Here is a 72,089-nt window from a genome sequence, read left to right on the forward strand (position 1 = left end):
TAGTTCTAAGTTCTAGGGGACTTATGAACACAGCAGTTGAGTCCCATAGTGCTCAGAGCCATTTGAACCATTTTTTTTGTTCAGTATTGTGAATGAAGAATAGAAACAAATGGATAGTTCACAACATGTACCATTATTACGTCAGAAGGCCACCTGAAAGGTAAAGAAAGACACGTTTTAGTCTACGTTAGAGCTATAATTTATATCTGCCACTAACTAGTGGAAACAAAACCAAAAACGGAAATTTCAGAAAAATAATGAGAGCACTAAGTGACAAGATATCGATGACAAACTTTTCAGACGATATAACTTATTACAAAGAAGACTTAGAAGGAAGCAAGGTCATTAGACACGAATAGGCAATAGATCGAAATAAAAAAGGAGAAAGGAAGATTCCAGTTTAGCGTTCCATCGATGATGACGCCGTTAGAGACAGAGCTCAAGCTCGAATTACGGAACTATGGGGAAGGAAATAGGCCTTTCCCTGTTCAAAGGAACCATCCAGGCATTTGCCTGGAGCGATTTAGGGAAATCATTAAAAACCTAATTCTGGAGGGCCTGGGGGGTATTTGAACAGTAGTTCTCCTGAAAGCGAATTCAGTGTGCTACAGACTGCCTTGACCGTTGAAAGACAAGAAGGAAGGAAGATTGGTCCTTAATGTCCCGTCAACGATGGGGTTGTTAGAGAAGACAACCTAAGAATTGGGGAAGGATGGGGAATAAGTCACCCTTGTCCTTATCTAATGATAGACTCCGGCGCTAATCTGAAGCGATGTAAAGAAACGACCGAAAATTTCACTTTGGTTGGCCAGACGGGTATCGGGTATAGCACCAGTCGCTTTCCCCCCCCCCCCCCCCCCCCCCCGCCCCCGCCCACCAATACATGTCTAGTGTCTGAGTACTGGGCCAAGTCTCTCGATCACCAGCTAGACTGCAAAGAGTGGGAGGAAATGGACTGTCGCCCTTTAAAAAGAACTATCGTGTCCCTTGCCTTAAATGGTTTGAAGCGATCGTAGGAAACATAAATCAGGATGGATGGACCATGTAACTAATAAATATGAGGTCAGTCGCGGTGGTTATGTCATTCAGCTATGTCTGATTCCTACCATTAAACAGAAGGGACAAGAAAACGAACAAATAACTCAGGTTAAAGAGAAAAGCGTTTAACTGTAGCGCAATAGAATTCAATGACCTCTGATTCGTTAAAGTTGGAGAAAATTAGAAAATGGAAGAAATGTGCTACCTAGGAACCTAGTTGACGCAAAACTGTTGCTGTAACGATAGCAAACGGAGTACAATAGAATAACGGCATAATGGAGGAACCATTCGTGTACAAGTGGAGTTCGGTGATGTTAAACAGTGGTTAAAATTAATGATGGATCTGGAAGCTGAAATTAAAAGAAGAGCTTTTTATGTAATTAAAATGTGGATCTTAGCAAGTCTGACAAAGGAGACACTGCGAGTGTTTGAAATGCATTGGTGCAGAGGTGTGAAAATTAAGTGAAAAATATGAACTACGGGGCAGAAGTCATCGGAGTAAATCATAATGCAAGAAAGGATGGAATGGGTGGTTAGTTAGTTATTTTTATGTTTCAAGCGTCATTCGTGCGATTAATAGTAATAATGTGGAATGGGACGCAATGGTTGAGAAGGAAGTGAGACAGGGGTGTAACCTATCCCGATGTTATTCATTCTGAACAGTGAGCAAGAAGTAATAGAAACCAACGAAAAATTGGGGAAGAAATTGAAGTTCAGGGAGAACAAATAAAAAACTATGAGCTTTGCCGGTGACATTCTAATTCAATCACAGACTGCATAGGACTTGGAAAAGCAGTTGAACGGAATGGACGCTATCTTGAAATGAGGAACTGTGACCATGGTGTATTCGAACTCTGAAAAGGCGGAGATGATACTCATCTATGGTGAGTGTTGACGAAATGCAGCTGAAGTCTGCACGGTGTATGCAGAACGGTACCCGGACAGAGACCATCCAACGTGCCGCACATTGCAAAACATCTACCGCCAACTATATGCAACAGGTATGGTCGTAGTACGCAAACGGGTCCGTAACAGGCCCGTCACAGGAGAAGCGGGTGCAGTTGGTGTGTTAGCTGCTGTTGCCATTAACCCACACATGAGTACACGGGATATTGCGAGAGCCGGTGGACTGAGTCAAAGTAGTGTCATGCGTATACTGCATCGTCACCGCTTTCACCCGTTTCATGTGTCGCTACATCAGCAATTACATGGGGAAGACTTTAATCATCGAGTGCAATTCTGTCAATGGGCATTAACAGAGAATGCGTTGCAGTTCTACCTGTTTACCGATGAAGCGGGTTTCACAAACCACGGGGCAGTGAATCTACGGAACATGCATTACTGGTCCGTGGACCATCCTCGCTGGCTCGGACTGGTAGAGCGACAGCGACAGTGTACTGTAAATGTATGGTGCGGAATCATTGGCGACCACCTCATTGGTCCTCACTTCATTGCACGGGCCGAAACAGCTGCAACAAACATCGCGTTTCTACAGAATGATCTGCCGACGTTGCTCGAAAATGTCCCACTGGAAACGCGTCGACGTATGTGGTATCAGCATGATGGTGCACCTGCACATTTCGCAATTAACACTCGGCTGACCCTTGACAGGATGTTCGACGGGCGTTTCATAGGACGTGGAGGACGCATAAATTGGCCAGCCCGTTCTGCTGATCTTACACCTCTTGACTTCTTTCTGTGGGGTACGTTAAACGAGAATGTGTACCGTGATGTGCCTACAACCCCAGAGGATATGAAACAACGTATTGTGGCAGCCTGCGGCGACATTACCACCAGATGTACTGCGGCGTGTACGACAAAAAAATGGTTCAAATGGCTCTGAGCACTATGGGACTTAACAGCTATGGTCATCAGTCCCTTAGAACTTAGAACTACTTAAACCTAACTAAGCTAAGGACATCATACAACACCCAGTCATCACGAGGCAGAGAAAATCCCTGACCCCGCCGGGAATCGAACCCGGGAACCCGGGCGCGGGAAGCGAGAACGCTACCGCGCGACCACCAGCTGCGGACGACGTGTACGACATTCATTACGCCAGAGTTTGCAATTGTGTGCAGCAAATGATTGCCACCACATTGAACATCTATAGGCCTGACATGTCGGGACACACTCTATTCCACTCCGTAATTGAAAACGGAAACCACGTGTGTACGTGTACCTCACCCCTCATGGTAATGTATATGTGCGTCAGTGTAAAAGACCAATAAAAAGGTGTTAGCATGTGGACGTAATGTGCTGTTCCAGTCTCTTCTGTACCTAAGGTCCATCACCGTTCCCTTTGGATCCCTACGTAATTCGGTGCTCTCCGATTCACACGATCGAATAGCGGAGGAGTGGTACTCAAGCGTCAACTTTAGGTTACAATATCTCCGGATGTAATTAACATTTTACAATGCAACAAACGGCACTGATTACGTATTTGTTTATATGTTCAGATGTGCTAACAAAACTAACGGGGTTCCATTTAATAAAACGCAGGTTTGTGTTTAAAAAACATACTTCCGTTCATTTTTTAATGGTTTGTATTAACCAATTACACTAGCCCCTCCCCTCACGTTCGGTCTGTGGAATCGATTCGTCAGTATTTGATGTGGTTTACGAAATATATCCAGCGGTAATGTTAGGTGACTCACCCTGTATACAGGGTGTTACAAAAAGGTACGGCCAAAGTTTCAGGAAACATTTCTCACACACAAAAAAAGAAAATATGTTATGTGGACATGTGTCCGGACACGCTTACTTTCCATGTTAGAGCTCATTTTATTACTTCCCTTCAAGTCACATTAATCATGGAATGGAAACACACAACAACAGAACGTAATAGCGTGACTTCAAACACTTTGTTACAGGAAATGTTCAAAATTTCCTCCGTTAGCGAGAATACATGCATCCACCCTCCGTCGCTTGGAATCCCTGATGCGCTGATGCAGCCCTGGAGAATGGCGTATTGTATTACAGCCGTCCACAGTACGAGCACGAAGAGTCTCTACATTTGGTTCCGGGATTGTGTAGACTAGAGCTTTCAAATGCCCCCATAAATGAAAGTCAAGAGGGTTGAGGTCAGGAGAGTGTGGAGGCCATGGAATTGGTCCGCCTCTACCAATCCATCGGTCACCGAATCTGTTGCTGAGAAGCGTACGAACACTTCGACTGAAATGTGCAGGAGCTCCATCGTGCATGAACCACATGTTGTGTCGTACTTGTAAAGGCACATGTTCTAGCAGCACAGGTAGAGTATCCCGTATGAAATCATGATAACGTGCTCCATTGAGCGTAGGTGGAAGAACATGGGGTCCAATCAAGACATCACCAACAATACCTGCCCAAACGTTCACAGAAAATCTGTGTTGATGACGTGATTGCACAATTGCGTGCGGATTCTCGTCAGCCCACACATGTTGATTGTGAAAATTTACAATTTGATCACGTTGGAATGAAGCCTCATCCGTAAAGAGAACATTTGCACTGAAATGAGGATTGACACATTGTTGGATGAACCAATCGCAGAAGTGTGCCCGTGGAGGCCAATCAGCTGCTGATAGTGCCTGCACACGCTGTACATGGTACGGAAACAACTGGTTCTCCCGTAGCCCTCTCCATACAGTGACGTGGTCAACGTTACCTTGTACAGCAGCAACTTCTCTGACGCTGACATTAGGGTTATCGTCAACTGCACGAAGAATTGCCTCGTCCATTTGCAGGTGTCCTCGTCATTCTATTTCTTCCCCAGTCGCGAGTCATAGGCTGGAATGTTCCGTGCTCCCTAAGACGCCGATCAGTTGCTTCGAACGTCTTCATGTCGGGACACCTTCGTTCTGGAAGTCTGTCTCGATGCAAACGTACCGCGCCACGGCTATTGCCCCGTGCTAATCCATACATCAAATGTGCATCTGCCAACTCCGCATTTGTAAACATTGCACTGACTGCAAAACCACGTTCGTGATGAACACTAACCTGTTGATGCTACGTACTGATGTGCTTGATGCTAGTACCGTAGAGCAATGAGTCGCATGTCAACACAAGCACCGAAGTCAACATTACCTTCCTTCAATTGGGCCAACTGGCGGTGAATCGAGGAAGTACAGTACATACTGACGAAACTAAAATGAGCTCTAACATGGAAATTAAGCGTTTCCAGACACATGTTCCCATAACATCGTTTCTTTATTTGTGTGTGAGGAATGTTTCCTGAAAGTTTGGCCGTACCTTTTTGTAACACCCTGTATATATACACAATCTCTTAGTGGTATTATCTTCTGCAGGTAATGGCCGTACCTTATCCACTAGTGATACATTTACAACATAGCTTAAAGTACCGTCGGCTAAAAATACATCTAACTCCATAATTCGCAGCTGTGGGTAACCATGGTGAGTAGTTAGCGCGATGGGGAACCTCTTGTCCTTCATATCATCTTTAGTTAACTCTAAGTACCGCACTACCATACAGGGTTTATAAAGTGAGGCTCTAACAACCATTTCTGTGCATTAACTAAGGCCGTAATTAGCAAATCATATTCCCTTGCCAATTTATTAAACATTTCTGTTAATTGTACCAACTGTTCAGTCATCGTTATCAGAATTAGTGCTTGCTGTAACTTTTTAGACGTACTGTTTTCGTAATCTGCCACATGTTTACTTAACTTTTGAATTCCTTCAGTGATTATTTTCTCATTATTCCTGATCACATTGATCGTCTGATTAAAACTCGGTAGGGAGGCTTCCACTAATGTTGCTTTTCCTCCAGAACATCTATCTTAGCCTTGAAAAACGACTGGTCCTCCCTATCTAAAGTGGCAAACAAAATCTTACTTGCTTCCCCTATAAAATTGAAAATTTTCCGTCTGAGGGTTTCACGTCTCGCTCACTGCCCTATCAATTATTTCGCTCTACTTATTTTTTCTATATGCCACGTTACGGCTTGCCGTGCATGTTCACACTCCACTGTGGCCAGCTTCACTGTATGTAATCTCGTTATGTGGGTTTACACCGCTAGGTTCGCGGCTTGGCGAATCTTGTCAAACTTATCAGGCAAATCCTTCAAATTAAAATACTTCGCTATGTGCCAAGTAGTACTGTATGAACTAACCGTTCCTTGGTTGTCATAATAAACCCCAGGTGCAGACTGGAATCGTTGTAACCGTATGTCCCTCGCCGTCTCTGTTCCGCTATGCTGGTTGCCATACTGCCGACGATCAGCCGTCCTCAAAAGTCTCGTACTCCTGCCATCTGTAATTACAATAATTCCCTCGGCCTATTTGCATATACCTTCGTACATTTCTTTCCCTTTTATCCTAATTATCACATTTTGTCCGTCCACAGCGACTGCTTGATAGGGTCCTCTCCACTGGCTGTCTAATTTCCTCGATCTGCCCGTTCGTACGCTCTTATTAAACAAAAATCTCGGTCGTTAACCTAAAATATCTTGGGATTTTGCGTTCTATAGTATTGAATATTATTCCTTTCTTTACTTTCGTGTTGGCTGTGCTGGCCTCTTGGTGTAACAGTTGCATCCCGTAATCGTGTTAGTTGTAGACAAAATTCGCCGGCTTCTTTTGCAAAAGTCCTGCTGGGTTGCATTTTCTGCCGAAGAATAGGTCAAACGGCGTATCACTGTAGCACTATGGGGGGTCGTATTGAATACAAACGTTTCGATTGACATCCACGTATCCCAATCGATTTGGTCTCCGTTTGCGTAATGTCTTAGCATTTCCGTTAACGTTCTGTGCGTTCGCTCCAGTGCTCCGTTTGCTTGCGGGTGGTAGCTCGCCGTCTGCAGAGCCTCATTTCTTAACGGTTTGCATACACTTTTCGTCGTGGCGTTCACGAAATTACTGTCGATATCGCTCAGCAACGCGGCTGGTATACCGAATTTTAGTATAATGTCCTTCAACAACTTTCTCGCGGCGGTATCTGTATCCTGTTTGTCAGGGAATCTTGAAATGTCGAAAGATACTTGTTACCGACCTGAGACTGTGGTAACGTACCAACTATGTGCACATCACATCTCTCGAATATAAATTCTGGGGTGGGTGTTATCTCAAATGGTTGCTTAGTCTTAGCTTGTGTAATTTTATTTTTTTGGCAAGTTTCACGAATAAAAAACGTCTCTGTGTCTGCCTTCATTCCCGGCCAGCTACAGTATTGCTTTACTCTCTCATATGTTGTACCCATACCCTGGTGTTCTCCAATTGGAGACATGCGCGTTTGCTTCATTATTGCTAGCTTCTCCTCGCTACTTACGTCGGCCACGTTTACTCATTTTGGCGGCTCCCTTGGCGGTTCTGACACGCGGACGGTACTGTTGTCACCTCGGCCTGTGTTGTTGCCTTCTGTCGCACTGCTAGTGTTTACAATGTTATCTTCTCCAATCGCGGAGCTTCCCATTGCTCTAGTCACTGTGTCACTTCCTATTTCACGTGCAGTCCTAATGCGAGACAATGCGTCTACAACCTTATTTTGTTTGTCCTCTTTGTACAAAACCTGGAAATCATATTCTTCTAAATTCACCCTGAACTTTATCAGATGGGAAGACGTATCAGAGATGCTACCGAGCCATATGAGTGGCTTGTGATCTGTCACTATCTTGAAATGTTTTCGGAACAGATAAGGTCTGACATACTTCACTATCCCGAGTAGTTCTCTCTCCACTGTTCAGCTTTGTTGAGTGTTCGGGACATAAACGCTACTGGTAGATCATTTACAATTGGTCCTTGATTGAGTACGGAACCGATAGCGTAAAGGCTCGCGTACGTGGTCACTATGAACTCTTTTTCAAAATCAAGGCACTGTAACATAGGTGGACTAATTATGTTTTCCTTTAACTTTTGGAAAGCTTCTTCCAGTTGAATCCTCAGCTATACAGAACTCCCTTCTTCATCTATTCGTACAACTGTTTGGCTACCTTACTGAAGTTACTTAAGAAACGTCGGTAGTGCCTCACCAGGCGTAAATACACTTTCAGCTGTGTTGTCCTTTTCAGTTGTATTTCCTGATGGCTTCCAATTTAAATGGATCCGGCTGAAGTCTCTTGGCCGCCAACGTACGACCCAAAAAAGTGACTTCTCTCTCAGAAATTTGCACTTATCCACCTGTAGTTTTAACGTGTTTTGTGTCAGTCGTTCGAACACTGCCTCTAATAGAGCATTATGCTCCTCGAGCAAAGTTCTCACAATGACTATATCATCTAAATACACGAAAACTGTGTTACCCTGTATCCCTATCAATACTGTGTTCATCAATCTTTGGAACGTGGATGGTGCAGTCTTCAATCTCATGGCCATTTTTTGTATTCACAGTGACCTGTGGGAGTGCTAAACGCGGTTTTCTCGCGATCTTTTTCGTCGATAACCACTTGGTAGCATCCTTTTGCCAGGTCAAACGTGGAAAAATATTTTACTTTACCTAAGCTGCCCAGTATTTCGTCGATACAGGGAAGACGATACACCATGTTGAAGTGGTATCTCATTTAACTTTCTGTAGTCGACTACCATTTTCCACTTTTGTTGACCGCTCGCATCTAATTTCTTTGGCAATATTTTTAAAGGAAAGTTATGAGGACTGTTATAAGAGGATATTATTCCGTCTACTAACATGCTGTCAACCGCCTCCTTCAGTTCCTCTTGATGGGCGCGCGAAATTCTGTACTGCCTTTGATTGATAATCCTGCCTGCTGCCTCTGGTAGCAGCGGTATTTGGTGTTTCATTACTGTTGTGGGCGTTAGTTGATCGCCCGGTAAACAGAACAACTCGTTGTAAGCAACACACAATTCGGTAAGCGACTACTTCTCTTTGCTATTCATATGACATACTCGCATGTTTTCTAGGAGAAGGCTTTTCCTAGACTTAACAGCAGCAGTAGGGTCACTTCATACGTCTCTGATTTTGCAGTCGGTTGGTGGAGGCACAGGCTCTGCAGTTGACTGTGGCATTGGCATTCGCACTACTTCTTCGCGAGTATTTATCACACTCGTAATACACATTCCATCCTTCAAGGTCACTACTGCGCCCGGGGTGAACATACCCAGTCGTATTTCTTTTCTCGGAATAATAGCTTCGGCCTCTTTTATTCTAGTTAATCTTAGTTTCACAAAACGCTCCTCTCGTGGCCCTATCTGCACTTCTGTGTTAACGACTGGTTGCCGTTGCTGTTGGCTTCTTAGTCTGACTGCTGTTGTTCCTCTGCTGCCTGGCAACGCGTCTTTCTGGAGAAATTGGCGGATGCGATTCTTTTCTTTCTGTGATGCTGATAGCCTTAGTTTGGTCAAGGGCAACGTGTGCTACTGGTCTACTTGGCTTCCTCTGCCAGTGCCCTTATCTCTAGTTCCGCGTGTGCTTACTTGCTTGGGTAAACATTCCCTCATTGACTGTGCGGCTGTCGGTTTCTGCGCTATCGCTTCCGTGTTTGTGTACTTACAGTTCCTTGCAACTCTTGTGTCGGTATTTCTGTTTGGCGACCTTCCCACTTTGGCTATTGTGGCATATTTGTCTGTCTCTTGCGACTTGACCCACACTTTCCATATCCTAAGTCTTCGGCGAGCGTAGTCTACAATTATGCTGTGCTGGTCCAGGAAGTCCCTTCCGCCGACCGTTGTGGCCGCGCGGTTCTATACGGTTCAGTTCGAAACCGCGCTGCTGCTACTGTCGAAGGTTCGAATCCTGCCTCGGGCATGGATGTGTGTGATGTCAAATGGTTCAAATGGCTCTGAGCACTATGGGACTTAACATCTATGGTCATCAGTCCCCTAGAACTTAGAACTACTTAAACCTAACTAACCTAAGGACATCAGACAACACCCAGTCATCACGAGGCAGAGAAAATCCCTGACCCCGCCGGGAATCGAACCCGGGAACCCGGGCGCAGGAAGCGAGAACGCTACCGCACGACCACGAGCTGCGGACTGTGTGATGTCCTTAGGATAGTTAGGTTTAAGTAGTTCTAAGTCTAGGGGACTGATGACCTCAGATGTTAAGTCCCATAGTGCTCAGAGCCATTTGAACCATTTGAAGTCCCTTCCCTACAGCCCATCAAAGGGTAAATCAATACTTGCCCCAGTGACCTGGAAATATTTGTACACATTTTGTCATCTGCGGAGTCTACAAGACTATTCTCGCTGTGCCTTCAGTTCGGATCTCCTCATTTGCAATACTTAGAATAGTGACTGCTTTTCTTTTATCCCAGTTTCTCCCAGGCTTCATTGCTTCTTCTTTTATTAAACTCATATGCGCCCCACTATCTGTTAATAACTTTACCTGATGGTTACGCGAATCTGCACAGTTGAACTGAATAAAATCATTCTTGCTGGTGCAGTCCGCAGCACGTGCAATGCCGGATGCAGCGTAATGTGACTGCTCCATTACGCTTTCTGTTCGTTTCGTTGCCCAGTCTTCTTTCGGACATACAGCCACCCGCTCTCTTTACAGTCCCTAGCGTAGTGTCCCGGGTAATTGCAGGTAAAACGCGTCCCTGGTTTTCCTTGTGTGCACAGGGGAGTGTGTCCCGTCAGGTTGCACTGACTGCACCGTACTGGAGGTGGAGACTGAGATCTGGTCTCGTTTCCTCTGAAGCGACGAACATCGATCTCTTTAATAGGAATTCTATTCTGATCTTGTCTTGATGGAGGCATCTGAGTCTGATTGATTTGCCTTACTTCATATTTACGCCAACAATCTCGCAACAAGTGACCTTCCCGACCACACGTGAAACATCGCTATGTTTTAGAGGGGCTGTCCCATTGAACTTTCCTCGATCCGAGGTCATGGCACTCTCTTCGATCGCAGCCAAATCGACGGCTTCCGACAATGTTAGAAGCTCCCCCTGAGCTCTAACAATCGTTTTTATCCTATCCTCATAATGTCCCGGAACATAAAGTGCCCGACCGAGTTTTCCAATCAACGCGTTACTTCCCAAGGCATCTTCTGCGTTCGTTGCTCTTTTCACGGCCCCCCTGAAATGAAATCGTATCACATCTGTTCTGGCGCCCCATTGAGGCACACTCTCATTGCCTACTGCCAAATTATTTGCAAGCGTAATTCACTTATTTTCATAATTTTCAATTAGAATCGTACGAACTGCCGACCAGATTTCCGTGTGATAACGTACTAATAATTTACTACAAGCTGACCCAGTGATTCGTCCAATAACAAATTTTGAAAATACTTTCTTACAACTAGAATCAACTAACTCATATGTGTTATCGCAGTCGTTTATGAATTAGGACAATTGTTGGTAACCACCATCACATTTTCGTGGCACTAATTTGGTTGCTTCACTGTAACTTAAAAATCCTCGATCCCTACTGTCTGGGAAGTCACTCCCTGCCTCATTAGGTGGACTCATGTTCATTGACCTTCCGTTGCTGTCATCGTCGTTCTCCTTGTGTCTGCTAACGAGTTAGGTGAGCCCTCGTTCACGTTGCGTCGCCCTTGGCGGCGGCACTGTCGGCAGCGGGGTCGGTGGCGGTCCCTTTGGTCTCGAAATTGATCTTTCGACACGTTCCCGGTCGGCGTTGGTGACCCCCTGAGCTTTCCTACACCTATTCCAGTGCCCCTGATTCGCTTAAGTACTCGACTCGATTCGCCTATTCAGAAATTAAAAAAAATGGTTCAAATGGCTCTGAGCACTATGCGACTTAACTTTTGAGGTCATCAGTCGCCTAGAACTTAGAACTAATTAAACCTAGGACATCACACACATCCATGCCCGAGGCAGGATTCGAACCTGCGACCGTAGCGGTCGCTCGGTTCCAGACTGTAGCGCCTAGAACCGCACGGCCACTCCGGCCGGCCAGAAATCAAAACACATCTTGCCCCACACCTGGCACCAAAAAGAGTTCGCCTCCCTTGTCGCGTCCAGAGAGGGAGTGAGAAGGACACGTTGTAATTACAAGGACTTACCTCGATCGATGTAATCGATGGGCGAATTTCGCGTAGGCAGCTTGCGGAACTCCACCCTGTAAGGAATCTACGAGCTAAAGAGGATGTCCAAGGACACAGAACTAGGTGTACAGCGAAAGGAAACTCGGGTCTAGTCAAACACAGACTAATAAAGTTCATTGGAAGTTCACTTCTGGCACTACTGACTTTAGTTTCTTCTATTTACTGCCCAATGTTACGATATACGGCTTCACGTAGCTCTGTCAGCTGCCTTCTATCTCGCGGTCCTGAGACTTCTCAGTATTATCTCGATCCAGACGTCAGCCCGGCGCCGTCCGGCACAGGCGTGGCGTTCGAAACGAGTACCAACTGTGTTCCCCCTGGGTTGGGCGGATCCCCTTTTTACAACGCTCGTCGAGTTTCTAGAACACTCCCTCTGGCGAACATCGCCAACGAGGAGTGTACATTACCATACATGGGAAACTCACGAGGCACTTGTGTCACTGTCACCAGCTGCTATGCGGGACCTCGGCCACGCGCTGGCTGACTGCATGCTGTTTCCATGGTTACTTAGCCTGTGTGCCGACTGTCGCCAGTCAGTCGTTGTTTCAATACCCGTTTGCGCCAACCCCTCCGTTGTCTTCCCACGCAGCACCTCGCTTACAACTTTCAATGTAATGCCGTATGCCATTCCTTAATAGCAGATTTCGAGACAACGGGACAGAGTTCCATGGAGAGGTGCATCAAAGCAGTTTTCGGACTGCAGGCCACAACGACAATGTGTATATATAGCTACATGCTGACAATTTACAAATGTAGAGACATTAAGTAGAAACACTACGAATCCTATCACGATGTTAGATGTGCAAAAGAGCCGTTCACTTAAAACCGATGCATGCAAATGGGAATTCCTCAAAGTTGCACTCCCTTTGCAAAGACTATTACTACACAAGACATTGCTGCCACATAACAAAACCTTACGTTAAGAAATCCTCATTTAGCATACTACTTAATGCCATATCTATAAACGGGAAGAAAGATACACAGTCTGTAACATTTCACGCGGCTGTATCTTTGCACGATGCAGTAGTAGTACAACTCACGTGGGCAGCGCCACCTTACTGCTCATTATAGAGTGGTGGAAGCAGTTTCCAGTTGACGGATCCCGACACGGCAGGGTGAGTACAGAGTTCCGTGCAGCGGAGCACGTTTTCAGTAACAAATCCGGTCATTTATTACGAATTACCCCGCCCGCGGCGCCGGGCCGCGCTTCCGCTAATAGGACGGCGCTAACAATGCGCGCCTAATGCTCATTAAATCCAGGATTATACGTCCAGTTTATAGCCGCACACGGTTTCACACCATTCTAATGGGCATATCCAATTTTACAGCGTTTTAGTGAGCAAAGCACATCTCTTTCCGCAATCGCATCCACAGAATCGCAATTCTGCTTTTTTTTTTTCATTCCCCTGTTGTAGAAAATAAGCATTATAGGCACAACAAATAATTTTCCGCTATTATTTTAAACTTTAAATTGACAGGAGAATTTACCCACCAGCTTTGTTAACACGTATTGGCGTACTGGACAATTTAGAAATTAATTCCTGATAACAGTTTGCTTGATTGTGAATAAAAATAATTGAATATCGTTTCCCTTCAAACAATACGAGACAAAAAATTGTCTATCGGCAGTCGAAATGCGAGAAAAATAAAAAAGTAAGTAAAAAGGACTGGACTGTAATATTTTCAAAACAACAGTTAAAGTTTACATAAACTAGTTAACGTTAAAAAAGGTGGCAAAGATGAGTCTTGCGTCATTATTTTTTAAAACAAGATAGTGGTTGTTCGTCGACACCTATAGTTACTACCACTTCCTCCTTCCACACATCACACTACCTAAGCGATGACTGTGCAAACAATGTTAATTGTATGTGTGATGTGACATTCTAGTGAGTATTCGCAGCATTTAATGCTGTGTTTCTGCTGTCGAAGATAAAGTGAGATGGTGAATAACTACGTCAGCACAAGACCAACTTCATCTATATTTAAACGTACACGCGGTACATACTCCACAAGCCACTGTAAAGTGGCAAAGAATCCCTTTGAAAGGCGTTTCTTTCCAGTAGGATGGCGCTACATGCTCCAATGGCAGTTCTCGGAAGACCGTTTCCTGGACAGATTATCACATGTTTTGGCAATCTTACTTGGACACTCAGATATCCGGAGTTGTCGGTGTGTTACATTTCTCTGTAGGGGTGCCTCAAGAGCCGTATCTGTAACCACAAACCCCGAGATTTGGAGCAGTTGAGCAATGCAATCATTCAAGAAATTGCTGCCGTCCCTGAAGAGGTATGGGTCCGCGGGTTGTGGGATCTGGAGAAGAGACTTGAGTCGCGCATTCAAAATTATGGACATCACTTCGACGGCATTATTTTTTTAGATGTAAGTCTGGTCTACATTGAATTTCAAGTAATGAGCTTTGATTTGATGTCAATAAGGACATACTAATTTTAAAAATTATCTAGTATTCTTTATTTAAAATCTGTCCATCACAGTATTATGCTTTCTTCTTCATTAATCTTTGACTGTTCTACTTCGACTGTGATGACTACGGCATGAAACGTTTGCTTATGCTGGAGGATGTTTAAATCATCTGGCGTTTGTATAGGCAAAAAATCTTTCACCTGAAAATAACACTGTTGTCGAATTTGCAATCATGCCGGCCGGGGTGGCCGAGCGGTTCTAGGCGCTACAGTCTGGAACCGCGCGACCGCTACCGTCGCAGGTTCGAATCCTGCCTCGGGCATGGATGTGTGTGATGTCCTTAGGTTAGTTAGGTTTAAGTAGTTCTAAGTTCTAGGGGACTGATGACCTCAGCAGTTAAATCCCATAGTGCTCAGAGCCATTTCAACCATTGGCAATCGTAGTGACTGACAAAAAACTGACAGTCCAAGATGTCAATATTGTCCTCCAGAAATTCTAAATCATAATTTTTATATTACTGACTGTTTTAACATAAAATGTTATACTTTTAATAGCATTGATTGTATAAATACATACATACAGAAAGTATTGTAATTAGCGATGATGTGATTTCTAAATCGTTAACTTGAACTCATGTTGGGAAGACAATATTGTTTTTTACAGCTTAATAACTCATTTTTCAGGTAATTTGTCTTTCTGAGGAATTGATTGATTAATTATATACTACTGCTTACAATTATTGATGTCCATTGATCATGAGCTTTCATTGTTCCTCAGCTTTCCAGATATGATACTCATTATTCTTCTGCTTTAACCAATTCACTACCGTTAGTTTTCTTTCGTATAGATTTTCTAATTCAGTACTGACAAACGAGATGGAACAAGCAGTAGCTCTTGATCTTCTTATTAGCACTAAGTCTCTTTCCTCATTAAAACAATCAGTAATCAAAATTATTTCTGAAATAGCAACAGTTAACAACATTCCTTTCATCAGGGCAGTGAAGGGAAGACTAATGCATTTTGTGACTTAATTTTTTGTCTTAACTAGAATTCAACTTAAAGTGTCCATTTCGCTTTATTTGTCACATTAATATAAGATAAAATGTTGTAGCACTGTGAGATGAACACACTGGACAAAAGTAGTAAAAATATTTTATTGTTATTAAAGAGAAATCTCTCAGTTATTAATAATGAAAACTGAATGAACATTATAGAACGTTCTCAATTATTACAATTAATTAATGAAATTGTGTGAAACACGTGCATTTTCCTCTTTTGCGTATGACTAACGACAATAAACTGAATTTACTTACCAAAACGGAGAGAAACATCTGAAGTATTGTATACAGATTCCAAGTGGCAGATCGCAACATCCTCAAAAAGCAAATCACGCCCACACCCAAGTTCATCATGGCCATACAGTAGTTCCAGATGTTTGCTTTGTCACCATTGGTCGTTTATCATTACGAACGTAAAGTGAACTTCAGAACGGCTCATGTGATCCAACAGAGGGAATTTGGGAGGTGCACCTCTGCACCAGTTTCCATCAGGTTTTTGTGCTTTTGACCTGCGTCACTCCTCACAGTGATTCGCTGTACTGGCTCATTGTGTGTGCTTGCGTTAAAACTGTACAGAGCAAAGTATTATGACTTCCGTATCTCATGCTACCAGACCACGTTCAATAAGTAGTGGCGTTGTCAACCACTCATTGTTAAATTCATAAAAGAATTACAGTAATTATATAGTCAAAGTTTAATAAACATTGCTGTTTCATTGCACAACTTCGACAAAATTTATTTTACAGTATAGAACGACATGTAACACGTTTAGTAATTAATGACAAGCACAGAAACCAAAGGCATGTAAAATTTACAGTTATATAAAATGTTGTTCAAACAACTTACACCAGGGCCGACCGCGGGGCGCCCAACATCACGCTCTCCGAATGTGCTGGCCACGGCTGGGCTTGTCTTGAGTTTGCTCGCTCCTTCCTGGAAGCACTCGGTTCAGCATGACATTTCATTTAGTTTTGCGGTGTGGCATTTTTCGGTCTGCAGAACCCGCTTCAGTTCGGTAGAATTGTGGTGTCAGCGCTATTTACATTTCGCTAATTGTTCATGGTGTAAATCACAGGTCTAGTGGATGTTTGAACAAAAAGATGCAATCTCGCGAGCTATCGTCACAAACCTTTAAAAACTATGGTAATGACAAAAGAGAGGGATGAGAATTCTGAATATTTGTTACGCACTCGCATAAGCAATGGGTACTGGAAATTTGCTTTTGAATCGATGTTACAATACCATACAGAACGAATTGTAGTTGACAACGAAAGAGCAAAAAATTACTACGATTGACACATGAGATTCATTCTTTAGTACATCAAGAATCCCTTTGTGCTAAATATGCACGCATGCAAAATGTGAAGAAATTGTTGTACGAGTAGTAAAATTTCAGTAGTCGCACGTATTATACCACTGCAGTCGCTACAGTTTTCGATAGAAGTGAACAGAGAGTGTGGGGGCTTCATATTTCACTGTAAAGTACGTTGGTTAAGTCAAGGGTCATGCCTGAAACGATTTTTCCATTTAAAACTCGTTGTATTTATGAACGAAAAAGGAGTGTTTGAATCAAAATTAGAACGTATGGAATCGATCGCAGACCTCTCATTTTAAGTGGACATCACTGCACAGTGCTCACAGTAAGACATTGCAAGGTGAAAAACAACTTCTTTCTGATTTGATGGAGATGCATTTAAAAAGAAAATCGGTGTATGGAAGGGACACAATCCGACAAAGACAGTCCGTTTCCCTAATCTCACTGTGTCAGAGAAAACGCGAAGTATGACGAATACATTGTGGCTTTGAAAGAATTACAAAGATAGATTCCTAAACGTTTTGACGACACTGTCAGTCTTACACATGTTTTCGAGCTGTTTTCGAAACCGTTTGCCGTTTCAGTGGAAAGCGCCGCTGTGCATGTGCAGGTGTAACTCATTGACCTGCAAGGTAATTCATGTTTTAATGATCAATCCTTGTGCGTTAAAACTGTCCAGGACGTCTATTGTTTTCCTCAGGTAAGGTTTCCATCTTTCCATAATCAGGTTGAAAAAGTGATATAGTGTCTTGATCGACGTATTTGTGTGAAACACCTTTTTTTTCGATGAAGAAGCTAAATAAGTCATGATTACATGGCAACGTGAGTGCGAAAATATGTGAAGTTTTCTGCACCTGTTCGTATGGCAAGTGTCTGTACGAGGGAAAAATTATGTTGTGTTTCCACTGCGCCAAGAAAATTAAATGACACTGAAAATTTATTTTATTTACGTTGTATGTTGTTGAGAAATGCGAAACATAAAACTAAGTCATACGCAGCGCAACTGCATTATTATTTAAGTGTGGAATATTGGCAGTTTCTCCCTCTTCCCCCTCCACGCTCTCAGACAGCGTGGCATGGAGGTGAGACAAATATGCAGCAGCGATGAGCGCTACGGCACTCGAGCCAGGGCACGGCTTGCAAGGGAAAGACTTGGCAACCCACGACTGCACTTGGGTGGCATCTACAATAATATGCAGGGATCAGCACATTCCTCAAACTGGGGAACTATCAAGAATGGGGTTCCACAAGAGTCGGTCTTGGGTCCTTTGTTCTTCTTAATATGTATTAATGACTTGCCATTCTATATTCATGAAGAGGAAAAGTTAGTTCTCTTTGCTGATGATACAAGTATAGTAATCACATCTGACAAACAAGAATTAACTGATGAAATTGTCAATAATGTCTTTCAGAAAATTACTAAGTGGTTCCTTCTAACGTACTCTCACGGAATTTTGATAAGACACAGTACATATAGTTCCGTACAGTAAATGGTATGACGCCATTAATAAATATAGGCCTTAATCAGAAGCATATAGCTAAGGTAGAATATTCAAAATTTGTAGATGTGTCCACTGATAAGAGATTAAATTGGAAGAAACACATTGATGATCTGCTGAAACGTTTGAGTTCAGCCACTTATGCAATAAGGGTCATTGCAAATTTTGGTGATAAACATCTTAGTAAATTTGCTTACTATGCCTATTTTCACTCATTGCTTGCATATGGCATCATATTTTGGGGTAATTCGTCACTGACGAATAAAGTATTTATTGCACACAAGCGTGTAATCAGAATAATAGCTGGAGTCCACCCAAGATCATCCTGCAGACATTTATTTAAGGGTCTAGGGATATTCACAGTAGCTTCTCAGTATATATACTCTCTTATGAAATTTGTTATTAACAACCAAACCCAATTCAAAAGTAATAGCAGTGTGCATAACTACAATACTAGGAGAAAGGACGATCTTCACTATTCAAGATTAAATCTAACTTTGGCACAGAAAGGGGTGAATTATACTGCCACTAAAGTCTTTGGTCACTTACCAAATAGTATCAAAAGTCTGACAGATAACCAACAAGTATTTAAGAAGAAATTAAAAGAATTTCTGAATGACAACTCCTTCTACTCCATAGAGGAATTTTTAGATATAAATTAAGAGAAAAAGAAAAAACAAACAAAAAATTATTAAAAAATTTAAAAAAAAAACAAAAAATAAAAAAGTTGTTATATTAACTTAATTATGTTGTTAAATTAACTTAATTACGTCATGTATTGGAAAATTTGACTCGTTCCACATCTTTACGAAATATCGTATTTATGATCCATGGAACTAGTATTAATCTAATCTAATCTAATCTAATCAACAACCGCTGGCATTTCGACAGGTGAACACCTTGTTATGCTGCGTTTTCCTGCTGCAGTTTGCTTTGGTACCGATGATCCTATCGGAAACGGGACAGAGGTTCAGGTGTTCACATCCAGCTATTGGAAATAACTGATATCAAATTACGAAATGACCTTATAAAAGCGGACAGAGATTTATGCTTAAATTATGCTTAGAATCCTGCGCTCTCCCTGGTGAAAACAAGGAAGAGACACAGTTTATGATATTAGCTCACCTGCTGATCATTAACATTCACTGTCGATAACGTCTGACGCTTGTCTATGGCTGGCTGAGTGGTGGCACTAATTGTCTACGGTGGGTGTGCAGTCAAACCAGTATAGAGGGAGGTGTGGCGTATTATTTTAATAGATACAGCAGTACAGCAGAATGGGTCGGTTACGCGCGCTCAATGACTTCGAATGTGAACCAATCGTGGGATGCCACCTGAGTAAGGAATCCATCAGAAACATTTCGACCCTTCTAAAGCTGCTAAAGTTGACTCTTGGTGATATGGGAACGAAAAAGAATACCCAGAACAAGAGTAGACAGACCTCATGCACTGACGAACAAGGAACATAGAGTATTGCAGAGAGTGGTTGTAAAAAATCACCTGATATCAATGGAAGGATATGTTCATGACCTCCAGTCTGGTACCAGCAGTCAAACCGACGCAATGACTGTGCGCAGGGAGTTGAATATAATATGATACAATGCTCGAGCAGTGAACGTTCGAGTAGTCAATGTTAAGACGTACTTGAGGTCGTGTGCAAAGTGACGCCAATAGACAGTGGATGGCTGCAGACGAGTGATTTGGAATGATGACTCAGTGGCTTCGAACGTGAAGTAATCGTTGGATGCCGCCTGAGTAAGGAATCCATCAAAGACATTTCAACCCTTCTAAAGCTGCTCATGTTGGTGATGGGATTGAAGGCTTTGGGCATGGCGAATTCCTGGAGAACACTACATGAAACCACATTTTGCGCCTACAGTGAAGTATGGAGGAGGTGGTGTTACAGTTTGGGGGTGTTTTTCGTAGTCAGGATGTGGTCCCTCTATTGGGCTCGAGGAAACACTAAATATGATAGGGCGCGAACACATTTTGTAGCGTTGTGCACCATGTACAGCAAAGGAATAATTCGGAGATGATGACTGTATCCACATGGCAATGCAAATTGTCATAAAACAGGAGTTGTGAACCAATGGTCTGAGGACATCAACATTCCTGAAATGGACTAACCTGCCCATAGTCCCGACCTGATCGCAACGGAAACCCTTAAGGAGAAGTTAAAACGTCTATTTTGCTCCAGACGCCAAACTCCAACATCACTATCTTTTATGGTTTCGGTTCTTGAAGAAGAATGGTCTGCCATTCTTCCAAAGTCATTCAGACACCTCACTGACTGTATCCCCAGTGCAGTTCAAGGCGTCATAAGGGTTCGACATACACACATTAATATCCACTAACCGGTGTCTAGATAATTCTCATCAGATAACATGTGTTTTTTAGTTTTGTTGCTTTAGACTTTAAATCTGTTGAAATTGGTAGTGGTTTAAGATTTAATGTTGTCCGACTATGTTAAGGTCAATTTCTAATCTGGATGCAAAGATTAGTGACTATTTAACTATTATATTTGACTAAAGAAATGCAAACGATATTGAAAAAAAAAACCGACTGTCGTTATCACCTACAAAAATTTTCAGACCAGATGGACAGACGTTGTTTCCTATTATCACTAGGAAGATTAACGTTCTTGTACAAGAATTTCAAAAAGGAGATAAATAACGGATCGAGTATACGCAGTTTGTCATTGTAAATATCCTATACATTAATGTGTTGGACACTTCACGCAGCTCATGAACATTCTTCCAGTGAATCAACGACGTTTCAGCTACTTGCAGAATAATTGCACTGAAAAGCCAAAGAACTGGTACACATGCCTAATATCGTGTAGGGTCCCTGCGAGCGCCCAGAAGTGCAGCAACGCGACGTGGCATAGACTCGGCTGAAGTAGTTCTGAAGGGAATAGACACCATTAATACTGCAGGGCTGTCTATAAATCCGTAAGAGTACGAAGATCTCTTCTGAACAGCACTTTGCAAGGCATCCCATATAGATGTGGCCGAGCAGTTCTAGATGCTTCATCTGGAACCGTGCAACCGCTACGGTCGCAGGTTCGCATCCTGCCTCGTGCATGGATGTGTGTGATGTCCTTAGGTTATGTTTAAGTAGTTCTAAGTTCTAGGGGACTGATGACCTCAGATGTTAAATCCCATAGTGCTCAGAGCCATTTGAACCATTTTTTTGCGTCCCAGATACGCTCAATAATGTTCGTGTATGGATATCTGATGGCCAGCGGAAGTGTTTAAACTCAGAAGAGTGTTCCTGGAGCCACTCTGCAGCAATTCTCAGACAGGATGCTTACGTACGTATCACCTGGAGAATCGTATCTAGATGTATCACAGGTCCCGTATCACTCCAGCTGCACACGCCCTACACCATTACAGAGCCTCCACTAGCTTGAACAATACTCTACTGACATGCATGCCCATGGATTCATGAAGTTGTCTCCATACTCGTACACGTCCACTCGCTCAATACAATTTGAGACGAGACTCGACCGACCAGGCAACAAGTTTCCAGTCATCAACGGTCCAATGTCGGTGTTCACGGGCCCAAGTGATGCGTATAGTTTTGTGTCGTGTGCTCATAAGGGTACACGGGTGAGTCTTCGGCTCCGGAAGCCCATTTGTATGATGTTTCGTTGAACGGTTCCCACGCTGACACTTGTTGGTGGTCCAGCATTGAAATCTGCAGCAACTGCGGAACGGTTGCACCTCTGTCACGTTGAAATATTCTCTTCAACCGCCGTTGGTCCTGTTCTTGCAGGATCTTACTCCGGCCGCAGCGTTGTCGGATATTTGATGTTTTACCGGATTCCTGATATTCCCGGTACACTCGTGAAATGGTCGTACGGAAAATCCCCACTTCATCGCTACCTCGAAGATGCGATGTCCCATCGCTCGTAGCCGACTATGACTCTACGTTCAGACTCACTCGAATCTTGATAATCTGCCAATGTAGCACCAGTAACCGATCTAACAACTGCGACATACACTTATTGTCTTATATAGGCGTTGTCTATTCTACCTGTTCACGTATCTCTGTCTTTGAATATGCATGCCTGCATCGGTTTTTGTGGCGCATCAGTGACGAACGAAAACGTCAACAAATCGAGGACTTTTAAACAGCAGTACATCCAATAAATACTAACTAGTATTACAATGAATAAAATATTTTTTCTAATATTCCGAAATTGTATCAGATGCAGGTGTAACTACCACGATCTGCCTGCGCCAGCGAACGAGTGAGCTGATGCCCCCTAACTCTAAAACGTTGTTCATGGCCTCTTCTGCATGAGAGAGCCAGGCTCCCTTTTCCTTTTTTTACGTTAATGAGTGTGAGATAATGCGCTGACATGTTTTCTGACCGTAGTTGTGCTCCGACTCTGAAGATCAGGCTTCCTCCGCCTGCAGGACACTCGAAAGCCCAGCCTCCCAGCGGGACTCGGATGATTCACGGTAGCCGTAAAGGTGTGTGGGCCGGGCAACACATGGGACGAAAGCCCTGACAGATAAATCTGCCTAACTCCCTCGCATGGGAGCAGCTCCGGCTTCCTGGAGTCTCGTTCCCAGGGGACCAGTAACTCCGGCATTTGTCCGGGAGCCACGGCGCGAGAGACTGGAACACCGGTCGCCAGCTCACCACGATTTATCACCTGACTTTCGCAAACAAAACAACGAAAGTTCTCCAGCAGCCTCTCCTCGTGATCCCAATATTATCAGAGAAGCATCGATCTGTTCTATCTAAGACACTGGGAAAGGAAGTCAGTCAGCTGGAATATCTTGACCGATGGTTTCCTTTAGTTGTGCTAGGGAGTAGCTACAGCGCTTATTCAAGATCACATCGAATCTGAGTAACAGTAAAGTTTGCAGTAACCTTATGTACGCGAATTGGCTTCTTTAGACCACAAAGCTTTATATGGTTGTTTGTACCATTATTTACATTCAAGAGATTATGTTGTGCGCTGTAGATTTACAAATAACATAAACAGTATTAAATCATAAACTTTTCTGAATCACTTCTGCCACGGTAACAGAAAATGAAAATAGATAAAAACCAGAGGATAAAATGAAAGATCAATAGAGAAACAAAAAACATGTGAATTCTGCGGCCTGCCTCAGAGGGTGTCTCAGGAAGGAAACGCAAAAGCCTCAAGTAGCCCAGATAAACTCTCGTCGCCTTGAATCAATGTAGATCTCGCCATTTGATAGACGGGCGATATCCTGACGAATTCTGAGTAAGAGGCTATTCTAAAAATAGTCTGTAACATAAGCGAGCGAACGCTGCATTTCAATGAAGTTACTGCATGGAAACATAAAAAATACTCAATAGCGTGTTAATACGGAAGCATAAATTTTGTGCTAGAAATATTTTAGTGTTACTACTGCCACTGCTAATGATGAGATATGGGAGCCATTATATGGCAGAAGTATATAAAATAGCGCACAGTAAGATATAACATGATTTGGGGCACTGTTCTTACCTGTACTAAGAAGGAACTGAGTTTTCAGGGTTTTTTCTGTAAGTTTGTTTATTATTTTCGAGTATCTTTATAGTTGATACGTCCCCTTAGAAAAAATTAAAGATGGCAGTGCTGGAAAATCCCTTACGTTATTTGATTTTCATACAGCTAAGCAAAACTGAACGTACTCAGACAGTTCTCTCTTTACTTATTCTGATCATCACTAAACTGACACACAATATTTTATATCGCAACGCAATCTGCCTTTCAGTAATCCCTACAAAAGAATGGCCCTGACTAACAATAACCTATACCTCGCAAAAATCTTCGTTACTCGAACTACTGCGATACAGCGAGCGCTAATACTGCCCGCTAAATAAAAGATTGCAACTACTGAAGGCACTAACTACGGATAGACATAGTTAGCAAATGAAAGATTTTGATAGAGAACAAACAATGTATTTACCTTAATAGTGTTCAAAAGTCATATATTATATCAATTCATTACATCCATCTTTACAAATTTCCTTTTTCTGGTGGACACACATCCAGATCGTCCGCTTATAGCAATCTCTCAAAACTCTTCCATTTCTCTCTCCACATCCACCTCTGCTGGCGGCTCACATCCAACTGCGCAACACAAACACAAGCGAATATTCCAACAATGCCAACCAGCCACAGACTGCACAGAGCACAGTCAGTGATTTTCATACAGAGCACTACGTGGCGTTACCAACATAAAATCCTAAACAGCCTACTTAGATAGTAATACAAAGTTGTTGTTTTTATTATTATTAATGTCATGTGTCAAAGAACTACAACTTTTATTTCTGTTCAAATTTTAGATTTTTTAATACATCTCAAAAATGAATGTCCTGATATTTAAATTTAAGTAAATGAATGCAATTTTAATAACGTGATTATGAGTTCAGTCAAAATTCTCCAAAATAATTTTAGTGCTGTCGCAAACTTCGATCTGCTTAACATGTAACCTTGAGACAATATTACATCTGTGTCATGATGTCATGATTAATGCTTCCTTCGAAATATTCACGCGTCTGTCTTCAGTACCATGAGGTTGGCAGTGTTAGTTCTTGCACATTTCCTAGTTCACAATTACGATCTCTCACTAGGATAAGGATCGATTCAATTTCATAGTCACAGTACGTCTTTTCAGGAGAAAATGTGGCAACATGCTGGACATTTACATGATTTTTTAAGACATTTTACGTGCTTACAGTAACTTATCCTTAAATATTTTCAAGGACTTTCACCCCCTTCCTCCACCTCACCCTCCCTCCCTCTCTCTCTCTCTCTCTCTCTCTCTCTCTCTCTCTCTCTCTCTCTCTCTCTCCGGCCGAAGTTCTAGGCGCTGCAGTCTTGTACCGCGAGACCGCTACGGTCGCAGGTTCGAATCCTGCCTCGGGCATGGATGTGTGTTATGTCCTTAGGTTAGTTAGATTAAACTAGTTCTAAGTTCTAGGGGACTAGTGACCTCGGAAGTTGAGTCCAATAGTGCTCAGAGCCATTTGAACCATTTTCTCTCTCTCTCTCTCTCTCTCTCTCTCTCAGACACACACACGCATAAAGTAGTCATACAAATGCACTTCCAAACATTCTTCCTTGCAGTAGCTGGAGTTGTCAAACTCATACAGTTTTGTGTTTGATGTTAATTTTATTATTCATTAATTTTCCTTACATTACTAGTTGGGCGGTCAGTGATTTATGGGATGAATATCACACTCCTTTCTGTACCAGCTGAGTGACGTATGGTGTAAATTGTTTCTGTTTGTAGTATTACATTTATGATGCTGTTTTCAGTATGCTCAACTGCTTAAGAGCTGTTTACCGGAGGGTCCAGAGCGGACACCACACATTATCCTTCTTACATGATTCCGTGTAACAAACACATTTCCCTCAATGAAGAGTTATCCAAGAAGAATGCCATTAGATATTGGTGAATGGAAATTGGAAAAGCAAGTCGACTTTTAACACATCAATTTACAAATTCTGGAGTTACTTTTAACACTATGGGTGTACAGCTAAGGCGCTTAAGAATATCTTTAACATAGTTCTTTTACAAATGGAAAATAGAAACCTAAGAATGCAGAATATGTTTTTCCATCTACGTAATTAGCATCATGAATTATTTATGACGACATGGTCAAGCTTTGTGCACTACTGAATTGAATATGTTATGTTTATCTAAATTCCACGATAGTCCATTTGCAGGGACCCAGTTATTAATTCTCAAGAATTGTTACGCTCGATTATAATATTTACATATTCAATAAAGATGATTATTTCTGCTCATTTGACATAAATGGAAGATCATTTATATATAAAAAGAACAGGAGTACACCCAATACTGATGACTGTGGAACATCTGTAATTATTATTCCCCACGGCATAATATTTAGTGCCTCTAGGAAAACCTACTGAATTGCACAGTGAAATGATTTTGAAACCACAGAAGTTAGCAAGGCAATATTTCGCATTGAAATTTTGTACCTCTGAATTTCGATTGAAAAGCAGCATTCATTGGTTATCTAAATTGAGACTGATAATCGTTCTGAGAGAGGTGTGTTACTATTCTTGAACAAGTAATTTTTTCTGGAGTTTTCAAGGAAGAGGCAAGTTGTGAGACGGGTCGCTAATTATTAATATCTTTTTTATCATCTTTCTTGTAAAAAAGTTTGACAGGATTTCTTCTTTTTTTCAACGTGTCTGGAAATGTCTTCTGTGATGGTGATGTGTTCCATGTCTGACTAAAAACGTTGTACATATATGAAGAACGGGATATCAGTGCTTTAATACAGATATTATCAATCCTATTAGAGTTTTTGTTTCTGAGGGAGTTAATTAAACACTTAATTTCTTTAGCATGACATGGAGTAATTGTAATTTCCTTGCATGAATGTAGCATTGTTTCCTGCATATATCCTATTGCTTTATTACTTCACCTGTCCATACCAATCATAAAGGAAGTGATAATTAAATACAATGACTATCTGGCTGCTGTCATTTATTATTTGGCTGTTTTCTTTAACAACCAAGTCCCAACAATCTTAAAATGATTCCTTGGTTTCGCTTTTAACTATTTCCCATATAGATTTAACTTTATTATTTGAATTATTCGACCCAGAAATTAAGGGGAGTTGGAACGCCCTATCCCGACAATGTTAAATCTAGTGACTTGGCTTCCCAGTATTTCAGGTACCACAGCAGTCATTGACATGAAACATTTACAGTACATTAAACTATCATTAAACTATATGTTCTGAGTCTACTGAATTACAATAATTGCATTTCAGCCACTGATTTCCGGAAATACAATTTTTAACTACACAGTTAAAATCATTAAAAGCAATAACAGTATCACACTTAAGTGTCTTCATTCCAACAAAAACATATTTGCTAGGCAAGTCCATATAAGATTATTGAACGACTCGTTGGGATTTTGAGTCTGGCCATGCAGACATTTCTTCACGATTCAGGATTTGCCAGGTCTGTGTAAATACGTTTTATGATATTCGTGACTGCTGCTGGGATGGAATGTTTATGGCTGTACGAAATTTTTGAGTACCAGACATTGCGGTAATTGCACCATGAATCGGGTCCAGGAGGGCAAAGGAGGTGTACTGGATTTTCATCAGTTGACAGTGTGTAGAAGAAGGAAGCCCATACTGCCTGCTTCATTTTCAACAAACCCTCAGTATTATTTCCAATGACCGTCCCAAAATACTACTGTAGTTCATCAATCATTTTGTCTGTCAGCCTGCCTCTTATGGTTTTACCATCAGAAAGTTTCTTGTCTCTCAAACTTTGTTTCAACTTCCTCAACCTGATGCCCATCCTCTTCTGGACATGACCAACACATTCCAGTTTTGTGATAATTTTCTCACCATAAGGCTTAGCGGCTACTACACTGTTACATAATTTTGATTCTCCGTCACCCAAGACAATTTTAACGTTTTCAGCTGGTGTAGATTGTATTTAAAAATATATGATGAAATACCTCCCATGTGAATTTATAAGTGATATATATATTCTTTGGAAAATTGCAAATTTTATGAAGAGATAAAAATCCGAAAATGTGAAAAAAATTTCCGTTCTAACTTCCCTTAAACAGCGTTCATTGATTTCTTCAACTGTCTCCTCAATAGAGTTCAATATTTCTTGCAATATGAAATAACTTATATTTCTGTATTAGTTCTAAGCATTTCGAACAATTTCCTTTGTTTGTACGCGGCGCAGTAAGGCTTTAGACAGAGTCCGCCAGAAAAATGTATACACTAAGGAACGAAAGGTATTACTTATGTGTTTACTTTCCATTTAATAATTAATCACACATGTTGTACAATCTCAGTTTAGCACATGATTACTTTAAATGTTCAAAATGCTCACCGTTGGCGGCTATACACATAACAGAAGACGAGCGGTCATCGCATGTACGTCAGTCAATGTTACAGTGGAGATCGCTGCACATGTCGCTGTAATCTCCGGGCGAAGTTCCTCCAGCGTGTGTGGCTTACGACGATAGAAGTTATCTTTCACAGTTCCCCACAAATATAAGTCCATAGATGTTAGATCTGGCGACCGTGGAGGGAACTCGATGGGCCCTCTTCGTCCAGTCCAGTGCCCCTGAATATTGTCATCCAGGAAAGCTCGTACGGCTAGGTGGTAGTGTGGTGGCGCCCCGTCCTGTTGGTAGAAGACCTCTTCATCAGCTCCATAAAGCGCACTATACCTGGCAAAATTGATTTGCGTAACATTTCAATGTACACTTCTCCAGTGATGGTTCAAATAGCTCTGAGCACTATGTGACTTAATATCTTAGGTCATCAGTCCCCTAGAACTTAGAACTACTTAAACCTAACTAACCTAAGGACATCACACACATCCATGCCAGAGGCAGGATTTGAACCTGCGACCGTAGCAGTCCCGCGGTTCCGGACTGCAGCGCCTAGAACCGCACGGCCACCACGGCCGGCACTTCTCCAGTGACAGTAGCATGGAAGAAAAAGGATGCTACTAAGCCCCTAGATGATAGTCCACACCACACTTGAACCCCTGATAGATGACCGCTTTATCCACATGTACATTCGGATTTTCCGGTGTCCAGTACACACTGTTATGCCGAGTCACGTTTCCATTGAGTCGAGATTGTGCCTCGTCACTCCACACTACATTCGTCACTAACTGTTCGTCATCAGTTTCCATTTGCTGATACCATCAGGATTGTCATCATTAATCGCATGGAGCTTTCAGAATTTTTTCTACACTAATACTGCGAACCCCCACTTTACGTGCACATTGCGTAGCAGGATTCTGTGGAGAATTTACAAAAGTTTCCAACACGAGAGCCGAGGAAGCAGGACTTGTAACTGTATGCTGTCTTCCTGATCTTCCTTTGGGAATATCACAAATCGTTCCATGCAATTCAAACTTGTCAACGACGCTTTTTAATTGTTAGGCGGGTTGGCGGTTCTGTTTCAAACCCCCGACTCCACTAAGTTGCACTTCAACGGCATTATCCAACTTGAAAAACCACTTCACAATACATTTTCGTTGCTCATATGTCAAATGTGTTTCATCCATCTTGTTTTCTCAATAGCGAGATGAAAGTACTAACATCATTTGAGCCAAAGACCACACTGAAACACACCTGTAACTCAAATCAAACGATAATATCGATATCTCGAGAGAGCCTGACAATGGGTGTACACATTTTTCTGGCGGATTCTGTATTAATAACATCTCCAATCTGCAACTGAGGCTGAAGAAACAATGTTGATCACGATTGAGTAAGAAAATTTCTTACCAGGAGTACACGGCCTGCATAGCGAGGAAATGTTCTGGTGTGCAGCTCTCGCCCTCCAGGTCGTGTATCCAGTTGTAGATATCAGTCTCTGTTGTCTCCTGGGAATGGATGCACCGGCATTTCGTTCAAAAATTTCTGTCATTCTGTCGTTAATTCATGTTCATGTACGCGAAAATATAGAATAGTATAATAAATTGGGGTTAATTTGGACTAATCTTTTATGGAATCACATAGATGATACCCTTTTACTGTATTATGTAAGAACTAACTCGCAAGACTCACTACTAGGGCCACCCTTTCTCGTATAGCTATTCTGTTGAGCGGCAGTTTTCATTACGGCACCTGAGTCAGTTGGGAGCTATCTGACTTTCGGCATGTGTAACTGAAGTGTTTACAGGAGAATTGAATAGGATACTAAATTATAGAATTGGCATGAAATAACCTTCACCGACCACTGTCCACTTCTTTATTGAAAATATATGCAGATAGAGATGTATTCCCCCAACGCAACATGGCTGTTGTCATGATGGTGTGGTTTACATGTCTCTACGATACAGAAAGCCGTACGTTAAGAGGAACCACGTTGGAGGAGTATGTATGAAAAGGCCAGACTAAGATTCTGTTTCAAATGTGGTGCAACAGGAGATGACTGAAGATAAGATGGGTAGATCGGATGGCTAATAAGAAGATAGATGATACGAATTGTGGAGCAAAGAAATTCTTAATATGACTAAATAACGGACTTGATTTATAGAACAGATCTGAAAGCTTCAAGTAACCAAGGGATTGGTAATTGATGGAATTTATATATGTTTGTGTGTGTGTGTGTGAATTTGGAGGGGACAGATAAAATCTGTAGAGAGAGACAGGAATGTACAGCGTTTCTGATAACTCACTCCCTATTTTTGAACACTTATAATTTCTTTATTCATGAACCAGTTTTCTTACAACTATTTTTGTTAGAAACAGCACTTCTTGAGGTTTTGTTTAACGTCATTTTGGACATCCACATAAGCTCCACCATTCTCCACGCATTTTTTTTAAACGAACTGGTATGTGCGATGCTGCTGCCTGCAACATGTTAGGTGGAACATTGGCTAACACATCAGATATTATACTGCTTCCAATTTATCCAAATTCCGTGGTTTTCTCGTGTAAACCTCTTCATTGGCCCACCCCCAAAGAAAAATTCGGAGGTGTTAAATCAGGGCTGTGAGCAGGCCATTCATGTGCAACGACCTGGGAAATGATCATGCAGCCATTCCTGGACATCATTTGCAAAATTTGCAGGTGCTCTGTCCTGCACGAAGTGAGGCTGTGGGTTGTCCCATTGTGAAATTTCTGGCATTACACGATCTTGCAGCATTTCCAGGTATCTTTCGCCATTCATTGTCTTTCGCAGAAAGAAAGGACCAACGACTTCGGATGATGTGATACCACTCCGTACTGTCAACTTCGGCCGCGACTGTGCTTTCTCAACACACTCGTGTCGGCTTTCGGCTGTCTAATAATGGCAGTTATGCCTGTCTACAAATCCTCCAATGTGGAAAACTGCCTCTTTATTTCACATAATGTTCTCGAAAAGTTCAGGCCAATCATCATTCCCTGTTCGGCTGGTTCCGGCGGAGGTTCGAGTCCCCCCACGGGCAAGGGTGTGTGTGTTTGTCTTTAGGATAATTTAGGTTGAGTAGTGTGTAAGCTTAGGGACTGATGACCTTAGCAGTTAAGTCCCATAAGATTTCACACACATTTGAACAATCATCACTCCATCCCAAGAAAATTTTTCTAACTCCATTCTTCTGTCACACTCATCAGGAAACAATTACTGAACATAATGTGGCTTCCACGGCGCAAAAGTAAGATCTTTCTTAAGAACTGTTGCAACTGCGTAAAGTGAAAGACCACTTTCACGAGATCCTTGAGCCAGTGATTTCTTAGGGTTCCTCGTGAACGTTTCACGAACATTCTCTGGTGTCCTCGAAGTTGATTGTTCTCCTGATCCTCTTGTATCGGTGACACTCATTGTTGTTAGAATTTGGAATGGCAATTTTTAACTGTTTTTCCATCCAGTGTTCTATGGATACTTCATTCAGCCCACCAACAGCTTTGTACTCACACCATAGATCCCCAGATCTCATAAAGAGCTGCTACTTTGATCCGTTCTTCCATCATTTTCCAACAAAAGAAGTATCGCTGTTTCTAACAATAGTGGTTCTTAGAAAATTGGTTCATAAATAAAGAAATTATAAATGCTTAAACATTACTTATCAGAATCCCTGTAGATACATGAATGTCATCTAACGGAACTTTAAGACACATCGTAATAGTTAGTCACTTATTTTTAATGAAAATGAAATAAGGTATTGGGACATAGCGAAACGTAACTGGCAAACAGCATATATTGAAGTAATAGGGAGAGTGCAGTGGACAGAGTACAGGAGAACGAGGAATCTTGCATCCATGCAAAAAAAAAGACCATCAAACAAGAACACAGAGAAGAATACTAAAGTCCAAAAGAAAATTTAGGGAAGAATGTAAAAATGATGTGGATCAAGGGAGATACTAACATTTAATATAATGAAATATCGTCGTTCAAAACCGTAGATTTTTTTAAATCTCTGACAGTCACAATCTGACCAAAAGATTATATTGTGCAAAAGAGCAGTATGCAAATGGAAACCGAATAACGTTTATCGAAACGCAGTAAAGAGACGTTTTATGGACGAATGCAGCTGAAAATTCCCTTGAAACCTGAGTTCCACATAGTAAAGGCGAAAAAAGATTTAATAAGCTCCACACTATATGCAGTTTTATTATGCATCATCCTCCAGTCCTCTCCACGGAATATATGTTATAAATGTGATATAATATGAGCAGGAGATACGAATCACATTGCCTTTGTGTGTAAGCTGTATACAAACCAGTTAGCAGATTTATTACAATCAGGTAGCTTCTTACGTTACCTGTCACCCATCAAGATAAGATATTAATTATAAAAGACAATTATGAAATTTGAGTATATTCACCCTCACCCCATACAAACCTATAAAATTCCCAAAACACGAAGTGGTTGCTACATGGCCTGCAGACGAAAGGATACTACATAAAAAAATTATATTTAATTTTGTACAGAACACAGAGCGGACCGATTGGAGTACAGTGGAGGCACGTAATTATTACTCTGTGTTACACAGAGTAATAATGTCGAGAAGACCTCCAGAGCAGGACTTTGCGGCGACCCACCCTCACATTATATTCAAGCAGGAAACGAGTTTGTCATTCTGAAGCTAAGACGTGGAGACCGAAAGTCGGCGGCAGAGGCGGCGCCCCGCTAATGCGGTGTGATGGTGATACGGTTTCCGCAAAGTTATTGCGGGGGCTGATAAATTGCGCGTCAGCTGGGGGAGGCGGTGGCGGTCCGTGATGCGGGGCGACGGGCCGCGCCGGCCTAAGCAGCAGCCGACAGGTCCATTACGGGAGGCGGGAGGCGGCCGCCAGCCAGCTGGCGGGGAAATTACGGGGGCGGGGGGCGGAAGGCCGCTCGTGGGAGACTGGTGGTACTCTAGGTCGTAGCTGGTGTCATTAACCGTACTATACGTGATTACTGGTGTACTTCCGGCTATATAGCCGAGTTGTTGTTTGCATTTTATGCATACCTCGAAATCAACCCGGTCGTCTTCAGATGTTGCAGTTGTGCTGTTAGGTGTTATCGCTGCCGGGACACCTATCAGACTATGAACTATTGGTGCTCTTGCACTGTTGTCAATAGTTAATTGAGAGTCCGACTCCCGACACCCACTATACTCTGCTGCTCTTTGGTCTTTCAAAGCCGGCACAGATTTTCCGTGAAACGCACATTCTCTCAGCATTTCCCAGCTGTAGTGTATCTGATGGGCAGTGAGATCTTTATAAACTGAGTGCCGGACACCAAGCCTTGTTTAAATTGAAATCTCCTTCCCTGTATGTTGGGTTTCCTATATCTTTATTTCGGAAACTGCGTTTGCACTGCTATAGTGGTCTCATTTTATTTCACGATGACATTCGAGGCAGTGGGCAGTGACAACTGACTCTCGTGGTTGTTTTAGTTGGGTGTGTCGCTGTTGTTTTTGTATTTCTCTTCGATGGTTCTAATAGTCTACCACATGTAACACATGCCCCCATTTGCTTGGAATGCGGCACACACCTAACTTCCGGAGATCTAGGTCGTCTTTAACAGTACAAAGAAGACATTTGGTGGAGCGAAATATCTACATGATATACATTGTTATTTCACAACCGTCAAAAAAGATAAAAACGCTGATTTTATTCCAGGAGGGTTGAAGGTAGTTACTTAACGAATACTATTTGCATGTAATTACACTTGATCAAGTCCTTTATTATTAAGCACTGTGGACCACGTATACTCTCGGATACATATACTCATTTTATTGCCATTCCCCCGTAGCTGAGTGATTGCTGGCACGGTAGCTCAGCGTGTTCGGCCAGAGGGATAGCTGCTCTCTGTAATCAAAAAACTTAATAAATCAATCAACGTTAACTTGAATGGGTGTCATGGGACGTCCGTCCCCAATAAATGCAACGATTGATAACGAACAAAATGAGATAAAAAAAATGTTTGCGCATCTGAGTGCAAAAAGCGGGCCTAGGTTCGATTCCAGACCGGATCGGAGTTTTTCACCCTTCAAGGAATGGATGTTGTGTTTTTCACATCATCATTATCGACACGCAAGTCGCCCAGAACTCTTTACGAATACACCATTCCAGTGTGTGTACCCAAATGTTTTTAAGTTCCCCGTTGCTGGAGGGCAGTTTGGTTTTGTATATTGGTGGCTGAACACTTGTTGGAAAATTTCAAGGGGATTACGTCAAGAGGCAACTGTCAGCGTTATTCCTGCTCACCTGGAGTTTCGTTACGAAGATGCTCTTACTTTCGAACCATTTCTTGGGTGGAAGACCATTTTCATTTCCGTTCTGGCTGGGAGCTTCCCCATCACTGCTGTACAATCATTTTCTTTTTCCACTCATTGTGCTTGACACACCTACTTGGGAAGCGAGGGTGAAGACTGTTTTCTAGGGGATGACCTAAGGATCAGCTGTGTACCGAAACCGGTAGCCAACAGGCGAAGACCATAAATTACGACTACAAATAAACTTCTTCATTCTGCCTTATTTCTCGCTCAGAATACAAAGCAACAATTATATTAATATAGATAACTCTGTCACATTACGGACTACAAATTCATCTTTACTCCGGAAGCCATCATACGGTGTCATGACTGATGGACTGATATCGCCCTTAAGTGGTACTGTTATCGTGTGACTCCTATCGCCGGCCAATGGGAAAGCAGCGGTGTCTTTCAAACTACAATAAGACACCCCAAAACGCATAATTATTCCCACAAGAGCAGTAGCGGACCAATAATAGCGAAAGTGGTAATTTACTTCATAAGCCAACCCGCGACCTGCTCGCTTGGAGATGGTATTTGAGAAAGAGGCAGCTAAGGGCTCCCGTATTGTCCAAAGTAGGGGAAATTCTATGTTTAATCGTTGTGAAAACTATGTTACAGAATGCACGGTATGTATCACTGGGCACCACTGTAGTCTTGCAACAAGCAGCCGCCGCATACAGCGAATACCCGACGGCCAGGCGAGAATGTGGCAGGCATCAAAGAGCGCTTCATCGTGACGACCGACGATGAACTTACATAAAACGTGAAGTAATATTTAAAAAAAAATAATAATAATACTGTGATATACCGGACTTAGTCACGGCCGGCCGGTGTGGCCGTGCGGTTCTAGGCGCTAAAGTCTGGAACCGAGCGACCGCTACGGTCGCAGGTTCGAATCCTGGCTTGGGCATGGATGTGTGTCATGTCCTTAGGGTAGTTAGGTTTAATTAGTTCTAAGTTCTAGGCGACTGATGACGTTAGTGCTCAGAGCCATTTGAACCATTTGAAACAACTTAGTCACTTAGTAAAACATACAGTGCCAAGCTAGGATCGCGCATTTATTCTGGAGCATTGTATTGAATTGAGAACTAGTAAGTAATTTTCCTTGGCTTGTTAGTGTATTCGTTACAAGCAAATGTAACGATACTGAATTTGAATCTTGATGAAAATGTTAAGTAGTTTGGACATAAAGTACAGCTTCTGTTGAATTATTACCAATTATGCCGTGGTGATTTGGACTTGAACGTAATTACAAACTTTCTTGAAAAGAGACTGAGAGCAGTTTACGGGAGTGACAGTTTATTGATTCGGTGGGAGAGAGATTATTCTTTGACGTTGCTCAACTATGTGCGTACCATTAGTACAGTCGTATTGATTACGGGCACTTCTATGAAAGCCTCGTTTCGTGTGGCTTCTTTCTGAGTCGGTGACTACACTCGAAGCACTCAGGTTTCCTCAGGACAGTCAGTTGATCGAACACCTACACGCGAAGAACCTAACAGCCTGTAGGATAGGAGAACCGCTGCTGAGTTTACTGGTATCCACAGTAAGAATAAACCGCGAACTGTGAAAGAAGTTAACGACGTGGAACACTCGTCATGAGAGCGGTGTATACTTTTAATGCACGTACACAACGACGCTTCGTTTGTCACAGAATTGCGTATTTACCACAGCAATGAGGCTCTCAGTAGTGTTCAGTTAGGCAGATTATTGGATACCTTGCAGCAGACAATATTTACACTCCTGCTTCAGGGAAAGCCAATAATATTTCAAAATTTAGTGTGCGCGCATTATCCTCTTCTTCATCGGTCATCAAACATCGGTGCAATTACAGTACAGCGAAAAGAGCTTTCGAATAATTACAGAAGACGTGCACCTGTGCATGAAGTATTAATCTTTGAACACGTTGGTCACATTTATTGCTCTAAAATGTGATTTTGCCGTGTATATTTTCTCGACAACAAAGATATTCAAAAATGGTTCAAATGGCTCTGAGCACTATGGGACTTAACACCTGAGGTCATCAGTCCCCTAGAATTTAGAGCTACTTAAACGTAACTATCCTAGGGACATCTCACACGACCATGCCCGAGGCAGGATTCGAACCTGCGACCGTAGCGGTCGCGCGGTTCCAGACTGAAGCGCCTAGAACCGCTCGGCCACCCCGGCCGGCCGGTGCCGTAGGCAATGACGCAAAATTCGCTGAAGCTGTATATCACTAACATACTAGTTACCAACTGATTGAGAAAGAAGATTAACTATCGATCCTTTGAGTACTTTTTATTTTAAGTCACGTTTTTAAATAAACGAAAATAACATGACTTTTGCTGCTTTGATACATCCCTTATCGAAACATTAAACTGTGTCGTCTGAGTACTGTTTGAGAGTCACATTTCAAGCGGAGGTATAAATTAAGAAGTTATTTAAGAATGTAAAAGACGAACTTTTCATGAACTGATTGAGGTCGCTGTTCTTCTCAGTTTATTCATTGATATCGTCTGAGTCACATTTCTCTTCCAACTAACAGCTCTGTTGTTCGTTTGTTGCCAGGTTATAAACCGAAGCAGGTGTAACGGTCTATAGCGTTAGTCCGGTTCTCGAAAATGTAGTTATAGCTCGAAGTACATTGAACTTAACCAGCAAAACAGAGCAGTTTAATTGACGACGGCGTATAACTAGTAAAAATACGCCAAGTTAACTGCAATTCTCGTCGGCGAGATCTAATTGCATGTAATTTACTGGCTAGAGTAGTGAAGTTATTCCGAGGTGAAACTTCCGACAGAGACTACGTGAGGCACACGCCGCCTGGCTGTTGGATTGAAACAAGCGACAGTCTGGCGCGGCGCGTCGGACCAACAGCTGTGGGTTGTGGGGCTGTGGGGTGGGGGAAGGCGCCCGCAGACAGCGCAAGCAAACGGCCGAGCCTTGGCGAGGCGAGGCAGCCTGGCCGACTCGTTTGCTTTGTTTGCCCGACACTCCAGCCGCCCACGCTGGCACACACACACACACACACACACACACACACACACACGACGCTCCGGATTAGACGGCTCTTGTGGCGCTGACAAGACCTTGCAGCCTCGTACGAAGCAGAATCCCTTCGACCACAGTTACGACTATTTGGTGTTCTTTACTCTGTGGATACACTGAAACTTCTGCGGCCCATGGTATTCGAAAGCAGTAGTTTAAAGAATTTATTCACTTTATTTTAATGTTTGGAAATAGGCACAATTTACTGCCATGGCCTGCTGCTATGATCAACCGGTTTCGGTCCAAGGCCCATCATAATCTTCACAAAAGCATTTACAGAAACATACTACCCGATATAAGATGGCGTCAGATAATAAAAATTATGAATTTGTCACTGTTGGCGCATAGTGATATGAATCACGTTCTCAATCATAAAATTTTCTCCCCCCGTCGGAGGTTCCAGTCCTCTCTCGGGCATGGATGCGTATGTTGTCCTTAGTGAAAGGTAGGGTAAGTAGTGTGTAAGCCTAGGGGCCGATGACCTCAGCAGTTTGTCCCCATAGGAACTTACCACAAATTTCCAAATAAAATTGGCCAGACATCGCACTCCTTCATGCTATATCAATAGTCAGCATTAACATCACGAACCGAAACATTCTACATGCTAACAATATGTGGCATTCCTGTACAAAGAGTAGGTAAAATGCCTCAGTTCGTAGCGTAAATGCGGACTGTTGATATACTATGAAGGAGTGCGCTACCTGATAACTGTTACGATTGACGATGAAATTTAAATTAGTATTACTCGTGAGTTGTGCGCCCCCTGCTGTCGAGTGGTCAGCGCGAGAGAATGTCAATCCTAAGGGCCCGAGTTCGATTCCCAGCTGGGTCGGAGATTTTTTCCGGTCAGGGACTTGTGTTGTCCTCATCATAATCGTTTGATCCCCATCGACGCGCAAGTCACACGACATTTATTTGCTCGTGAGTTCCAAAGAGCTCTAGTAGCTCAGCAGCCCAGTGACTGTACGTAAGGAGTTAAAAAGAACAGGGTGCAATGGTCCAATAGTTCCCCATGACCCACACGTTTGTGTAGTCAGCCTTAAGCGATGCTTGAGTTGGTGTAAGGAACGAGGCCGTTGGACAACGAACGGCAATTCGATGTAGGTGATTTTCGTGGTTCGGATGTGGTCCCCTTATTACAGCTGAGAAAATGCTAAATGCGGAAGAATATGAACAGGTTTTGCAGCATTGTGCAGTTCGGAGATGATAATCGCTTGTATTAGCATATGATGCACTCTGTCATAACATAGATGTTATCTGTCTAGTTCAACTGCACTTCATGAATATGTCTACAATGTGAAATTAGTCTGACGTTCCATGTGATTATGTACGAGGGGCGTTATTTTTTCTCAACCAATTTCGGTTGAAAAATTGCGGAACTTGTTATGGGACATCGTTGAGTATTCCCACTTCAGTCCTTATAGTTTGATGAAGTTGCGATAAGTGCTGGCGCTATACATAGCCTTCAAAATGAGCCGGCACGGTAGCTCAGCGTGTTCGGTCAGAGGGTTAGCAGCCCTCTGTAATAAAAATAACTGAGTTAATCGATCAACAACGAACCTAAACGGCTGTCTTACGACGTCCGGCCCGAGCAGATGCAACGAACAAAAGCGATCAAAACGAGATTTAAAAAAAAAAAAAAAAAACAATGGCGTCTATGAAGGACATTCGTTCCAAGAAGGGAGTGACCATTGAGTTTTCTTTGGCGGGAAATCGGAGCAACGCAGATATTCACAGGTGCTTGCAGAATATCTACGGGAATCTGATAGTGAACAAAAGCGCGATGAGTCGTTGGGCAAGGTGTCTGTCATCACCGTAATAAAGTCGCGCAAACCTGTTCAGTCTCTCGCGTACCGGCCGGCCGCACACAGCTGATTCCTGCAGTGTTGGAAGGTGCGGACACTCTTATTCGAGACGGTTGACGGATCACAAACACCTCGCTACACAAATGGACGTCTCTGATGGCAGTGCTGACACCGAAGTCCACCAGTTGGGACACTCAAAGCTGGTGCACACTGGTTTCCTCGCCACCTAACAGAGCAACGAAGGAGCAACGTTATGAGGCTCATCGTGGAAGTTATTGATTTACTCATGCAGCAAGACGTTCGCCTCCACATCGACCAGCAGAGGGGTACAATGCAGGCATACAGGCCCTCCCTACTGGGAGATAGCCACCTAAATGTTGAAAAATAGACTTTTGCAGCCGAAAAAGCGGGTAATACTGTAGTGTATTGAAATACTGAATGAAACCAACCTGCGTTCAGAAAAAATTATGTTGCATTACTTATTAAACATCCCTCATATGGCGTGTGTATTACATATGTGTCAACGGATTGTCGCCTAACTGCGCACTGTTAGTGTAGCTTTAATAGGCCTAGCTTGAAAATTAACGTAGCCGTTCGAAATTAGTCACCAGCATAATAAAAAGCAACTGAATCTGAATTACAATAAAGAATTTAGTTTAATTAAGATATCGAGTCTTACTCTGAACCTATTACGGAAATTCCTAAAACTGTAAATCTATTGCGGTGGCGTTCTCGCTTCCCACGCCCGGGTTCCCGGGTTCGATTCCCGGCGGGGTCAGGGATTTTCTCTGCCTCGTGATGCCTGGGTGTTGTGTGCTGTCCTTAGGTTAGTTAGGTTTAAGTAGTTCTATGTTCTAGGGGACTGATGACCATAGATGTTAAGTCCCATAGTGCTCAGAGCCATTTGTAAATCTATTGATGAACGTGGCTAGTTTAATACTCGCGAAAAGTGGAAATGCGAGACAGCCTAACACACATTAAATCAACCTATCCCATTATTTGAGCTGGAGTTCATACAGCTGCTGTCCACTTCACGAAGAGTAAAACGAAGTCTATGCTCCTTAAAAATAGATACAGTGTGAACATTGCTCGCTGCTGCTCTTCTCCCACAGAAATCGCTGTTCTGCTCCTTGACGCTTTAAAACGAGTTCTTTCCACTCTTGTGACTGGAAGGTTTTCCATCATGGAAGATTAGATTTCTTAGTCAAAGTAATTTTATACCTTTAAGCACCAATTCTTCCGATGGCCGATGACTTTTCACCTCATCATTGAGGTAATAGTTCCGAATGGATAACATATGACAGTAAGTTGATTTCATTGCAAACATGCTTTCCTGTCACTTTAGCTATGTTGTTTCACCTAGTGACGTGGCGCAGTGGTTAGCATACTCAACGTGCATTCGGGGGACGATGGTTCAAATCCGTTTCCGGCCGTCCAGATTTTAGGTTTTTCGTGATTTTCCTAAAACGTTACAGGAGACTGCAGCGATGGTTCCTTTAAAAGGGCACGGCCGATTTCCTTCCCCGTCCTTGAAGTAGTCCGAGCTTGTGATCATTCTCTAATGACCTCGGATCCACGGGATGTTAAATTCTAATCTTCGTTCCTTCTTCCTTTTATGTTATTTCATAGCGTCCCACGTGAATTGGTACCCGTCAGAATCATTAGAATCACATTTGCTTCCCTTGCCGCTCTAAGATGTGAACTGTCCTTTTGTACGTCCTGGACCGCTGTGTATACGTGGTACATTTGCCGAGTTGGATGAAGGGCAATTAGCCAACTGGATCATATGAGTAAATCTTGCCTCATTTGCTGCAATGCCTTTACAGTCACATAGACATCCGTGACAAAGCCCACGAAAGTGAGCACACGTTAAGCAGTTGATGGTGATGTAGGAGTTAAATGATACATGAAGCATGTTGAACCCTTTGGTCTATTCTGTAGAAAATAGAGCCACTCTCTTCTTACCCTACTCCAAACCCATTAACAATAGCGCTCCAAGCGAAGTGGCACGGTGCTTAAGGCTCTGGACTCGGATTTTTGGGCAGCGGGGGTGAAATTCACATTTAGGCATTTAATTTGGGTTATGTTAAACAGCTATAAATGTAGGAGATCCCTCGGGGCGAGTGACAGGTCTGTCGTCTTGCGCCTGGAGGTTATTCTCCTGTAGCTTTCTAGGAGACCAGGCTTTAGGTGTGTCTGGTGGGGAATCTTGGTTTGTTGGAAAGTGTGCATTCCCATGTACGCGCAGTAGCCCAACCAAGTGATTCACAATTAAAGTGTTGTTGCATGAAACGGTATAAACCACTTAGCTATATTTACTAAAATAAGGTGCTGCTAATAAATTGTATCTGAGCATCAGAATAAATGGTTAAATTTGTTTATTGGTTGTACTAACCTATTATACGTTCACACATAACAGACTGCAAAGTGATTACAGTGGTGGGTTTAGGCTCTTTTAGTTGCAGCAAATTTTATCATTGCCTTTCTTTTCAAAATTTAAACACTTCGCTCATAATTTCACACTGAACTTAGTTCGAGAGTGCTATAGTGACCTAGATTGTAGCCTACATATTCTCAGTAACAATATAAAATAAATTTCCCCAAAACGATTATGACAATTTGTGCGCTATTTCCTCTGAAAACATCACGGTGATCTCAATCGCCATCCTTGTCCTTCTTTCCCGAGCTATAGTTCTGTCCGCAATGACGTTGCCTTTCACATTTGCTTGCATAACACAAACGAAACACTACGATGCTCTAGCATCCACTACAGCTACCTGCAATATAAAGTACAAACTTTGTACTTAACAGCAGCTACAAGGCAAGCCATCTACACTAAGATAGTCCACTCTGCGTCAGAATAACACAACTTGAATGGAAGATAACGAAATAAACTGAAGTTGGCAGTGGATAGCAAAATGTGACGCCAGCTCTAAAGATGGAAACGCTACTGCAGAGTAACCTCCAGTGTTGGCATTTTGTGGAAAAAATGTTACAAGTGTTCCCGTAGTTCGTGGTGTCTGTTGCACTGAGGACTAGATATACTTATTGCATTATACGAGACTTTTGTGTTACAAGGCAAAAGACACCTACAATTGCCACGGTTTCGCTACTACAGGCTGAGACGTGGTACTTAGGGAAAGGCAGGATTCAGTGTGGACGGGGCAGTACTCAGTTACTGTTGGTTGCTCAGCTTTCTTTTTTAAAAAAAATATCACGTACACTTTATTTGAAAACAATTGCAAATAAGGTTGATAATAAAGAGCAATTATCAAATTCTACTGTTAAGACACAATGTCAAATAAAAAATTTCCTAAGCAAGTTGCACTCACACCTGAAGGCCTTATTGACAAGAGATTCAACTTATTTGACGGCTGAAGGCCCCAATAGCAACAGCTCAAAAAACAATTTGACGTCTGAAGGCCTGGATAGCAAATTCTTAAGAACGAGTTAAACTTACCCAAGAGATACTAAAATATAAAAAAGGACAATCATAAAATTTTCACCATTAAGAGATAATATCTAATTAAAAATTCTTAAGACAAATTGCATTAACAGTTGAAGGCCTTATTGACAAAAAATTCAAATTATTTGTCTGCTGAAGGCCCCAATAGTAATAATTCAATAAACAATCATCACAATCTGACCAAATCAAGAGAGAAGTGGGCCTCAGACAGTGCTCCAAGGATCAACCTGGGAAAGTCGCTCAACTTCGTAAACGATAAGACAGACAGCCAAGAGTTGTATTCACTTAACTGGATGGCAACTCAAACCAGTGATAGGCCAACACTCTTGCAACATCTACCTAACGTCTAATAACCAACACCACGATGGAATAACCCAGGTGAGGCAGAACCGGCGGACAGCACTGTGTCTTCAGAATCCGGTGTTTAGAACATCCAGAAGCAGAAGAACCCACTACGACCAAGGTAGTCCAAAAGAAACAACATATCCCAACCACAATCAAGGAGGCTGTCGAACTACACACCTTACCGGACAGCAGCGACAAGGCGAAGAAAGGTACACTGCCGCAAAAATACGCTAACCTCCAGGGCAGGTAACTGGGGCGTTAGCTGCCACTAGGCAGAAAAATACCGCTGGTTAAACTCCATCAATAAACACAAGGAATTCAATAATCAATAATAAAAGGTGGAGGATGGTTAATTAATTTCGCCAACTTGAAGCACTCCACTTGTTGCTCTTCGTATCAGCGACTCTGCGAGTAGCAACGCACGAACAAACAGCGTGATCTCAAAATAATTGAGGTTTCACTACTTGTTTAACGTTCATTCAACTCAAACGTCCTGGTTCCAGTGAAGAACAAGGTTGTCGCCCTCGCAACTACAGCCACTCGATCCGGCAGTGCCTGCGTGCCGCCAGCGGTCCCGGCACGTCGGCGCGCTGCTGGACCTCACTGGTGCTCCATCCCAGCCGAACTACCCGACACACTCCGATACAGAAAACACTACACGCCCTTCCAAAGATAGTACTAGGATGCTAGATATCGATAACTGCTGCTGCTGCCACTCGTGGACAGACAATGCTAGCAAACGTAGTGGCGCCAATAAACACGAGAAGAAAACTAGATGCCACTATCTCTATTAATCGATGCCAACCTACCAATGGCACCAACGCGAGCCGCAACACGGCTCACAGGCAGTAATTACATTTTTAGCATGTAGACGTGAGATGGTATAGAAGAGGTTATCGCGACATCCAGAAGAACGCTTCATAAGGTAGGCTGGGACGACATTTACTCTCATCACCCACCGCCACATCAGTGACTTTGTGGATATGGAAGCTGTGGCCTTCCTGTAGTGCATTCCTAGACTGGAATTACTACACAGCAAATGATTCACTCGTAAAATAATCTCGATCACCTTGTGCTCCAGTTTCATGTTGACATTAATAAGATCCGCCACATTTGTATTAAGGTACAGGAGGTGGACAAAAATACAGAAACAACAAAAGCACAACACATTATCATGCTTAATACGCCGTATCAAACCCTTTGGTATTCAAAACAGCTTCCAGTCGTCTAGGAATGGGTAACTAGAAGTCCTGTTTGGTTTTCAAGGAAAAAGTTTGCGGCAAAAACGTAGCGAGTTCAGCAAGCCACCACGCATCCTTCTCTTCTAAGTAGACCACAAAGGCTCGATAATGTTGAGATCTGGTGGATGTGGTGGCCGGGGCAGATCCAACAACTCAGCCTTGTGCTCACAAAACCAGACCAGGACGATGTGAGCTGTGTGAAGAGCGGTGCTTTCAGATTGGAACACGGCATCGCCGTTGAGGAACAAACATCGTACGATGGGATGGACTTGGTCAGCAAAAATGGTCACATATAGATTGGCAGGAATGCGAAAAAGCAGAGTAATCTTGGGGCAGTGGAATACCATGATGCGGCTGCCCAAATCGTAACCAAACCCCTGTCATGTTTCACTCTTGGGATGTAAACTCGGCCTGAAGTTGAAATCAGTGTGACTCTAGACTCATCCGGCAAAGTGACGTTCTTTCATGGTTTCGGCAACACATTTTCCTGTTACGGGTATTTGCATCACTCATAGTTGGGCTTAGGATTCCAGCTCGCTCTGTAGTTCTTTGCTTATGGTATTTTTTCACGTTTTTTAGTGCCGACAGATTCGCGAGAGCGACGTTCAGTTCTTATACTTCGACAAAATAATATTCAATGATCTTCTGCAGATCATTTTTTTCTGCTTTCCCTGTATACAGTACAAATGTTATGTATTGTATCTATTAAAAATCTAACATTTAGGCTACTCTAGTTACCGAAACACCTGCTATTTCAGCACCAAAAAATAGCTGCGACGTAATGCTCTCACAGCTGCACAGAAGTTGTGCTGCTACAGTAGACACTTGAAACGTGTTGAAGACGTTGCACAGCTGCCATTCGATGTCAGAGACAACAGCGCTACCTGTAAGCATGGCTAGCATATGCATTTACGCTCACCGCCTGCATTTCTCGCAGTGTTTCCGTACACATCGCTAGGTGACACTGCCAACAGTCTCCATAACAATTTTTGACAGGAGTGTTCCTTTATCGTGACTCAAGAAGTCAGAAAGGGCCCTGTCTCGACAGTCTGGTGCACACAGGAAGTCATGTCTCCTACGCTCACTGCTCGCTGTGCTTCTGCCAGGGGCGCTATTCTGTGTCTTTCGGCCGATCTGCCGATCAGATCGTTATGCGAGCGCACAGGCCGGCTTCTTTTCTAAGGAGAGCCCCCATGTTATTCTGTAAGCATTTCGGAAGCGATACCGCGTCGTTCTAGTGAACCGAGGCGCCATTGTCAGTTCTCCTAGCGCCAACCAATCAAATGCAGGCAGCAGATACGTGGATGCGCGGCTAACAGCCGACAGAGGCATGCTATTCTTCGCACTACCGAAAAATGCGTTTAGAATATATAGTACTGCTCAAATTCCACTGACTAGGTGTTTTCATGCAAACATAATAACGATTATATGCCATTTTATTCTCATTCACATGGGCATCTTGTTTTGGATTTTATGTTTCGGAATATGAGTTAGGAATGGTGTGTAGTATCATACTGTACAAATACATCTACAAAAACACACGGAAAATTGTTTAAGAGAGTGTCAAAGGAAAAGAAGATACATAAATGTCGTTGTAACTTGCTCTTAGAGATCCAAATGATGAAGTAGCCTACTTCCATATCAACGATTTGGGTCTTAAAAACATAATTTAAGAAACGCCGTTTCGAGAGCGTATGGCGAACGCAGCTAGTGAAGATTGTCGAAGTTTATAATATGCATCTGATGAACCAAAATATTTCATATATGGCGGTATAGTCTAAAAATATTGTGGTGGGGATCTTTTATCTCTGTCTACTGATGTTAAAGATTCTATTGCAGATAAATGCTTGTGACAAGCAAGAGTATAAAGATCATTGCTGCTACTTTAATTTACAGTACTTTAAGCTGTACTCTTAGATTACTGTCTAACCAAACACTCGGAAATTGCTGCGTGTTTTGAAAAATATGGTGAATTATTTGTGACCAAAAAAAAGTCACTGTCAGTTGTTTCATGCAGAGCAGTTTCATCTACAGCAATTTCATCTTTTATTTCTTAAACATACGGAAGTTATGAAGTCGAAGATACTCATTACTAGGATTTACATGTAAATACAACAAATATTGCTGAAAAGTACTTGTCTTTCACGAATAACAAAGTCTCATAAGGTGTTGCAAATACGAAGAGGAACAGAAAAATTGCACCCAGCCAAACCTGCGACCCTTCTCACCGCAGTTCAACGCCTTAACCACTTGACCACTACAACCCGTACAGTGCACTCGCTTTATTCCTAAGTATTCTGAGAGAGATGCAGGCTGACTTCGTTGCCAAATGATCGGGGCGTAAGCCGTAAATGCTTGAAGTTTTGGACGGTTTTCACTATCAGGCTTCACAAAATTACTTTCCATTGATACTTAAAAGTTGTAAACGCGTTTCGGTAGTTAGTAACTAAACCATTTTCTGGAAAAAGTACACGAAGCGACTAGTAATTTCAGCTAACACCTATATAATATGCGTAAGCAGAGCTGACGTCTTGAAATTTAATGATTTTTAGTCTCTTAATTCGTATTATGTGAGAATAATGACCGAAAATGTTTTTTGATCATTCACAGTAATAAAAATACAAACCATATTTCTAACAAAGGAAAACAGTCAATTATGAAGTAACTTTCCACTCGGACGCGTCCTGGTGACTCCTCAGTAAAACATAATCATTACATCCAATACTAAAACCACTCAATAATTCTAAAATAACAAATTCTAGCTGTAAACAAATCATACCGAACCGAACGAGTGGCCATACCGAAACCTAACCACCGCTTGGTACAGTTGTCGGAAAATCGGCGGGAGGACCAATCGGTAAGAGGTTTCAGAATCTTACAGAGTAGCAGCTTCGGATAAAGAACCGAAAATGACGTCATTACCGAGGCTAACATACCGCACCGATCGGTATGAACCAGACAAAATAGGGACCCAGGTGGTCAGCAGAGTGTTTATGTGCTTGTCATGTTCCACGTTACATTAAGCTATTAGACGTCTCGGCACGATATCTGCACAATTCTATGAGAATTTGATAACAAAATCAATGGGAGTTCTACCTGATAATGTTCTGCGAAACATTTCCCTCCGCATGGTAAACACCACCGTACTCTATCCTTCTCACCCAGTATGTTGGCGATTGTTACGCTCGTGTGTTTAATAAAAGCCCGTCTGTATTGGTACTGAAATGTATAAGGCTGATGGAACTATTCGCCCGACATTTTAGGTGAGTGGTCCGCGTGTCTGACTGCCAGGGGTTTTTACTTCGTGGAACGGGGTGTACTCAGCATTGTTATAACTGCTCATCACTACTGACATGAGAAGTAGCGGCTCCAAGGTCTGGAAAGCCGGCGAGGGTGGATGAGGGGTGAGCTGACCACATGCGAATGACGTCACGCGGCAGAGGCTGACAGCGGTGCCACTCTGTATATGCACGTTCATCTCGGTCAAATCGCACAGTTTATTTATCTATTTCCACATATTCAAACGATATTCGATTCGCTGTCATTGCATATAGCAGGTTTCATATCAGTGGACTGCGGCAGTTACTGATACTGAGTACGTGACAGGTTTTTTATAGCTATGTACATTAGCTATGTTTTTTTTCCGCGGTGAATCATGCGTAATGCTTTCTCAATTGACCTTCAGTTTTGTAGCGTTAGTGTATAAGGAAAAAACATTTTAAAGACTTAACTATAAACTTGTCTCTTTCAAGATTACGTACCGACCTCACAGTCGCTCTCTGGTTATGGTGTTCTGGAGATCTTCCCAACCAATTGCATTTGGTTACACATAGTGCGTAGTTCCTCCACAACTACATGTAACCATCGCTTTCGTGGTCTGCCAAGCTCACATTTTGCATCACATCTTGCGAACATCACACCTTTCGCTCGAAGGTATTCATGGATGCCCTGGCAATCGGAGCTGTTTGGCATCCACTGTGTATATCAGTCGTTTCATTACGAACGCTTCTTTGTCCTTGTTTCTCTCCACAGACTTTTATGCTGCTGTTGGCCAAAAATCTTGTTCAAACGTTGTCACTCTACATTAATAGCAATTACCTCTTCTTTGGTGATTCTCATAGTCTTAAATCTACTTAACACCTCTTGAGTTTATAACTCTATCGCTATTTCCTAATAACTGAACCTTTAGTCCAGTCATTGGAAACGCACGTATATAACCAAAGTGCCGTGAAACACGTTAATGTTACGAACTGACAGTATTTCGTAGATTGATTGCGCGTGTGTCTAATAGACTAAGGTACCAGACCATAATTTTGAATTTGGTGAAATTAACAGGAAAACGTACCGACTTTACCTTTGGGAGTTAATGAAAGTGGTAAAATTATAAATGAATGAAAAAAATGAACTGTGGTCAGCCCAATTAGGGACAGTAATTTGGAAAAAAATATATATGAGAAAACTGAATATTGGTTATTGAAGTTATTTTTGTTGACGTTTCCCTACTGAATAGCAGGAAGGATACAAACTGACACAGTGCACTTTGTACTGTGTGTAGCAGCAGTTACCAATAACATACACACCAGTAAATTATGGGGAGTAAATTTGCACCAAGCTCATACTAATGACAGCATTATTTAATCAAATACTGAGATGTCACTGCATGAAGTGCAGAACTAAATTTGGACATGAGCGGCTTCTATCTTGACTGATATGAAAAACACAAATAAAGATAAATAATATTATAAATACACTATTTAAGCTCCTCTACAAATATCAGCTTTCCTTCGCAACAGTAATAGTTCAATTTTTTCTTGATAGGTGGAGAATATGATGGGGACCCATAAACTAGTATGGTTTCATTAGTCAATGCTCTTTGATTATTACAGTAGTAAAGACTAATTCAAAAAATCTAATCATTCACTTCACTTTGAGTACTTCATAAATTACTTTGCAAGACAATAAAATACGACACTGGGTTTAATTAACTTCAAAAATGGAAACATTCATGATAGAATCCAAAACCACACTATGTTTGAAAATGAGCATAACTTCACTTCCAACATTACTATTGTAAACCTGTTCATTAAAGATTTCCATGTATTTGCCTTTTAATCACCTGTGAAGCAATTATTCTAGCCAATAATATTTACACAATCTTCCACTGTAATCCTACAAAACTATATTTTATAATAAACTGAAGATACTTTAACAAAAGCCAATCCCACTTCTTTTGTGGTTTTAGGTTTGACTTTTATTACTCCTTTTACTTTTGACAAAAAATCACTTTTAAACACTAGAAAGCAAGAACTGTTCATTTAAATCAGAATACTGGGTTTTAGTAGCACTTAGGTGAGGATCCTGCGTAGGTTCGTGATCAGGATTGACAATATGGTTCCGGACACGAATTTAGCTTTTACATGGTTATTATTGAAACAACACACAAATTAACTGGTCCATGCCCATATACATTACTTAACAGAAAGTATGAAGTTTGTGAAGTAGTGGCGAAGATTGGTGGCAGACGACATGGCGGATAACTGTACTCACGGCTCTTAATGTACGAATGCTCTATAAAGTCTCTTCTTGGCGTCGGATTTTCAACATATTACAGCCATTACATTAATCTGTGAATACCAAATAATAGCCAGATCCACATCTGATGCAAATCCTTTATAATGCAGCTTCCAATTGCCTCTCTTAGCACCGTCGAAGCGTACCGTGCTAAGGCTAGCCACCTACTGCCTCTCGTTCGCACAAAGGAGCCGCTCGGTTCGAGCACCAAACCCACCTTTTACATCGCGCCATGCCACTTCTCTTGCGGAGGGACTTTGCTACAGCTTTTACATGTTACAAATACAATTGCAACAATTGCACTAAGCATGAACTAGCTTTTATCAAACATTTTCCTTTTCACGAACATATTCATATTACAATAATTTCTCATTTCAACCTATTCTTTTGTTTTTTTCATATATACATTACAAAACTCTAATTTTCTTACCATAGGTCAAGGAGTTTAAACAACACAGAATGTACACTTCATAAATTGCAGATACACAGTTACGTAATATAAACCTACTTCTAATATATATAAGTGTTATAAGCTCTTATTACTGTATACATATTTTGAATACTGAAGATAGAATGTGATGCCATAATCTGTTTCATACCGAAATTAATTGTTACGTAATATAAACCTACTTCTAATATATATAAGTGTTATAAGCTCTTATTACTGTATACATATTTTGAATACTGAAGATAGAATGTGATGCCATAATCTGTTTCATACCGAAATTAATTGTGAATAGTTCAAAAAGCCATTAATTTTTCCTTCAGTTTTAGGTAGTTGTGGTTTATGGAATAGGTGTTCACGTATCTGCATTGAACATCATTCTTAATCTTCTTAGCTTGCATGGAACGTTTCTCTGTGCAGCCCCTTTGCACCCATTACAATTGCGACTGATCCATAGTTAAACAAAACCGATCTGTGATGTAAAGTAAACTGTAACGAAACGTTGCTTTGATTTCTTCTGATAGTAACTTTAATAGAAGTATGGAAATAGGCGTTGCCCTGCTGAACTCTAAGTGGTTAAGAACATCGTTAATCCAGGTAGCCAAAAACGCAAACCAGATATGCGATTTTAAATCACTGTGTTTTAATGAGTCGTTTAAAACTGAAGTGACACGTGATGTCCTCTTTGTACTTGCAGGTTCCTTTGGACTTGTAGATTTAGGATTTCCGTGGTTTCATTAAATCACTTAACGCAGATGCCAGGAAGGTTCCTCTGAAAAGGACACCGACGATTTCCGTCCACTTTCTTGTCCTATGCGGGCTTGTACTCCGTTTATAATGACACCTGCCTCGACGAGACGATAAACCCTAATATTCATTCCTTTTTGTCGTAATCGTCGTAAAGAAAGACAATATCTTAAATGGTCTGAAGTTGTGAAAATCAACTAATCACACAGGTAAATTCTAGGTATGGGTGACAGCCGTGATTTTCACTGAGGCATGTAATGGCTTTCTGGGTCGGTCTTGCAGCATCTCTGAAACCTCTCAAAACAAAAAGAAAAGTGAAGTCCTATCGACCCAGCTGTTTCGAAGAAGAGAGCGAAAGTAACACAGCGGAAGCCATCAAAGATGCGTTCTGCAATATTGATTGGGGCGCGTTAATTAGCTTGTCTCGGGGGAGTACAAAACTATATAGCAATACTTTGGGCTGCATATTATATAAGTAATGGGATGTCTTTATTAAATACTTGGTTTTCCATTTCAGCTTGATTTTTTATATTGCTCAGTACCATTCGAGATCTATCATGCGCCCGTCACTACAGAACATATGCTGTGCCAGGGGGTAAGGAAGGTTCGTGACAGAAAGGAAACGTCAAATCCGTTAAGATGAATAACTTCAGTATTGATGTGTGACATATGACATTGCGTTAACGTAACAAACTACAACAATGATAAAACTTAACCCGTATAAGAACTTGCAGTTTAATAATAAGCAGCATTTATGATCTAAATCAATATAATGAAATCTGTTACTCTTCTCTAAGTTACAAAAAAAATTGTAATTAGGATAATATACTGTACATTTATTTCCTTGTAATGAAACAATACTTGTAGGATTATATACAAAATGCAACGATTAGAGTTTAAAATCTTTTGAAAAGCATGCGCCATGCGATCGTAAAGAGACATTAGCAGATCTACTGACTGCTTCTCAACTTGCAGAATGTAGCACATAATAGCGGCAGAGGGTCATGACAGACTCAGAAACAGTTACAGATGTGCAGAGAGCAACTGACAGGTCAGCTACTCTATACGATACACAGTTATAGTATGCACACATATATTAACGACGTAGCGGTTTCATGTCACAGGTAATCTCTGATTGTACTATTATATACGGTTATAGTCATACGCGTACTGTGATGGGATACCAACTTGGTACAAATACAAACAAACAGACCTAAATTCAGACTAATGTGACAAGATAAATATGATGGGTGATTCATAATTGAAATCATCTAACACATCCATTTCGGAATAAGAAATTGTGGAATATGAAATGTAGGGGCTGTATATTGATTTCTGGGTGAAACTAGTGGCAGACCGTACAACACTGAGATGACTCGGAAAGAGCGTCTTTTTCTTCTTCTTTTTCTCCGTGGCCTATACCGAAATACAGCTTCAATGTGTGTGATACGTGTAAATTCACATCAACAGAACGCTACTGAATTACAGAAAGAAGGGCACTTCCGAATTCCGCAGACGTTGTGACCCAAGCGACGCTTCGCATACATATAGAGACTTTCACCCGACAGACACTTGAACAAAAGATAAGTTGTTGTTGTTGTTTTTGTTGTTGTTGTTGTGGTCTTCAGTCCAGAGACTGGTTTGATGCAGCTCTCCATGCTACTCTATCCTGTGCAAGCTTCTTCATCTCCCAGTACCTACTGCAACCTGTATCCTTCTGAATCTGTTTAGTGTATTCATCTCTTGGTCTCCTTCTACGATTTTTACCCTCCGCGCTGCCTCCAACACTAAATTGGTGATCCCTTGATGCCTCAGAATAAGCCCTACCAACCGATCCCTTCTTCTAGTCAAGTTGTGCCACAAACTCATCTTCTCCCCTATTCTATTCATTACCTCCTCATTAGTTGTGTGATCTACCCATCTAATCTTCAGCAACCTTCTGTAGCATCACATTTCGAAAGCTTCTATTCTCTTTTTGTCGAAACTATTTATCGTCCACGTTTCACTTCCACACATGGAGTATATTTCGGCAAAAACTGGTTAGTGAAGCAAAAACAAGCCCGGCAGGAATCCAGAGTATAAATTTAGACTCATAAAAGGCTTACATAGATGTGCAACAGTCGGTCAGAAAAATGATACTCACTTATCACGTAATTTGGCACTAGGCAAATGAAATACTGCTGTTAGACCCTTTACTGCGAAGCCTGTCCTAAATCTTTGTTTTCTGTTGTTTCAGGTAAGCCACCAGGCATACTCGACGAGACACTCGGCCATTGTGGAGTGACGACTTCCAGCTATTTTCAGGTATATCGTTCATCGATAGAACCAATAAATGATGGGACATAACGGCCACTAATGAGTCCCTTCAGCTGACAGTTACACAGCCACGAATCAGGGCGAGGGACAAATAAGACACGGAAATATTTCGTGAGCGCTGTTTGACAGGAAAGGTTAGTAAGAGTGTGAGGTGCAACCTTTCCTCTACCCCCACCTCCCCCACATACACAAAAAAATTCCGACTTCACTCTACCGATTTTGTCTATTTCTTTGCACAACTGAGAGATTATTCCAGTTATGAACTGTTTCGAGATGGTAACGATGTCATAGGTTGTTTGAAAAAGAGAAGATAATAAAAAGAAAATAATCGAAAATAAATCAGAGAATTAAAAGAGTTTAAGTTTTTTATAATAATTTTTAGCCAATGTAAATAGCTACTTATTGACACTCAGAAAGGATTTAATGCTTAACTGCCATAAGTAAGAAGACATGCCACTGCTGATCTTTTGAGCTTAAGATGTCGGTAAAGGGGTAGGCTACTGGGTAATCAAAACTGGCAACACAGTGAGATTTTGAATGAAGTTGTACACGAGTATGAGAGAAGACGGTCAAATGTCGCGTGAATTAAGTTGTGTGAAAACAGATACCTCATTCTGTGATTATCGAGAGGACGAAAAGTAGGCATTCTGTGTTGTAATGTCGTCTGCGAATTGTAGATAACCAGGATAAATTACAGAGAGAGTAAAGTGATCGTACAGTTTATATCGGTCATGTTATCTCAATTAATTGGAGGCAACGTGAGTTGTCACTGTTCGGAGCTTTCTGCAACCCGTCACGGTAGTCAGAGTTGGACTAAACAAGGCTGTGGGCCGTTTTAGTACTGATTTCTCTCGAGATATCTTTTATGAATAACGCAAATACCTTCAGTAGACTTAGTGATTCTGGCCAAAGATGTCCCAGGCAACATCATTTGTTCTTTAATTTGTATGTGTGTGTGTGTGTGTTTGTGTGTGTGTGTGTGTGTGTGTGTGTGTGTGCGTGTTTGGAATGCAGCAAAGCCGCTGCCTTGCCCGAGACATCCTGAAAAGCTTAACATCGACTAATACCATTCATTGCGCCTCGGTTGAGTTGTCGAGCGATGTGGCGTAATGAGCGATAAGGCGCTAGCGTCATTCATGTAGAACCGTAGTCCAGATGTCCATCTGGTCCTGTTTTAGGTTCCTCGAGGTTTCCCGAAGTCATTTCAGATTCAGCCAGTTTCTTCGATTAGATGAGTCCCCTTTAATGGAGAAAATATGCAAGGAGAGCCATTGCAGAATATTTATCGAAACAAGTGGGAGAAAGTGCAAAGATATCTGGCATTGAAGTATTATGTTGTCACGGATCAGAATAACTTACGTTACAGTATTCAGAGGTTACGTTGTTAAATTTTAAAAGAAAGAACACTATAAGTATCGAGTGCTGTGTATGCGGCTAATGTAGAAACACTGTGTAATTTATGCTCGACAGAACTGTCACTGCGCTATCAGAATGCGAAAACAGAAGAGTCCCGAACGGACATTAGTGTTCACAAACAATGTGATTATGAACTTAAATGCCGTCACTGTTTTATAAACTGCCTTTTGTAATTGAAGCTGTGATCAGGCTCTTACATTGTTATCGGTGTCCTGTAAATAACAGTTTGTGGTCTAGGTTACATTCCGTCCTCTTCTGTGGTGTATTTCAGTTTCCCAAGTCACAAAATTCCTTCATGTGTACGGTTATTCACGAATGAACACACCAGGGAAAATAGTGGAACATAACTTATTAGTGCCATTCCCACTACTTTCACATACCTTATAAAACGTTTCATAATTTTCCCCTCAGCATATTTTCAATTTCAGAAATGCTCCTTACGGCGTTTCATGGAGATACTATAGTACTTCACAATATATGCTTGATACATTTACGCAAATTCGACAAAATTAATAACGTTAGCAGATATTAAAGCTTGTGTTGTCCAGATGTTTCGTTGTAAAATAATAGTGATAATAACAAATACGAAATAAAAATAAAATACGTTTAAAATTCTTAAAAATAAACATAGCGTTTAATACCTAAAAACAAACATAGCTTTCTTTAACTGAGTCACTAAACACTATGCCCACTAAATTTTTGAAAACATTATGGCTAAGGCAAAGTTGAATGAATTTTGATATACATCACTTTATTGTTACAAGTATGAAATACAGGAATATCTAACAAACACTAACTGATGTTCTCTTTCTTGCTCGACAATCAGCGACTATTTGGACGAAACATGGAAATCTTTGATGTTTTAGAGGTAAAATAAAATCAAATTTACAAATAAATGAGCTTTCACTGCTAACAAAGATTTCTACTGTCACTGTAGTAACACTGAAACTCACTTAAAGTATTTGTGGGTTGTGATAAAATCTTGTGAGTCAATACACGCTATTGGTGACGTCTAGTTAATTTATATCAACACAGAGAGGGGCACTCATTTCTCACTAACGTAACCAGCTTTTAACTTTATTTAAATGTCAGACCAAGCAGTGTTGCTACTTGATCCAGTAGTTGGAAAGAAAACTGTAGCTGTCAGAGGACATTTGAGATATTTCTTTGACACATACATTTATCCATCAGTGGACAAGCTATGCATAACTTTATCATACTAGGTTTCGTTGTTTTTATAGTCTAGGAAATATGACTTCGGAAATTTGTTGTGATATTCGAGAACCTTGTGATTGTGGTTCTACTTTCAAGTAGGACGTTCACCAATAGATATAAAGACCGGAAGCTGTATTATGATTATTTTGAGGTAGATAAAGCAACTTAAAAACGTGTGATTTTTCTGTAGATGATTAGCTAACTCGTTTTTACGACGTGAAAGAAGTTTTGCTAATACCAAAAGTCTTTTGTATTCACTTTGATTCATTTATAGGGTTACATACCTCAGTTGGTAGAAATGGAACCCTTAAATCATCACTTTGTTGTTCGTCTGTTCATCCGCCGGTTAAGACGCCTTTTTCTCAGGAAAAGGTAGAGGAGTCAGGTTGAAATTTATACCAAATTCTAGAATCTACGGTTCCTTGGCAGTTTAAAGCCTTTAAGCTTCTAAGTCAGTTTAGTCAAAAGATACGGCCATTTATGTCAAGTACTTTGATATTCGCAAACTGACTCATCAAAAACTGTAGATTAACTATCTACACTCCTGGAAATTGAAATAAGAACACCGTGAATTCATTGTCCCAGGAAGGGGAAACTTTATTGACACATTCCTGGGGTCAGATACATCACATGATCACACTGACAGAACCACAGGCACATAGACACAGGCAACAGAGCATGCACAATGTCGGCACTAGTACAGTGTATATCCACCTTTCGCAGCAATGCAGGCTGCTATTCTCCCATGGAGACGATCGTGGAGATGCTGGATGTAGTCCTGTGGAACGGCTTGCCATGCCATTTCCACCTGGCGCCTCAGTTGGACCAGCGTTCGTGCTGGACGTGCAGACCGCGTGAGACGACGCTTCATCCAGTCCCAAACATGCTCAATGGGGGACAGATCCGGAGATCTTGCTGGCCAGGGTAGTTGACTCACACCTTCTAGAGCACGTTGCGTGGCACGGGATACATGCGGACGTGCATTGTCCTGTTGGAACAGCAAGTTCCCTTGCCGGTCTAGGAATGGTAGAACGATGGGTTCGATGACGGTTTGGATGTACCGTGCACTATTCAGTGTCCCCTCGACGATAACCAGTGGTGTACGGCCAGTGTAGGAGATCGCTCCCCACACCATGATGCCGGGTGTTGGCCCTGTGTGCCTCGGTCGTATGCAGTCCTGATTGTGGCGCTCACCTGCACGGCGCCAAACACGCATACGACCATCATTGGCACCAAGGCAGAAGCGACTCTCATCGCTGAAGACGACACGTCTCCATTCGTCCCTCCATTCACGCCTGTCGCGACACCACTGGAGGCGGGCTGCACGATGTTGGGGCGTGAGCGGAAGACGGCCTAACGGTGTGCGGGACCGTAGCCCAGCTTCATGGAGACGGTTGCGAATGGTCCTCGCCGATACCCCAGGAGCAACAGTGTCCCTAATTTGCTGGGAAGTGGCGGTGCGGTCCCGTACGGCACTGCGTAGGATCCTACGGTCTTGGCGTGCATCCGTGCGTCGCTGCGGTCCGGTCCCAGGTCGACGGGCACGTGCACCTTCCGCCGACCACTGGCGACAACATCGATGTACTGTGGAGACCTCACGCCCCACGTGTTGAGCAATTCGGCGGTACGTCCACCCGGCCTCCCGCATGCCCACTATACGCCCTCGCTCAAAGTCCGTCAACTGCACATGCGGTTCACGTCCACGCTGTCGCGGCATGCTACCAGTGTTAAAGACTGCGATGGAGCTCCGTATGCCACGGCAAACTGGCTGACACTGACGGCGGCGGTGCACAAATGCTGCGCAGCTAGCGCCATTCGACGGCCAACACCGCGGTTCCTGGTGTGTCCGCTGTGCCGTGCGTGTGATCATTGCTTGTACAGCCCTCTCGCAGTGTCCGGAGCAAGTATGGTGGGTCTGACACACCGGTGTCAATGTGTTCTTTTTTCCATTTCCGGGAGTGTATATCTGTCTGCATACATAATTACACGGAACCTTCAGAGCGCGTTTCCTATTTGCACTTGTCCGGTTTCTTTTCTTTTCATTTTTCAATTTAGTTATTTGTTTTTTGCCAGGATTAATCGAGGAATAAGGACCAGCAATTATTAAGTTACATGAAAACGTGAAAAATATATTGTTTTAAAGTTCTCATAAAAAGTGCAACCAATAACTGTTGGAGAGGTTTCATGAGCTAACCATTTGGGCTGACGCTGCAGTCCGGAACCGCGGGACTGCTACGGTCGCAGGTTCGAATCCTGCCTCGGGCATGGGTGTGTGTGGTGTCCTTAGGTTAGTTAGGTTTAAGTAGTTCTAAGTTCTAGGGGACTTATGACCTAAGATGTTGAGTCCCATAGTGCTCTGAGCCATTTTTGAACCATTTAGGCTGAGCAGTTTTTATTTAACATAATCACGTACGTGTAGAGATGCTGTTAATAATCATTCTACAGTGCCCATTTACTCTGGCAATGAGAAATGTAAATTTTTAGTAGAAGCTATTCCCACTTTTTCGGGGCAGTGATATTGTATCTCAGCCTTTTGCTGTGAGTTGTTTCTCCGTCTCTTTCCACCACTTAGGGAATAGCTCTTCATAGTATTATGTCGCTCTTTCTTTACATCTCACGGAATCATAAATCGATGCACTATAGACTAACTACGTACCAGAAACGCCGTCCATCCCGTATCACTGTTTGTAAACTACTACAATTCTCGGGATCAAAACTGGAGTCAGGATTAAGCAGTATGCATGCAGTTCAAGTCTAAGGGAGAAGAGGCTGAGGATTCCTAATGTGTTGTCAGCAGACAGTAACAAGAATCAAGGGAAACATTTCTTTGTGAATACGAGTCACTTTCCGTATTACATGTTTCTGATGTGGTGCACAAATATTTACAGTGCAATGTAGTCAAGTAGTCGTTGGGATTACGAACCGAACGAGTTACTCTATAAATAGCCACTGGAAGGGAAGCGTTCTCTGCGCTCGTAAAGCGAAAAACCCTCGCGAGTATTTCCGCCATATTTTTATGGCTAAAGGCTAACCGTAACTGGTTGATGTCACTGGATCATCATAAAATCAACGTTTTCCAGGATTATCAAAATGTCTATGTAGTTACTAAGTTTCTTTGCTGCAATTAGTTTAGATTGCCGTCGAATATATAGATTAACAGTGTGTCTAAAATACGTTCGCTAATATTGTAACAAAGGAACGCTATCTTGTAATTCATTTATAATTTCGATATGTGACGTTACTGTTTTACTGCTTCACATACAAGAAATATGCAGATAAGTAATAACGGAAAGTTCTGTGATCTAGTTATAGTTTGCTTTCATTGGCGTTAAATCGAGACCCGAATGAAAACGTAGATTCCCCGATTCACAACGCCCGTGGATTTACCTATATTATAGTTGTCTGTCGTCCGGGTTTTAGTGACACCGCTTCATACGTGATCGTTTAACTTCATAAATGACGAACAAAAATTTCAAATAATCTTGGATTATTGTGGTGATGTACATAAACAATAACATGATACCAGTGTGCTGAAACATCCAGTTGCTTCGGTGAGTCAGTTTTGTCACCTTCACTCTGCCAGAAACAATGCAGTGCCATCGTGTAAACATATGGACATCCGTCGCCTGCTAAAGCGGCTGCCAGTACTCTCACCACAACAACCTTCCACACGAGTTCTGCTGCCAAACAGGGTGCCTACCCTCAGCTGAGGCTGCTGCCTATATTGTAGGAGCCAGTGACGTCACTCTCGTGGCATCAGGCGAGCCCTACGTCACAATTATAACGTGTCTAACGATTCGAACTCAGTGCCATGTAAATTTAAATTATGTTGATGGCTAACAACAAGGACAGTTCAGTGCATCCAAATGACTCTGGGAATCCGTCGCAAATTGCCGGTCCCGGTCGCAAGCAAATTGTGTGTATCGTATACTGATAGAATCCAACTAAAAGAGGTCGAAAGTGCTAAAAATATACAGAAAGAAAATGACTAGAAAAATTCCAAAGTAAAATTCAAACAGAACGTTATTGTGATGTATATGAAACGATTCCGTTTGATCATAGGACTACGAAGCTGAAATTTGATTTTTTCTTGCCAAAGTGTTATGAAAGTTCTTTGTATGTCTTTATCGACTTTTAAAAAAATTAATAGCATTAATGTGAAGTTAGTTGTCAGATGTGAGGTATTTTGACCTTCTGCTTCGTTTGAAATACATCAGATTTTTGAAAAGATTTTCCTAAATAAATATCAGAATTAAGATGAAATAGAGGATTAGTTGATGAAAGCCATCCACATGTTATGTCAGTGTGAATAAGCGCTCGGTCTAACTTCTAACAAATGGTAGTGAAGCTGTGGATAATTTCTAAAAGACGAACCAAATACAAAAACTTGAACCACACGAAGAAGGCTGACTGTTCCGGCTGTAATTCTGATCCTGGTGGGAAAACGTAACAAAGTACGACTGTCGAGCATTTAATGTGTTTCAAATAGCTTTTAGTGGGATAGGCTAAATTGAATATTAAACTTCTGCTTGCACTTCCAACCGAACTTCCTCCCCTGCCACTTTAGAAGTTAGGGTGGGCGATGAAATCGCGGACCATCAGCAAATGTCACAAAACGGAAACGAGTTCAAATGTGTGTGAATTCCTAAGGGACCAGACTGCCGAGGCCACGGTACCTAGACTTACACACTACGTAAACTATCTTTAACTTATACTAAGAACAGCACACAGACCCATGCCCGAGGGAGAACTCGAACCTCCGTCGGGAGGGGCCGCGCAATCCGAGCATGCCGCCTCAAACAGCGCGGCCACTCCGCGCGGCAAAAAAGTTCTGACGGGCAGCTGGGGGAAGATGACTTGGAGGAAACCTTGCTGTTTGCTTTAGCATCACAAATGATCTTTATTTATTTTGTAAGATATAATCGACTAGTCGAAAATCCAGCAGGAATACACTCACGTGGGGAAGAAGAAATAAGAAATTCGTTACGTATGAGAAGCGGAAATTATTATTCTCTCTCATATCTTGCAGACACACTTGAGAACATCCTTCTTTACTAACCATCGACTACTATTTCAAACACTGATGGTAGAGAGAATTACGGCCTACCGTTGAATGGGCGACTGTGGATACTGTGGCTGTAGCCGAGGGCACTGTGAGACGTAAGAACGAGTCCAAACGGCTATTTGAATTGACTGGATCAAATAAATAAAAACAAAACCTAACGTAAGACTAAACTCGATCCGCCAAAGAACAGCGGAAGACGTCGCACTGTCTCTCCCGTGGTCTTACCACATCAGTCAGACGGCGCAGCAGCCGTGTCCCGCTCGTGTGTTGGCGCTCCGCACTCGCTTCTCACTCGAGGAATCACCCCCACAAGGGACGCCATTCTGCTGCCTTAGTAATGGGGAGAATGAACAGTATGAGAAATTTCAAAGGACGTAAGTTTGAAATTAGTAGACGGTGTCGATCTTATACTGTAGGCGTCGTTTAAGAGAGGATTTTTCGGTATTCCATTCCTAAAGGAGGTGGAATAGGGGACGAAGATTTTTTTCTTGAAAATATATCGCTTGGAAGGCATTTTTGAACCTATATTTTAAAAATTGGTATTCAGTTTCTCGGTCAGAAATAAAAAAATACATATTTCAATACTTTTGAAAATTTTACCCTTTGGCAGTGAATTAATACGTGAGAGATTTCCTGGAAAATATATCATTACTAAACAACTTATAAAGTACTTTTAAAGCTACGTCTATGAACACTGATATTGACTTCCTGGTTACAAATAGAGAAATACGTGTTTTCGTTGTTTTTGTAAATTCTACCTCTAATGGAGTGAAATAGGAGACGAGCTGTTTTATGAAAATATTTCATTATGAAAGCATTTCTAAAGTTAAACCTATGGAAACTTAAATTTGTCTTCTCAGCTACAAATAAAAAATAAATCTTTCACTGTTCCTAGAAATTCAATCTCTATGGTGGTGAAAAACGGGATGAAAGTTTTTATGGAAATAATTCTTTATGCAAGTATTTTTGAAGCTAAAGCTATGAAAATTTGTATTTGGCTTCTCTGTTAGAAATGACAAATACGCATGTCACTTTTTTCGGACATTCAACCCGTAAGTGGGCGAAATAGGGGGCGAAACGTTATATGAAACTATTTCGTTGCGAAAGTGTGTTTAAAGCTAAATCTCTGAAAATTGTTGTTTGGCTTCTCCGTTAGAAATAAGAAATACGCGTTTCACTGTTTCTGATGAGATGAAATAGAGGATGAATGTTTTTAATAAAATATTTCGTACCACTAAAAATATTTTACAGCTAAATCAATTAGAACTGATGTTTTATTTCTCGGTTAGACATAAAGAAAAATGTGTTAGGGGATGAAATTTTCTCTGGAAATATCGCCACTCCACCTACCATAGTCACTTTTTGGACAGAAGTAAATTGACCAAAAGACTGTGCCTCTGTGGCCTTAATGAGCGTGAAAGATGTAGTAGGTGTTGCAGTTTGTGAAGAACGTAAAAAATCGATTAAATAATAACAAAAAGCTCTGTGCAGGCCGTACAATCTTTGTGAGCCAAGCAGCGGGCGCGCAGTTAGTCTGAGTCCATTCCTTTCTTTGTCACCTGTTGTCCTCCCACCATAACTGTTTCACGAGTATCATAGTCAAGCAACAGGATAAAACCTAGTTAGATTTTAAAATGTCCAATCAGTCCAAGGCTCACAACATCTCTTCCCTCTGTCTCTGTCTCCACACTTCGTCGTGTCCACCTCCCATAAAACGGTGGTAGGTCGCAGTTAGAGGGAGGGAGACGTCCGATGGATTTGAAACACTCCAGTCATGGGTCATGCAAGGATTCGCGTTGTTCTGCCCGTCGCCCGTCCTGAACTTCTCTCTCATCTCCAAAATAGGCTCTCTATCTAGCGCTGGTTCTGTATCATGGGGTCCCGGGTTCGATTACTGACCGGGTCATGGATTTTCTGCATTGTCATCATTTCATCATAATTCTGGATAGGGTGAGACTGGGAAGTGAAAAGACTGGGAATTTGTACGGGCACTGATAACCACGCCGTTGAGCGCCCCACAAACCAAAAAATCATCATTAAATCATCTCTGTCTATGGTTGTGGAGAAGTATTCGCTAGAATTTAAACCCACAAATGGTTCTCTCATTTTTGGTCCGGCATTCGTAACTCAAGCACCTCCTTGTCATGGCCGAAGTTATACACTTTTTAACTGGTGGGGAGAAGTCACTTCTAAGCTTTCCCTCACCATCACACAATGGACGTCTTTGTCACGCTCTAAGTAACTTTCTGTTTCGGATTGGGGGGAAGTTTTCCTCACACCCAATACAAAAAAGACAACATATGTAGGTGTACTATACAGTCATATGTTCAAAACATAGTGAGGAAATAGCAAATAGTGTGTGAACTTCAGAGTTCTTATATATCCATTTTCATGAGAATTTAGATTCGACGGTGCACATTCCGGAACTCCTGAAACATCTTATTCCATTTGCACTTAGAATCATTGCAGATCTTCGGGAGAGACACAGAAGCAAGTTGATCCATTTTGCATATATTCATTCAGTAATGCCCTATGGAATAATGTTCTGAGTTAATTCACCTCTAAGAAGTAAAGTCTTCACTGCTCAGTATCGTGCTGTAAGAATAATGTGTCGTGCTTACCCACGACCATCTTGTAGACATCTGTTTAAAGAGTTGGGCATTCTGACTATTGCTTCCCAGTATATTTATTCTCTCGTGAAGTTTGTTGTAAATAATACACAACAGCTCGAAAGGACCAATAATGTACATAATGCCCTACACAATACCAGAACGAAACATTTCATGCATTACGCCGCATTAACGTTGTCTTTAGAACAAAAAGGGGTCCACATTGCTGCAACTAAATTTTTTGAGACTTATCCAGTGATATAAAATGTCTGAGAGACAGCTAAGTAAAATGCGAAAACAAACAAAATAGTTTCTGATTGACAACTGCTTCTATTCTGGCGCTGTAATGTGTAAAAGGTGGTGGGCACGAATTACTCATATCTGTCTATTTAAAAACAGGAAAAAAAGAAGAGGGGACTCTATAAATGTTCAGCTTGTAGGAATATTTACAAATTAATTTGCGATATGAATGTAAAATGACTCGTTTCACATTATTACGATTTATCGTGCGAAGTGATCCATGGAACATGACAATAACTAACTTACTAAAACAAATCACCGTTCTCGTTCGTATTGTATTTTACGTCGTCTGTCACGATGATGCATTACGGATGACATTTTGTCAGTTTATATGAAACCGACTACTATCCACCTTTCAAGAAAAAAAGGGACAGATAATTTCAATCTCTTTCGTGTAATAGGCCGTAGTGTCTCCTCTTATATTATATCGGAAACAATCTTTATTGCGTAGAATTTAAGTTCAGACGAACAGAGCTCTTTTCATATGAAACAGTCACTTTCGAGTAGATATATTGCTCGCAGTCGATCTCGGAATGAGTTGAACAGAATTATTTTACAGTGCCACTTCATTTGACTGTACGGACTACAGAATGTTCGGCATCAGCAAAAACGAAACGAGGAAACGAAAGGACAGTGGTCCCCTCGATTGCAGTGGAAGTGTGAGCGCTCCAGATAAAAGCCACTGGAGTGCCAGACGATTGCGGCATCGCGTGTACAGAAGGGGCGAGTTGCCGGCATGGCGAGAATCGTGCCGGGCACGAAGCAAACGTGGCTCACAAGTGACGCGCCACCAGGCAGCATGCGGCGCAGGCGCAAACGGGCAACCCGTGTCACAGGACAATGAGCAACTCCTTCACCTGAGCGAACGGGATTTAAGTTCACGCTTTAGGAACCTGACTCTAAAGCACCTCGCTTGGTGGGGAAACGGTAACAAAAGCGAATTTGCAGAAAGTGGTGTGCATGCCGCTCGTTGTACCTGACTGGCAGCAATGGCAGTATTGTCTTCACACGGGATAAGCCACAGTCGAAAGGCTTTTATACTAAAGGGAAATATAAATTTTGTTGTATCCAAAACCCCAGGTAAAATTCAAATGTGCTGTTTCCTACCGTTTCAATGACAGCACATGATTCTGAACTGGAAATGAGTTTCCTTAAAACTAAACTGAAAGACTAGTTGAATGAAGCTCAAAGAACATAAATATTCTCCAGTTTATGTCATCACTTGTCTATCAGAACACAAAAGGAGCTGAGAATTAGGCTTCCACAAGTACAAATATAGAAATGACTTTACGCTTTCGCTTGCTGGCACGTCTCACCCACATAACAGAAACAAAATATGTATTAGTTATGTGCAAGTGGTTGGCAGAATACTATAAAAACCTGCTCGAAGATGAATAACATGGTGTCGAACCACATTTATCTCAGCGTACAGGCGCAGTTTGACGTTGGATCGATGCATAGGGTTCGTCAATTTGTCTACACTGCAACGGTGAAGAAAGTATCGGTGATGAGTTTTTCATTTAGAAACCGACCTCAGGAACGAGACAGTGCTCAGCTCCAGCACTTAGACAAACTAGGAAAGGCGCTGAGTTGATTCACATATTAGTCACATCACCCAAGTTATAAAATATTTGCAGTACTTTCGTTTGCTCACCTTCAGACTACACAGAACCTTTGATTAGTAAATAGTCACTTTCTAAGTGACCATAGGAACAACGGAATAAAGTGTAACTGTGGTGCACAACATTAGAAACACATAAGCAGTTCCAACGACAGGAGATTGAAACACTGAAGGACGAGCCGTTTTCGATGTTCCTCAAATATGGATCCAACTTACGACATAAGTCGTGGTACCGTACTGCTCACTTTCAACCATCGTTACTCATGCGGTAGTTTTGAAACCAACTCCGGTGTGTGTCGCATATTTTGTGAACATTATATATGTGCACATTTTCTTGCAGTCACAAAAGACTACGATTTTTTGAATGCATATAGATCTGTTGTATCAGTTACGTGAGAACAGTGTATAGATCCGGGTTATTCCTTGCTGTATTCGTCGAACGAGCTCACTGATAAGCTTTTTCACAGTGTCAATTTTCATTGGTAGCATGCCACAAATTACGTGTGCTGTCTTCACGCTGAATGTCACCATTCTCGATGCAGCCTGAGCACTTGCTCCAACTAATCACATCCAAAAAGTTTGCTCTCATTGAACGGCAGTGCGACCCTGGTAGCTGAGTGGTCAGAGCGACGGAATGTCATACCTAACGATCCGGGTTAGATTACCGGCTGGGTCGGAGATTTTCTCCACTCAGAGACTGGGTGTTGTGTCTTAATCACCATCATTTCTTCCCCATCGACACGCAAGTCGCCGACGTGGCGTCACCTCGAAAGACTTGCACCAGGCGAACGGGCTACCCGATGGGTGGCCTAGCCACACGGAATTTCCATTTCCATTTAACGGCTAAGGAATGTTCCATTTTCATTCATATCTGACCGAAGTGCTCCATATGCTACTTAATAATATACCATCTAGTGCTCTATAGACGAATTTGATACATGACGGGAATAAACGACAGTCGTACTGCATGGATCTCCAGTGTAACAAGTTTAAAAAATAACTGTGTAACGGGGAACAGACTTTGGCAATATATCGGTAGCCATCTGCAGCTAAAACCATGACGGAGCACGTGGTTCTCCTCACAATTCTTTCCAAGAGACACTCGCTCTTTGGACGATGGGAGCAGGGCGTGAGTACAGCCGGCTGCTGTAGACGCAATAACTATTGACGAAGATTCATCTACTGAGTTATGTCTGACAGAAACGAGAAAAAGCATCTCACACCGACTCTAGAAAGAGGAATGTAGCAACAGAAAACACGAGATTGCACGTAAGTCAGCAGGGACTCGTTTGTCAAAGTCCGAGCGGAAGGAAGTCTAACTTCTGCAGTCCTTGTGTCCGAGTAACGACCGAGGCGTTCACAGGCCAATCCATTATGGACGCCACCATTACCGTAAATCGCCACTCAGCACTGACCCCGCAGTTTCGTCTGTCGCACTGAAGTACTGTCCGGAAGAACAGTGGGCAGTAATGCTGCATCAAGTTAATGGACACGAAAAATCAATCCTAGTGCTGGAACATCCCTAATTACGCTTGTAGTATGATTTTATTTCTCGTCGCTCGACAGATTTTCTACGAAGCTTGTGTTGTCGTCGTGGTCAGTTAAGAACAAGAAAACAATGTGGTTTCGTTTCCATGTATACCTATTTGGAAATAATCTGCAGTCGTAAGTATTACGACTGTATGACCATGTATATCTGTCCTCCACTATTCACTGGCAAGCCAGCAGAATTAACAACGCATGTTATAGTCAAGCAAGCTGCACTTTGATACCGTGAGGAACATTAATCCTTTTCTTGATTCGCAAATCATATACAAGTTGTTGGGCTTGCTAGTGAATAGTGTGTATGGATCGTACGGAACATCCACTACATTTTCACCGAAATGACACAATTTGAAAACTGAATCACTACAGTTTCCTACTAAAATTTGATTGGAGCCAGGTTTTAAACAATGCGTAGGAGCTCTAGCTTGGGATGGTGATGTGATTGTTTTTCATAGTTAACATATTTTCACCGGCAATGGGTAATCTATGTTATTAATTTTAAATTGACCGTACTTCGGACCATACGTTATACGATACCAGGGTTGGACACAATAATATTAAAACCATGCCATAAACAGTTCATTTACGACAATCGGTATCGCGAACTGCAACGATAGTTGCAATGTTTTAATTCTCAATGTTTTTCCAGTGTGGGCTACGGGATAACTCTGAAAAGTGAAGAAGGCAATTAAAACTGCTAGAGATATAATGGATATTTGTGTTCCTAGCCAATTCTTTATTATTAAACTTTGAAAAAACACACTATGTGCAGTTCAGAACTTGGAAGAGCTTTCCAACCGAATATGCCTAAAATATGATGACAAGCAGTAGCAAGAAATGGACTACAGTTTGATAGCAAATTCTAGTACTGGAGCAGAACTGCTGAACTACTGAAGCGCCTAAACAAATCTTTAATTGAAATGCAAATGATTTTTAGAGACAACTATCAAGCCAAGCTAAGTTTTTTCAGCCCAAAGAAGTGTAATAAGAATTATTTGTGGTGTGAAATCAAGAATAGCCTTCAGAAACCTGTTTAGATAAGTAGATATATTAACTACCGGTTCACAGTATATTTATTCCTTTTTGAAATTCTTCATCTCTCTTCGCAAACCAACAGGAGAGTTCATGGAACCAACAGATGTGTTTGTGTCTCTAATAATAGCAAATATTGCGAGTATTAGTACAATCTGACTTCCGTAAAAATTCAGTGCAGTAATGCGATTATTGATAGTAAGTGTTGTAAGATGATTTTTGTATTTAGAATTTATTACCTTTTAAATGAAAATTATTTATTTTTTGGTCATTTCATATCCGTGACGATCATTTCACTTTGGATCTGTGGAAGTTACACTAACATAACTGTTTTTCCTTGTAAACATTAATTGTTTCTTTCTGTCATGATCTACACCCTGGAAGATCTCGCTATGGAACAATTGGAATGTAATATACATCTAATCTAATCTATTTCGTGGAAAACCACAATCATAGTGGTAAATCTACCAGTTCTCTTCAAATATTGGCAGGTAACTTTCGGGATTTCAGTGTACAGTTGGCAGAATCAGAACTCCATCGACTCAAAAAGTCTTCGGAATCAATGTTTCAAAAGATTTCAACAGAATCTTTCCTCAACAGGTTCCAGTAGTTTCAGAAACACTACCAAAAGTTATGAATGGTTGGCTCCATGTGGTTGCCAAGTTGTGCAGCGACCAAAAACCATAAAATTACCAAATAAGCAGTAACCAGTCGCAAAATCATGTTTTATTTATTCACTTTTGCAAATCGATTTCAACTGATTAACAGCCATCATCGGTGCTTTCAACGAATATGTGCCCTGAGTAGTAATACTGACTTCAAGTTTCGTTGAAAGCACCGATGATGGCTGTTAATCAGTAGAAATCGATTTGCAAAATTGAATAAATAAAACATGATTTTGCGACTGGTTGCTGCTTATTTGATAAATTTAATTACCAAAAGTGTCCTCTAGCTAATGAGGTTTACTTTGAGGGTGAATAAAGGAACTTATTATATTTTTTTGTTTTCTTCGCTTTGTGATACTGTTCACTGAAGGTTTTATTTTAGGGCCACCGCTCCTCGCTGAATCTAGCGACGTACAGTTAAACTCGCCAATATGCCTACTTTTTTAAGTAAATTTACAGGCGGTTACCTAGAACTTTAACACTTGTATTCTGATGCTTCTTCTCTTCAACACGTCAAACTTCTGACTCATCATCAACGATAGTGTAATCAATAACTGAAAAGGCCACTCTGATGGTGAAAATTGGCCGCATAATAACTTTTCCTGCCGTGTCCTTCACATTGGCAGTGATTGATTGCAGTACACTAGCGTCCATTAGCAAACACAATCTAAGTAGTCTCTCTCATTCTCCTCCAGCAAAGAGCCGCCAGCTGGCCGACCAAGAATAGAAGCCAGTAAAACGTTTCTGGTAAAAAAGAAAAAAAGAAAAAAATGTATGTGCTCCTCTCTACAATTAGTCTGTACTATATGGTAGAGCTCAATTGCTTACTCGAAGACGGACAGCTCATCGCATGATGTTACAGTCTCAGTTGGCGCACTAACTCAAGAATTTCATGCAGTTCCTATCTTCCTTAAAACCTAAAATCGACTACAGTTTTCTGTAAATCATTTGCTTGTATTAAAAAATAAATTTTGTAATCCGAAAGGATATGAGCTAACGAAACAGTTGTTTAAATACTTTTGCTGAGTTGATGTTACATTAAACTAAATACCTCACAGAAACCTGAAAAAAACCGTTACTGTGGCTAAAAGACTGGAGATCACATGTCATCACAATGCTTTATTCAAATGTAGACATGAAACTGCTTAGACATCTGTGACAATACCACAACACAACATGCACCCCATCCTCATCATAAGTAGAGGGAAGGTGAAAGACCATAGGACGCCTTGATCTCTACTGCACAGAAGGGTCGCTTCACTGCAGACTCGCTCACACCCTTCCTGTCAGTTTCAGTGTTCACTCTTAGGTACATTAGTCTCTGTCGAATAGTCATAGAAACGTAGGCGTACGACAGTGTGAATGAGAAAGTTTTTATATACAGTTACAGGAAACTTGAACAGACTATGACCAAAACGACATAAAAAGACGTTATTTATTTGGCACTCCTGAAACCTTAATTTATCCACGATAATGGTGGTTGAGCTCCGTGGCTCTGCATAAAATTACCTGACGTAATGATCACGGTAGTCATCCACTTTTTATATACCTTTACGCACACGAGGACACATTTACTCACGTTTTCACCTACCTTCAGTTGACGTAATACATACATATTTTCTTCAGTACTACATTTTTGTCGAATGCATTATGAACGCAACAGCTGCCCTATGCAAAATAATAATTCGTTCAGTTACCGTGTTTCCCTAGTTGTATATTTACATTTAATTAATAGTTCGGTTTACTTTCTTTAGTTCTGTCTTGTATCTCGTGGGTTCTCATTTACATACGTAACACATACACTTTTAGCTTAGCTGATACTTTGATGGAGCACAACATTCGCCGTGTGACCGAGTTACGTATTTGCTTACAACGGTAGATGTACCTAAAGTTAAGTTAAAATTTTTGTACTCATTCAGAAACTATTTCTGAAGGCAGTTGAATTTATAGAGTTAATATTGGCAAAATATATAACTGAAAGAGTGAATTATGTATTATTACTTACTTGACATGCAATGTATGAACTGTCATGATAAAAGCTAGGTTAGTTCACAAGAAGACTTTTTTCTAACACAAAAATGACGGTATTAACAGTCAGCGTAAAAGATTACATAACTAGGAAAAGTGACTAATTTTTCATTAACGAAATGATAACTAAGTGCTTGTAAAACCTAAGCAAATCCACCTTGGCCTTAAAAGTTTCTGAAGCCCGCTACTCATTACATTGCATGTGAAACAAAGATTATGACGCCATCCATTTTTTCAGTCACACAGTGCATATTTAAGATTTAAGGTTGGCAGTATTAAATCTACAAACAGAACTGACTTCAGATGTAGTTTGTGAATGTATAAGAAAATTGTAACATATATTTTAGTATATTTTCTGGTGAAATAAATACAAAAGATGGCCACATAGCGAATGCTGCGCAGCATTACTGGATCAATGAAGTTAAAAGTCTGTTTTTGAAGCATTTAAATGTAAAACAATGCGTTACAAATTGCAAATCTTGTGTTGTGTTACGAAATGATCTACGACCATTACCGCTCAACAGAAAAACGCTGGACTTTTAAACTATGCATTGACTATGAATCTTCAAACCTCAGAATGAAATTGGAAACATATTCTGACTCGCAATGATTAACAGTTACACACACACACACACACACACGCACACACACACACACACACACACACACACACACATCCATAATTAAAGGGCAACTGAAACTGGGTTTTGCGTGGCTACCATCTGAACAATGAGCAGTACGTAATGATGCATCAATAACTGACCAACAATTAAATAAGTACTTGCTTTCCACATATAGCGTCCAGTAGTGCTCATGAGGATTTCCCCTCAAGCATGTAGTCGTTGATTCTCAAATGGAACCACAAAATGAACACATAGGCCATAATTTATGAATATAACTTCAATCTAATATCTCTTTAAGGTGCCAGCTCAGTCGATAGCACATTTAGTAAGTAGCAGTCGCAGTGACCAATGTCGTCCACCGACCTTTCTGTGATTGAAACCTGCATCGTGCTAAGAGGGAATCCTTGTTTATAATGATTTGCAGTTGCAAAATTAGTTCAGTGAGTGGGCTCTGATCCATAAGAATCT

This window comes from Schistocerca nitens, chromosome 2, assembly GCF_023898315.1.
Source record: "Schistocerca nitens isolate TAMUIC-IGC-003100 chromosome 2, iqSchNite1.1, whole genome shotgun sequence".
Lineage (NCBI taxonomy): Eukaryota > Metazoa > Arthropoda > Insecta > Orthoptera > Acrididae > Schistocerca > Schistocerca nitens.